Genomic DNA, 72089 nt, shown 5'->3' with positions numbered 1-72089 from the left:
ACAAAAAACGAAACCTTGTTCTCGTCTTCTAGATGTATGTATTTTATATTACCACAGGATATTTCAACATCTTATTCACACAATTTTGTCCAGGGATTTAAAATCAAGTGAAAATGGCTTGATAAGGACTTGCCATAAACAAAGGCACAGTTTTAAGCAATAATATTTGGGGTCAAGAGATTTATAAGACAGAGCTTACCCAAAGTATATATATATATACTCTACACTTTACCAAAATGACAAAAAATGAGAAATTTCTAGTGCCGGATATTATTTATTATGCAATTTATTCCACAACACAAGAATACAGCCATCAAACGTACAACAAAATGGTCTTTCATGGACGCATTTTTTTTTAATACCAGTAAAATATCGAAAAAAAGGATTTTTTTATGGTATTGATTCATTGAAATTATCGATTTGAATCCAGTTACAGAATGATGGATGTAGGTATGATAGATAAAAAATATATTTTGCAACAATATTTTAACAAATTTTCTTTAAAATGTCTCATGGTATGAGTATTTTAGTTTCAAGCATGCTGGCGATATATAAATTTTATCTTTTGTTATCGTATATTACGCGCATGTATTTTGACGTTTATCTTCATTTTTATAACTCAAATAGGAAATATATTATTACTAAATATACTTTTGTTGTTCATTTATGCTAAATAAGACATCCTTTTTTACCTATTAAATCATTTTATAATGTAGGGCCCCTCAAAAAGAGTTAGCATAATTTTTGGACCATCGAGATGAGTTATTATAAGATATAGGGATAATTTATAAGTATAAAGCTTACACACTTTTCGAACAAGTCTATGAACCAATATTTTCTGTAATAGTTACACTCTGAGCATGTTCTACTTTATTTACTATTAAGCTCTAAGGAAGCAGATATACCCTTCAGGATATCAAAAATAAGAGACATAAAGGTTTAAGGGATTTGGAAGATATCTGTGTACTGCCAAACTGTTCAGCTACCCTCAATTAGGATTCTACTAACATTAGCTATCTGCTCATTTTTATTCCAACCCCAAAAAGTTTAAAATTAAGTGTGAAAGGAAAACTTTGTTAAGGCTTTAGTAAGATAAATTTTTTTACTGATTTATAGGATATTTTCATTTTTTATTTTAAATTGAATATTATTCTGTCTCCTTTTGTGACTATTTTTGTAATTTACACAATATGTAATTAACCTTTCCGATTGTATATTTGAGACATATAAAAGGAATTCTTCGTAATGGAGAAAACGTGTTCAGTCCTTTTATGTATGTCATCATCATGTTTGAATGCACAGTAAACATTCACACAAATAAACAACAAAAACACATAAATCTAGATTTTAATTTCAAAAACAAAACACAAAGTATATAAATCCTAATTTATCATTGAGATGGAATGTGTCAAATGAGGCAATGGAATTTCAAGGGTATCTATTAGTGTTAGGTTTCGGTCTGGAAATCATAAACTAGTTTGACACTGTTAACGAATTAGTTCGGGTCAACAAAAAGCTGGGTCTGGAACGGTCTCATATAAAAATTCGGTCTAGACCCATCCAAAGGAAAAGTTTGGTCTCGATGAGTCCGAAAGAAAAATTCAGTATAGTCCGCTCCCAAAAAAATCAGTCTAGACCCCTTTTACAAATAAAATGTTTATAACATGACATCCTATGTCATTTTAAAATACAATGAAGTTAAAACAGAGATACCTCGGATTAATTTTGATCTTCCTATTGTTTATATATATACAGTATTTGTTTTTTGAAGTTATCCTGTACTTTTGAGATTTTTTTGGAAAAAAATTAATGACAGTTGCTTGATCTAAAAACAAAATTGATCTCTCATAATATGCGAACGATAAAAGGGTCCATAAATTGAGACCAAAAAAATTGGTCCATAAACTAAGACCGAATCAAAATCGGTCTATAAAGTGAGACCGAATCAAAATTCGTTTACAAAGTGAGACCACGGTCTGGACCGAAATATCAGTCCAAATCGGTATAGAAAAAATCACTTAATAGTATTTATGCTTGTTTAGACCTGGTGTAAGGGCAAATTTATATTTATTTTCGTACTTACAAGATTCTTTCTATACCGATTTGGATAGAGATTTCGGTCAACATCACGCTCTTACACTGTAGACTGAAACATAACCTTTTTCAAATGGTGAAATGACTTTTTTCAGGCTCAATCTATGAACCAATTTTCTACCCTATTCTCATTTATCACGGAATTACCTCAGCCACACAAAAATGTTTAGGGGTTGTGTACCAAAACGTGGACTGTTAATTTATATTACTTTTTTTCATGGAAATAGGAAGGTTTAGTGATTATTTTACATACACTAGTTCAACTGTCCTTTATATATAAGCGAACAATTATAAATATTTCATTATCGTGTATTCATGAGTGATCAAAAAGCCGAAAGGACGTACATCTCCAATATCCGGATACTAAAGTTGAGGTGGCGAAGATTATGGACAATGTGAAGTGCTCAAGGAGCCTGGTTTTAAAGGTGACCAATATAAAAAAGGATGGAGAAGACCTCTCCAGGAAAAAAGGAAGTGGTGGTCACAATTTAAAGAAGGATCCATATTTCTTGTCCAACTTGGGAAAGAAGAGCCCACCAAATCGATGAATCGACTAGCCAATTCCGTTTTTGTGGCTTGTAGGAACCAAGGAGGGATGTGTAGTGCGTCTTTGGACTGTATTCATACACAAGGACCCCGCCACACTTTCTTATAAAGCTTATTAAGGCACAGATTCTCAACAGGTTAGTAGACGAAATGATGTGGGTCCTTCCTAGCCAGATTCTAAACTTAGCTATTTTGAGCAATTTGGGGAGGGAAACCTGCAGAACTCCACAGCCAAATATGGACTCACTGAAATCTGCCATAATTGTTGTGTGGGGTAACTTGTATGATGAGTTTGTCGTCAACTCATGCTAGGCCTTCTGGTGACTTGCAGAGGCCATGGTTGCAAACTTAAGGTGGTCATATTGATTGACAAAGTGTTCAAAGGCCAAACATTGTCTGTCATACAAACACTGAGGCTTTCAAAGATACTACCAGCATGTACTGAGGGAGGACTACATCCATAGCGGGAACTAGGAATTCCACCACTGCCTTGAAGCCATCATTGCATCTAAGTGCAGTTACATTTATGACTAATAGAAGTCAGACACACACATATTTATGCTATTAATTTTGTTGAAATTCTTATATTATTAATAAACTATATCTTGTTGAACTTTTTTATTTGAAAGTAAATAGATTTTAATGTACCCCTCGGTAGACATCATTACGGGTAATAATTATTTGGGACCCTTATAAACAATTCACAGGTTTAGTTTACTTATTTAGGATTTCAATAAATGGGATGGGGGGATTCTAAAAATACCCTGAGATACAATTAGTCTCTGTTTAATTGATTAAACAATCGTAACAATCGCCGGTATGAGTTAAGGAACATGATTAAAAACAATCCAGAGGAACAAAAAGGATAAACATCGACATTTACAATAAAAGCTTCATTTTTGTAATTATACTTTATAAGATATTTACCTTCTCCGGGAAGGGATTATTAAATATCACTCGCAATATGAAACAAACTTTTAATGAATGTGACGCCCCAGTAATTAATCCATTATTTTCTTGGATATATAATATGGTGTAAAGTACTCCGAGTGACACATAAACAAGAATTATCAATAACATATTGAAAGTAGATTGAAATATTAATACTTAGTCATGGAAATTATGGGTATTTTTATGGTGTGTCCCTCTTTTTAGAAATTGGTAATCTTAGTGCTGTGTGAGTCCTTATTCGTTCAGTGCAGTCCATTCCTTGCACCAGTCCAATCAGTCCTTGGGGCCGATCTTTATGACAGTCGGTCCTTAAGACTTTCAGTACTATAAGTGAATTTACGTCATCAAGGACCAAACTTTTTAAGTTTTAGAACTAATATGCAGGACTGAACTTGACGGGACGTCAGTCTTTATTCCTAAATAAGGACTAAATCAACACTATGTTTGCTCATAAAAGGCGGAACTCAACCCTGAGGATTTGTTGTGGAATTATAACTGTAAGCTCTTCTTGGACTCAGAGTAGAATTGACGATCGACATCGGAGTAATTTTTGCATATATTCTTCTCTCTCCTACATATCAGCTACTTGCAGCTGATCTAATGTAACATCATGTCAGCTGAGATGCTTTTCTCGGAAATATTATTCAACTTGTCAGGAATACCATTATGAATTTTGGTTCCTTTTTTTTAAATGCCTAAAATACACGTCATTTTCCTTACTATTTACATTTATATGTGGTGATAAATTAATTAAACAATCAGTTTGAATGGTTTAATAACAAACAACTGCAGAGAAAATGATCTAAGGGATCTCATATTCCGCATAAAAGGTAATCTCCATGCTTGTCTTTGTTAAATTAGGCTCCCACTTCCATAGTTAATTTCTATTTTTAACCATGTATTGCATGTTCTTATTGGTCATTGTTTCAAATCCCCATCAATAATTTGTTTTAAAGCTTACGTTGCAAAATAGGCCCTTTATTTTTATTAACAAAGCCAGTGGCGTAGGTTGATCCACGATTCTCATTAAAAAACTAGACAAAATACATAGCTACTCCAAGAAGTAAAAACCAATGCCTTAAAGGCAATCAAATCCTTTATTAATGATTGCATTCATTTCAAAGGTACGCTAAAACATATTATATACATCAATCATATTAAAATTTGCAACCCAAATCTGCAAAATCACCAACAATTACTCCTTCACATAAATACAAAAATTAACAACACAGTCAAAAATAGTCAAGAAAGGGAATCTAATTAACTTTTTTTATAGCATTTGTTTATTTGATGAATGATTGATTTTATGCGTGGATAATTTACAACAAAAAAAAACAACAGACTCTCATTACTCAAAATCCCTGAATCTTATTTACACTGACTGAAACATCCATGTTGTAAATATATAAAATCAGATAAAGTGTAAGATATTGCTGGTTTCTTCTTGTATTAGATTTTTCATTTATTTATTTTTCCGGTAGAATTCCTTTTTTAAATTAAAATAAATAAGGAGAAAACGAAAAATAAATGAACATCGTTTGATGTTTCAAAACAGGGGTTGCTACTCTTTTTAGTTAAGGATTTGACTAGGGATTTAAACTTATTTATGACAGGGCTTTTCGTCACATTTATGATTATTTTCTTAAAGCTCCTTTGATTCTGAAGAGAAGTAAGAAGGGGGTCTGTTATTTGTAGTAATCCTTTCTTTAGTTTGGAAGAGAGCTCCTATTTATAAAAGACCGATTAACATCAAAATTTCTTGTGTCTGATAGAAAATGGATCTAATTAATCATACTTTTAAGGTGACACGAATTCTCTTAATTGTATGTTTTTTCATATAAACGCTCAATGAAACATTATGTCATCATCGTTTTTCTCACCCCCTTAAGTGTAAATAAAATATTGTTGGTTTCATTTGGGTATTCAGTGTGAATGCACATGTGTGTTGACAGGTTTTATATAGTCATTTTATTACTGACTGATGGATAATTTTTTTAGGCAGTTATATTTTATATTTTTTATAAAAAAAAAAAGATGAGAAAATATGTCACAAAGCATTGTACTTAACTCCCCTCACCCCAAGCCAGAAGAGGTTGTTTTAAACTGGACTAAAGCCATGGAGGATAACACTATCCCTCTTTAGGAGAAGGTTTGTGCAGGATGTCCTCGGAAAACCCGGAGCCTCGACAGCATCTGCCGTGTTCGTGACCTGATCAACTCCAAACCTCCACGGAACACTCAGCGAGTTGCAATAGTTATTGTTTACTGGAAAAGCCATTCATCTGATTCTGACGATTGTATCTTCTGTGTAGCGGGTGATTAAAAAGGTAATATAAGAGGACCTCTGGGAGCAAGTAAAAAAATTGCAACACCAGAAGGACGACGTAATAGCCTCACAAGGCTACTATGTAATATGATTCTACAGTTATTTATGGGCTTTTATAGAAAATTGAGTTGATGACTTATTCCAACATATATTCCAACTTTTTTAAAGCATATGAAACTGTTAATCAAGAAGCAAAAATATATATAGTTTTTGCCAATGTGAGATTGTGTTTTGGAAAACTTATTTGCGCCCTCACATCAAATACACAATCAGTACAATGATTAAAAAATTGTCAAAAAGATAAATTTGTTCATTTAGATCATGCGGGTAACTATTTTAGTGCAAACAAGAACCCAAAAATCACAATTTATTATGGTTATAGTTGCCGATAGAAAGATATGAAACAAGACCTTAAAATTTCATAATGCCCTATACGATAAATTAGTGTTTAAATATTGCTTTTTGAAGACCAGAGGCTAATATACTGTCCATCAGCAAAAATGGTACAATAACCTTATATGCTCTATTCAATAGAATTTGATCCCCTGACTGCAATATTTTTTCTCTCATAGTCTCGTGACCTTCAGAAAAAGGTCATACATTTTTTGTTATTTTTGCCTATTTTTAAGGTTCAAGGTTGTTTTAAAACCTCAGTGCTAAAGATAGGGATAAATTATGATAATGTATTTTAAAATTGACTCTTAAAAAGTTCTAAAACCATTTTTTTAAATGTTTGCATCATACTTTTATCTCGAGTAACCTTTGCTTAAAATGGAAAATAGGTGCTTTTTGTTCAGAGGCTCATAGCTTTAAAACGAACAGATTCAAAAACCTCAAAAGTATTGCATTTGATAGCTGAAAGTATGAACTTTAATTTAAAAAAACAAGCTTCTCCAAAAACGCTCTATATGGTTCTCAATTTAAGATAAGGCCATGACAATACTTCAAGGGAAAAACTCATTTATAAATTGATCTCATAAAAAAAGTCCATCAGTAATTCTATGCCCCAGCTAGAAGAGATAGAAAGAAAGACAGAAAAGAAAAAGAGAGATAGAAACAAAGACAGAGAAGAAGAAAAGAGATAGAAACAAAGAGAGAGAAAAGAAAAAAAACATTTTTCCCGAGGACTCCCTTGAATGTCCGTTTTTTAAAAATCCCTTACTCAATGCGGATATGCAACGAGTCCTCCTTTGCACATGAAGCTTGAAATAATTTATTAATACAGTTTGACACATGAGGCTTACTCTTATAATAAATTATATAATATTTCCATTGTTTTTCTTCTTTTTCGATTCCTCTAACTCTCCCAATTTGAACCTGACAGACTACTCCTTTTAAAGGGAGTTAGAAAGGTAAGCTTGCGACGCCCATCAACAGTTTGGACGACCTCAAAAAGTCGATAGAAAAGTGTTGGGACTATGTAAATCCCACCGACGTCGTCTCAGCTTACTCCTCCTTTCGGACCCACCTCGAAAAATGCATCCCCGCCAACGGCCGATACATCAAAAAATCATTTTCTCCCTCAATCGATGAAAAACTTTAGTACCATAAAAAAGTTCTGTAAATTAACAATTTCAGGAGTTATTGCCTATTAAAATATGTAAGTTAATATATAACATCTTTTTAGGCTAAGCCCTCTCACTCCCCTTCAAGGATGAAAGCCAGGAACACCCCTGACCAAATTTATTTAATTTTTAATTGTATATTCAGTTTTTGTTATTTTGGTGAAAACCATGGTGCACACAATACCTTTTTAAAGTTTTATCCGTGCAAATTATCCGATCCAAACAATTAAAAAGCATATTTGTATCAAAAAGCTCTTTTTTTTTGTTTTGTTATTTGAATTATGTCTTTTTTTCTTTAGCATTCGATCTCGATTATTAACTTAATAGACAAAAGTTACAAAAGATAAATAAACTGCGAATAAAGGAGACAAAAATCATCAAAATGCGACCTTTCAACGAATTATTCTCGTCATGAGGCATTCTTATAAATATTGAGTAAGAATATTTGTGTCAACCAAACTATTTACTTCATTTTATTAAACATCAAACTACCCAATCAGAGCTTGTATTTTGCATGTCTTAATAGTGATAAACTCTGAGGTCAAAAGCTCAAAGAATGATCCAATAAATTTGGAAATGTTCAGTATTTGTTTTTTTATTAAATATTTGAATTAAATATTTTTAAGTGACCCCCTTTGTAAGAAATTAATGCAGTTAAAACTTTCAAACTCTTTTTGTCGACAATTTGGTATAAGTGTTTTTGTAAACTATTGGCAAGAAATACATTTTTCGGTATTATTAGTTTTATTGGAAGTATTTTCAGTCAAAAAAGAATGAATTCTAAACTTAATTACATTGAAGTTTTAGTATGATATCTCATCAACCCGTCACTTTGGCAGTGATGCTATTCATAACAGGAACATAAATGTATATTTCTATGAATAGGTAAAAAAATATTTTTTTAATTTTAAAAGTAACCAATACTTAATTATTTAATATATTGCGGAGAGTCAAGAGGTTTCGTAGTGTAGTGGTTATCACGTCTGCCTCACACGCAGAAGGTCCCCGGTTCGAGCCCGGGCGGAACCATGTTTCCTTTTTAACATTCTTTTTTTTAAATTTTCCCTAAAACATATATAGATATGATAAAACGAAATAATTATATGAGTTTAATTTTTTAATTCAGGTACCAAATCTTTTAAAACTAATTCCATACTTTCAAAAGTCTTTAATGTATGTCGAATAATCTGAATTTATTTTTAAATGATACTATAGATGTTTAATTATTTAATAAATGGTTTGGTTCCCTTTATGATGTAAATTTAGCCCTTTTCATTTCCTATCCATCCTTTTTTTCTCGAAAATATGTTCTGGAAAGGCTCAAAATTAGCCTGCTATCATATACTCTACAAGAGATTAGAATGATTATATAATGAGAGGGATAAAACATATACAATGATTTTTGTCCATTGACTTTTCGCTGCCTGATGGAAACGAATGTTGTCTACCAGGTCAATGAATTATGAATATAATAAATACGAATGTCTGTCTGTGTGTTTTGGATTCACAGCCAAAGAAATGAATGGATATTTGCTGTAAAATTTTATTAAGGTTCTTAAAGCTCATAAGATTGTTTAAGTAATAATTTATTTGCCCCTTAATGCCATGGTGCCCTTAATGCCATAGCCTTTTTCTAGAAATGAATTTTTTAAAGTATTTTGAAGATGAAGTTGTGAAATACAAGTATTGCTTTAGTAATATAGACAATATTTCTCCTTTGTGTTCAAGAGTAATCACTAAAGGGTTAATTTTTACAATTTTAATTATATTTATCTTTGATAAAACTACGAAACCAAAAATCCTGCGACACATCTTAAATATCTAAAATAAGGGCACATTATTTTGTACTTATCAATTAGGAATAGATATGAAAAGATCACTTTTTGATCATTGCATCATATTTGTGACGGGTCATGAGGTTTTAGCAATTCCCACACAAAAAATCAATTTTTGAAAACTAAAATTGCCTTAGATATTTCAAACTCTACCAAAGTGAGTTTTGTATTAATGAGCACATTTTTTTTTTTTTTGCAGGAAAAAAAATATTAATATGAAAAAAAACACCATATAATGTCCAAAATGGCTAAAATTTCCTACTTTAACAATATATTCTTTTAACTTATTTTTTTTTGTCATTTGCTTTGTGAAGCAGAGTGGTAACAAATTTTTTTTCCGCCATTGCTTAGCCTGAACAGCATTTTTTCCGGTAATCAAACAGTATAAAATTAAAATAAGAATTTTTTTTTCATCAATGGCTTTGTATTTAAAAAAAGTACCGTATCATTTAGCATAATAACTCACAAACGAGAGAACAGATGATCAAGAAATTTTGACAACTGTCTTTTGAAGCCTGGTACAAAATAATAATAATGTGGCGAATTAGAAAAAAATACCGTCAACTTTGTGTGAAGCCCATGCGTTTTAGCTCATTTATTACTTATACCGGTCCCATCGTTATTATGAATAAATTCGCTGGTTAATAATTCTTCATGGGCGTTCCATAAAGATGGATCTCACCGCAATAAAGATGGATCACACCGCAAAGAAAACCGGAGAGTGACTCTAAGCTAACACTCCCTTCTGAAAAAGGACTGTTGGCCAAGGCAGAGCCCCGACCTCAGCTCCCCACAGTATTCCATCATGTACGTGGAGTTCAAGGCCTGCAGGAGACGCCACAGAAACACTACGCTATGAAGACCTCTGTCAACAAGGCCTGGTCCTCCAGGATCTCCAACATCTTCCACCACCCCCTAAAGCTCACCAATAATTCTGAGGGCGGATATATTGACTAAAAAATCCTCTTTGAGTTTCAATAAATAATTAATAAACTGGTTTTCCTAATTTGCCCAGGATCCTGCCCTGGACTTCTATATTGTGTCGGTGGATATTGGTCAAACATAATGCATGACCCGGTACATACTACACATTCTCTATAAGACTCTTTTGTCCATTAAAAAACAACACAAAATGTATTTTTCAGGAAATATGCACAATAAAAGATTGAGAGAAAAAATCCAGATGTTTCCTTATCCCCACAACGATTTGATGGTGATTATTATCAACATCAATTAAACACCAAGTAAGTATTGAAAATATAATTCACATAAACACGAAATAATAACCATTTCTCATCCCAAAAAAGAGGAAATAGTTATTGAGAAAGTAAGAAAAAAAGATAGAGACTAAGGATATAACGGACAATTAAATTGCAGTTCCATGTTTTATACTGTTCTTTGCCATCAATATTTTTGGCTTTGAACGTATCATTCTCTAAATTTTAATCCAGTTCCTCAATTTAGCTTCAGATCTGTAGAAATAGTGCTTATGAAATAGCAGGAACAAGTAGGGAGAGGTAGAGACAGGCCTGTCCCTATTTTTTAGCCCGCCCGGGTTGTTTGTTTTTAAATTCGGAAACTTCAAATGCAATTTTTTTTATACTGAGCTATTGTGATATATTCTAACTCTTGTGGTATGAACCTCATTTTATGCTACATTCAATTACATTCACAACCTGATTGAACGGTTCTGTGTGCTTATAAAAGTCATCAAGTAATCTTGAAGATTTGTTCAGAAGTGATAATTTGAAGTCCTTGTTTGACTTAGAATAGAATTGAGTATCGAAAACGGAGTAGTTAATCCCTATGTCGTTTCCCAACTTATTTTTCTCCCCCACGTCACAGCTGCTCGTAACTGATTTGAGGAAACGTCATGACGTCAAAGCCGCTCTCTCCTAACACATTCTTTAAATTGTCAGGGTTACCATGTTGACTTTCTGTTCCTGTTTTTAGCCAGTCTAAAATACACCCAATTTTTCGTCAATTATGTTGTTACTAATTTTAGAACAACTTTTGGAGGTAAATTTTATATTTGATATATAGGGTAGCAAAATGTAGGAGGCAGCCACTAAGGAGTGAGTGTTTCATCAGGGGTTCCTTTTGGATAAACGAAAAATAAAGATAACACTTCATTCTTGTTGGTGCCTTAATACAAATTTACAGATTACTAAGCCGTTCTATTACGTAATGCGTATAAAAGTTGCCTAGTAATCTATTTCGTCAAGCAGTCAATATTATCTTGCGGATGTCCCTGAATAAGGCTACCAATTTTTTTTGTTTTTTGTAAGCAGTTTAGCTTTGAAAAATTAGATTTGCGCTAAATTTGAAATAAATATTTATTTATTACTTTATTTTATGAAATGATTTGACATTAAATTTAAATAAATTGGCTCTTTGGCCCATTAGAATATTTTAAATGTCAATGCGGCCCATTATATTAAAAGATTGGACATCCCTGTAATAGGCAGTCCATAGTGAGATGCCAACAGTATTTGCATCCTTCTCCGTTGTTCCTAATTTAAAAGTTCACAAGCCAGTTGGGACTCGTGGCATCCCTAATACAGACAATGACTTGCTCTACTTTAGTTCCATATGTTACGAGTACATCTCAAAGAATCCCTCCTTCACTTGAGGCACCATATATAGATATACAAACAATATTTTCCTTTTTAACGTCTCTGAAACACGCTTCACACTCAAAGCAAGATTTATTTTTATTAGGTGGTTATTCGTTCCTACTAACCTACCACATTTATTTAAGTTCCTTAGTTCATACAAAAAATAAACTTAATTGTTTTTTTTTCTGTTAAACGAAAGAAAAAATAAAGCCTAAACCTTTTCATACAGAATGTGTTGCACATATAATATATTTATAACTGTACTTTTTTACCAGATTGTTAAGCCATGGGAAGTCGATCATTATGTTTGTTGGGAGTCTTATTAACATGTTGTAATTAAGCAGAGATTGAACAGGGTTTTGTAGAAGAAGAGACTCATTGAAAAAGTAATTGCTCATGGATAGTATTTGTGTGAATAAAAGTGTTGGGATCTTTGAATCCCTTCTATAGCGCAAGGAAATAGGCAATTTAGCTGTTAGCCAGGGTTTTTTTATTTTTTTTTGTGCTTTAGTCAAAATGAGATGACAAGACCATCTCGCAGAGCCTTTCATAAAGTATGCAATTCAATTTTAATTGGACAGTAAATAATTAAGTATGATTAAGCAAATCCTACGGTACCAATCAAAGCTCTATAACTCCAATATTACCTGCAATCCATGCTTGTTTATTAAAAAATTGCAAAATCTATCAGCTTTCATACACTGTATATTAAGTTGCGATACGTCATCAAACTACAACAATGGAGGGGGAACTACAACGAATTGCAGATTTTCTCCATGCTCATCACACTATAAAGGAGGGATTTGAAATATTGTAATTGCTCCGTTGAGCTATTCTGTAAGGTCAGGAGGTTCATTTACAGCAGCAAGATCCCCTTCCAGAAAACAGGAAGTGGAGGATACAACAAGATTGTCAATGAAGACATATGGAACAGTACATCCATGAAACGGCGTTGGCCAAGGACCTCAACGTCAACAAGATGACTATTAGGAAGCTAGTGAAGCAGATATGGGCCTATAATTAAGTGCATAGGACCATAACTACTCAAGCTTCGTGCAAGGATGACTTCACCAATCCGAGTCTCAATCCATGATCTATGGAATTGGAGGATTGTTGTAAAGAGCAAAGCCCCTCACTGCAATGTTTATTGTCTGAAGGTTTCTGTTGAAAATGAATGAGTTGATATTTACAATGACTACGTCATCAAAGATGGAAGGCCTACAGACCTAAACTAAAAGCCATGCCCTCTGCAAATTGAGGAAATTTCAAGAAAAAATTGTTGATATTACAATTGTATATTTATACTAAAAGAAATGGAGATGTTACTATGTACATGTTGCTCCTGATGACGTTGACTTAAATATCCCCATCCAAAACAATACGATTTCCTATCGAACATTGTTTAAAAAACGATAAAAGTAATTGATGTTTGAATAATTATATTTAGGCATACATTAAGTTTAATAACTGTAATTTCCTCAAATAATTTGAATTAGGTTTTTAAAGTTCGGATACAGACGTATTGTGCCCATCTACGTTGTCTAATGAGTTGGCTTAGTGGTATATTTATTCTACATTAAATTCATGTTAATGGAACCTTTTACAAATACAAATAACATGTTGGTTTAAAAGATCAAATCCTGTTCACAATACAGTCCCGAATTCTACTGTTGAAAATAATGACTTAAGCATATTCTTCTATTTATCATTTGATCAATCATTTATATTTGTAATCCAACACAATTTCATTTTTTAATTAATTTATAAACATGTCTATTTCATACTTATTGGGTAGGGATGAAAATAAATACTTAACCAGTTGACATACACAATCACAATTACCGAAGATTTGAAATGTTTGATCAGATTCTCTTGGATACATTATATTATAAATTAATTGTTATAAAATAACTTTGCATACCAAACATTGCCGTCGGGCCACTTGTTGAGAATCTCTACTCTACGTTACATCCTATCCTATATTCTGATTATTTGACTCATAGAATGATATAAATTCAAGGCCAAAGCTAAAATACTGGAGTCATATTCAAACCATTTTTTCATACACATGGAATCCTGCAGACTCAGAAATAGTATTTTGAGGGTCTGTATCTAGTACCAAGAATCGTGTTCTTGTCGTGTTTAGTCCCATTTGTTAAATATTTGTCCAAATATAAAAGACTAAATGTTAGCCTTTTAGCCTGTTAGGGGCAAAAATGTTTTTGTCTCAACTATTTTTCGTGAAGTTTTGTGCATCATGGCTACAGTTGCTCCATATATAAAGAAGATTGAATTTATTAAGGAGGAACGGCGTTACGCCGTGTGGATAATATTTTTCCACAACCTCAAGTAGACTACAAATCGACAAAGCTTTATAAAATCAAAATGTGATATGATAAATACAGTACCTAAATTGTTTACAACATATTTTGGCATTTTTCTTAACCTATTCAATGTACTTTTGATAAAAAAAAGTTGAACATATTTTTCCAGCTCTTAGTAATTTGATATCCTACACCAAATCCTCATTTGTGATTGTTGACTGGTGTAAATCAAACAATTAATTAAATAAATGATTCATATAATTACTGATGAATTGGAACTATAGAAACTCTGTTTTTATTACGTAATTTAATTATTTTAGAACTTGATTTTTTTATTTGAAGAAAATTAATTAATTTAAAATTGCAAATTCTCTCTAGCAGTCAAAGTTACTAAGTAACGTTACCTTATGTAACACTCCATGACGAATTTTCCATTTTTAGTTTACATTATACATATAGAATTTGACATTTGATATGTGTATAATATTATACATATTAACACCTGACTTAATTAACCTCTTTGAGGAAAACAAAATACACAAAAAGTATTCGAATAACAAGAAAAATAACTAAAGAAAAAAACCCTATTAAAAACTAGTAGCATTGTATCTAAAATATAACTTTTGTGTATCGTATGAAGATCTCTTCATATTTTTATAATATGTAAATTGAATATCTTTAGATTCAACATATACATACTTAATTAAAATTCATAGCAACATTAATAAAAAAAAAAAATATTAGTTAACCTCCTTCCATCTACAAATCTTGAATGCACACCCCAAAAAGATCCATGAATGTATACTGGGTGTAGATAAACTTGACAAATGAAACTTCATGAATATACAGGGTGAGGAATAAATACGTGAAGATATGTTTTATTTAATAAATTTAATAATTAGCATAAAATTTGTAAAAATGATTAAATCGTTATATGAAATAATTAAAAAACAACTTTTGTTCAAAATTGCTACACTTTTGCCCGGATTACAAGGGGGAGACTAGGTAGTACATGGGCAGATGTAGCACGGATAGTTTCTTTAGAGATATTGCCACATTCCTGGATGAGGACACTCATGAGAGGGTCTTTGGTTAGGTGGTGCTTGGTACCTCCTTCTAGCTGAAAATGTACGCGGCTTCACCCTATGTGTTCTGAAGCCAGGAATGGATCTTCTCGATAAACAGTGCCTTCTGGACGTGTTTATTGATTTGCACATCCTCCTCAATGAAAATATATTGCCTGAAATATGGTCATTTTGGTTGTTGTCGATGGTCTTAACAGTCAACTAATTTGGCCAGGCTGCTTCACCCAAGTGTCTCTTTAGCTCTGCCATGTAACCCGGGCAATGGGTGGCTATTTAGAACATTTGAAAAATTAATTTATATTACAATTTGGGCATTTTTACAAAAGTTTATACTAATAAATAAACTTTTATTGAACTTGTAAAGTAAACAAATATTTCCAAAATTATTCCTTACTCTGTAAATTGTGGTTCTAGGTGGGTTGCATTTTGAGGATGTTTAACAAAAAGAAACCGAAAATCAGTATGATGACCATAACAATTAGAAACATATGTTGAAGGGGAGGAGCGTAGCTGTATCAACGTTTTATTAGATCCATAGTGGCTGAATGGGACAACTTGTTAGAAGAGTTTAACATCAGTTCTTGCTGGCCTTCAGGTGACGTATAAAGGCTGTGATTGATAATGAAGGTGGCCATATTGAGCGAAAAAGTTTTGCAACAACTTTGTCTACACGTTTTAACATATATATTTGGCATATAAATGAAAATATAAAAGTATTGATGTTTTTCTAAATCCATCTCTCAGGTCTACGTTTTGCTGCCTCACCCCGTAATATATTAAGTTATATAACTAAGTAGGAATATAATAAAATATGTTCGTGTGATAATGAAAAATTAATATTTTTGTAAGAACTGTGCAATAATCTTAATACATATTTCATATGTATTTTTAAGGTTAATTACCCATCGATATTTTTTGGAAAAATTCAAAGAACCAACAGTGAAGAACTGATCACAAAAACACAGCACTAATAAGGAGTAAAAGGGGTAATGGAACAACATAGCTCAATGGACAACGCACTCCGGAGGAATTATTATCTTTAACTCAATGTGTGTAGGTTCGCACCGTGGTTGTTCCTAGGGAAGAAAATATATTTTATATATATGGACTTCAAAGAAAATTCCTGGGTCATATGGAGTAAATGTAATAGTTTAATGCTTACTTATACTTTACTCCAATTGCCTAATTAAAGGAATAAAAATTTTAAAAAAAGGCTTCCCCTTTACTGTTTTAGGATCCATCTTAAAACCTAAAGATCCTTAGTCTATTGCAGCTCCCCCTAAGAATAGATGCATATATTGATATCCTTCCATTTCTTCGGTCTCACCTTGAAATTGAGAATAAAATTTTGGATGTGACGGTTTTCACACGCCAAATGGTACTAATCTGTTATTGTTCTCGAATCTGTCTCACAAAAAAAAAAAAAAAAAAAACCTTCACAAATTGAGGTAAAGATTCAAATTCAGTAGCTTGTCTCTGCTTAAGTGCTTTAAAAGACAAACAAAACCCATTTTCTTGAAAAAAAATAATTGTAATTTATAGTAAATCCTGCACCTAATTCATACTTTAGTAAGTATAAAAAATTTTTACCACCACACCCCGTATACATAATACATGGATTTAGTATTGAACACTTGTACATGCAAAAAGGTTTTTATTTTTCATAAATGTATTTGAATTTAATTTTAGGATTAGTACATGAATAAATAAAAAATAAACAAACATAATATTAAGTACAAAATAATTAAAACAGATTAAAAGTTCTACTTTCAAGCAAAAAAAAAAAAGAGTATATTCAAAGCAGGTTTTAATCAGATGTTGTTGTTTTATTCTGCAAAAAAAAAAAAATAATAAACATTATAGATTCAAGCAAATAGGAGAGGCAAATCTTTGTATAGAGGTGTAAAAAACATGTCCTATAAATCGGGAGGGACCTTTTGTAGTTAGGAATCTGAACAGGCTTTTTGATATCCAAACTGTCATCATGTAGATTTAATTATTGAAGACAGAACATCTTAGGGTAGAGTAATAGCTAGTACGTTTGCTTATGTAAAAGAAACATTGACGGTTTGATCTTCAGGAGTTATAAGGGGCTTGGAGTAGAATTGAGGATCAATTTCGGAGATATTCAAGCTTATATGTCCTTGATATTGATAAAATTATTTAAGAACTCTGTTCTTATACAATTGAAAGTATTCCTTTGTTGATCAAATCAAGAATAAATCCAGGCTGCTTAATGCTTAGAGTTATAGAGAATTCTTTATAACTCTAAGCATTATGACATTTTTGACTCAAAAAAGTAAACATTTTAGCTAAGTCTTTGTTGAGATGCATTTCTATTATAAAGCATGGGACTTTGATTTTAGGTTATTAAATGTCCTAGTCTAGCAAGTTGTTCAATTAATAAACATGTTTGTAATAAATTATTAGTTTTAATATTCAGTTCACATCATTTATTCGGATCCGAGCACTGTGGAGGATACTTTTTAACCCCTATTTTAATTATATATACTTGTACTATACAAAAATATATTATATTTAATTATCTTTTGTTTTTGTACTTTATTAATCAATCACAGTAAATGGTAAAAAAAAATATTTTATTGATTTTATTGTTAACATTACTCTATTTCTCTAAATGTTTTATTTGTTTATCTTATATATTTAATTTTCAGTATTTGATTTAGGCTAACAAACTGTAATAAAAAGTAAAATAAATGATAGTTTTTACATATTTCCTCCTGTTGTACCATGTCTAATCCTACCCTGTATCATGTCTCCTCCCGATTGATTACGTCACTCGAAAACGCAATATGTGTCATAGTAATATTTATGGTGGAAAATTACTTGAATTTAAGTAATAGACATGCTCGCTGTAAGCTTCTTTGCAGGACTTAAATAAGTATATTTGGTTTTATTACAATAATTAATAGAATACTCTAATTTGAATTGCTACATGCAAATTTTTTTGATATATCAAAGTCACGCTACGTCAAAGTATTTTAAAAAGATTAAGTGTCTATTATGCTGCAAAAATGATTAATTAAACGATGTTTTTTAGAACCAAAAATATATATATTTAGTAGATTCGCAATTGCATTTTTAATATTTAAGATCACGTGTTTGACGTAAGAAAATCTCAATCAGTTAAAAGTCAGATTTTGTTCCTCCCTTTAAAACAATGAAAGGTTTTTAGACTATAATCATTTATGTATAATAATAATTATTTAGCGCGAAGCAGTTATTTTTTAGATGTTGCTTGATGATAGTAAATTAAATAAATGACTAACGCTGATGGTATGCATTTAAAGACGTAAAAAAATGAAGTGAAACACCCTTGTCATCCTGAGTTGATATATATTCGTAGTGATACATTTTCCAACATAAAATGTCACTTATTATAGTTGCACAGATGACGTCACTTAATTATTTTCTCTTATGTCGTTTAACAAATTGTCTTCATTCACAGAGCATTCCTTATTAATTCGATTAACAAGGTGAATTCATAAAGGCCATTTAGTTATTTAACAGCGTTATTTTTGCTAACAGAAATATTTAGAATGCAATTGGATATCAGCGGTCAATGCAACTTCTTCTTTTCTGCAATCAAGTATTCGAAGCGTTGATTATTTTATTTAGAATTAGCTCTATGTAAGCTGTGAACACTATTTCATTATGATGAAATGGTTGAAATGTACCAATATCAAAATTTCAGCCAATTCCGATAATGACTCTTAATTGATATTATCTATGTTACAAATAAATAAATGTTTTACTTTTTTTAATCATTAACTATTTATTAATTAAAAATAGTCAAATACATCAATCATAATTGTGATTATAATTGGTTGTAAATAATTTGAAATTAAAATTATTAAAAAAAAAAATGTTTCTCTCTATACCATGAGTCTACACTAATATTTTTTGTTATGGAAGTCAATTTTTATTGTACTTGTAAATTGTAATAATTAAAGTATAAATAATTTTATCCGCTACCCCAACAGGCAAGATACCCTAGCCTAAAACTTAGGTTAGTTTAGATCATCTCTCACTTCTTATTGGTTGACCATTTGAAATATTAAAAAATATATTTTTTTACTGAATAATGTATGTAATTAACTAATTTTAGTCAATGGTAGAATCTGCAGTTTTGATCCGTTTACGATACTTCAAAAGAGGGCAATTCTTGCCGATTTCTCTGCATCTAAAAACTACAGAGTGAGGACTAACAACTGGCAGTCCCATGCAAAAAATAAAAATAGGACAATTCAAACCAATTTGTGATTAGTTTAAATAATTTTTATTCAAAATGCCTCCCTTCAGAAGGATTACCCTCTGCACCCCGCTGAAAGGATTGGCAGCTTTTGACTATGAAGACCATGTTCTAGGGGTACAATGCCGGCATATTGGCAGGTTGGAGTGAACCGTAAATTAGATGAGAAGTTGGGCCGACATTCTTCTCCAAGACACTACAAACTGCAAAGTTTGTAGTGTCCAAAGGGGCACATAGAGTCAGCTTATTGTTGCTGAATAATTTTTGGTTCTTTTTGGGGCTGTAATGGACAAACTGATGTTTTTAGTTGTTCCTCCAATATTTTTACACTTAGAGACATGGAATAAAATAAAAAAGACTTGTTAGTTAGTGTTCCAGCAATCGTATGGCTGTTTAATGGGATTTCCGTATTAGAAATTACAGATATAAAATGCTATTGCAATTTTTTTGGGGTCAACACTCTGTACACAACCGTTTTTGACCCTCTCTTCTGGTATATTTTCTTTTTCTTGGGCATTTGGATTAAAGCTATGGATATGCCACTCTTAAATTGATGGAAAAATTGCCGTATTAATTAACTGTTTTATGGGAACAAAAGTTCACATAGACAAAAACAAAATTATGTCAAAAGTTTTTCAAGACGTTCAATAAATAAATAAAACTATGTGTGTACCCATATAATATATCTTATCGAATAGATAAAGATGCTCAAAATTTAAAGAAATGTTACTATATAATACATAAATGTATATATATGTAGAAAATCACTATCTTAAAAATACAAATAAAAAAAAATAAAAAGTTGTCATAGACTGATGAGATATTTAAATAAAGTCGAGTTCAATTTGATTGAAAATACTATTGTTTTTTTTTGTCGTTATTCTTTATTTCGTTTATTTTCGAGTCGTTATCAGAGATTATTTTTTTTTTGAGGAGGGGGTTAGTTTGTATATCTTCGCCATAATAAAATCTTCTATTAAACATTTTAAGCTTTTATTAAAGAATGTTCCGCTTTCATCGACCAATTTACTGAAACAATTCTCAATAGATACTGCAGTATACATTTATATATGTATGCTGTAACTTAACTTATGTCAACTTAAGAAACTTTATGGAAAGAAGTGACATGCTAACTTCAAATATGATCACTTTTTTCCGTAACCTTGATCAAAATATGACTTGAGATGAACAGAGACGTATAAAATATGCTCTCCCGGTATGTAAAAATAAAATTAACCGATAATGAACATGGTAATCCTGGTACTATTCAGTCAGTTCTTATTCATTCGGTCCAGTACAGTCTATAAATCGGTCCTATTGGTGCTTGGGATCGGTCCTTACGATTATAGGTGCTAGAACTTGTTGAAAGGGGTGATCAAAGATCATACAAAATAAGTTTTTTTAGGACGGATGTGCAGGACTGTAGTTTTCAGTCTTAAATAACGACCGTCAGAACATTAAAGCTGAAAATTTGACTAATATTTGGGATGATAGAAGCTATTAGCTATTATGACGTTGTATTAGATCAGCTTCAAGTAGCTATATGAAAAAAGTAATGCACGGAAATCCCACTCCCTAATAAAACAAGAAAATAGGCTGGAATTTCTCTGATAAACCTCTTAACTGTACTTCCAATCAAACGAAGAATAATACTCATAAAGGACAAGGAGGTAGCCCTCATGGTTATTAGATAAGAATTATAACAGTTTGGAAAAAAAAACCACAAAAAAACGCTGTTTAGATTGCCAAATAGAAAAAGGCGCCACCGTTTGTAAGCACATATTTTATACAACACTTGATTAAACCCCACAGAATAAAGCGGGTCAAAATATTTTAAAAGGCAATAAAGCAATTTTATAACCTAGGTATGAGGAAATTGTTTCTAAAATGTACGAAAAATAATAATTTAAAAAAACAAAACAAAACTAACAATTTTGAATTTTAAAAAGCTAATTTTCTTTAACCACTTGTTAATTCTGACAATTTAAAACATGTTTTGAAGGAGAGCAGCTTCAATGTCACGCCATTTAATTAGAACAGCTATGTGCAGCTGTGAGAGGAAGGGAATACACACCAATCATATTACGTATACAAGCTGCAATTACAGCGATATCGATGTTGTAAGACGTTTTCCCTGTATGAATTATATGCTAATGACATCAACTTAAAACACCAGCTGAAATTGTCACTAGAATGAGCCCCTCCTGTTTTTAGGACATATTTGATGTACCTCTGGTTATGAACTAACATTCACCGCGCCTAGCGGGAGTTATAAAAAGTAAAACTTTTTGTTACAAAGCTTTATTTCCAATAAAAGAGATTTCAAAGTTAATGTAGTCACCCTGACCAGATGAATAATGTTTTGGAGGACATCAACTTTGCTGTTATGACGTTGTATTAGATCAGCTGCAAGCAATCGTGAGAGGAAAGACATAAACACAAATTCCTACTGCGTGTATATCATGAATATATAGGCTGAAATTTCTCCGATATTGATCCTCAATTCTACTCCAAGCCACACAAGTACTTACGCTCATAGCTCGCAAGGAGCAAACCATCAATGTTACTTTTTGTCATTCATGAGTATATCTACTAGTTATTACTTTATACTTAAATGTTCTCGCCTCAAGAATTAAATTATAATGACAACCGTATTGAAAGTAAACTACCCATTTTCTAGGACATATTTTATACACCTCGATACAGTCGCTTTTTATGATACATCAGATAACGTCATATGACGTAGTTAGGAATAACTACGCCATTCCAGCTGCTTTTATTCCCTTGAAAAAACGATCAGGAACGGTTTTCTAGGACTGACTTATTTTATAAGGACCAGAATGATAGGAGTTTAGTCTTTTTTTCGATCAATCCATCAGTACCAATAGTCGATCACGTGGTCTTTGTTTGCATCTGTTTTATTGCAGGGACTTATAAGTTGAATTACTCTGATGTCGTTGTTGTTACTTTTTATGACACCTCAGATGACGTCATTTTATAATTGTTTGGTTCATTTTCTTCTCTTCGCAAAAATTAACCTTCCTATTTCAGTTAAAATGGCGAATTCATGGTAGCTGATTAGATAGCGATGGAGTTATATTAAACTCTCTTGTACAAAATATTAATCACGTGATCTTTCCACATAAGCTTTTTTTCCATATATTAGACAACAATGACACTTTTTTTGTTATCTATCCCTTCTTTATTATACATATATCCCAGTCCGTAAATTGTGTGAATCATTCTGTATCTTCAGCATATGTAGATAACGAGATTTTCCAACCTTTATGTACTCTAGATATTTTTATTCGTACTCCGAATCAAAGACGACTCATTTGAACGTAATGGCTGATAAAGAAAACACATTGAATTTTATTATATACAGACTATTTATTTGACAAAAAGAATGGAATCACTTCCTACACACACATATGTATATAAATATACAGAGATATCGTTTTGAGAATCTAACAACATTTCTATGAGGATGTGAAAATAGAATCAGAAGAAAGAAATAAATGCTCCTACAAGAGAATCAATAGTCACTCATATAATGTGTTTATGCGAGTATCATTTCACTAGTTGAAAGACAGAATAATATTATATAGTATGTATTTCCTTTTTATCTGAACTCATGAAGAAAAAAAAAGAAGAAGGTATTTATTAGTGTTGAGACGCAGTGCAAGATTGGTTTTTTGTTCTGTTCGGGTCGGGTTTAGGGAACAATTTTCTGCAATGATTTGAGACGATATTTAAGTTACAATTTCAGTCCCAGATCTCACTCTATGCAGGGATTTTTTTCGGTATGTCTCTATAAACTGCGTTTCTCCGAATTGCGGTTGCACGAATTGTACAGAGTCAGAACCCAAATGTTACAATAGGTTGACATAATTACGAATAAACGTGCTTACGTAATCAGAAAAAGACAACTCAAAACCAATTTGAGAAATGTCAAATACTGTATTTAACTATATTGTAAAGCAATATATCCTCCTTCACAATAAATAACAGCCTTCACAATGTATGCCTCGATACCACACGGCCATAACGGCAGCTCTGAGCATATCCAAATTTGGATGAGAGTTGCGTCAGTCATTCTTCTCCAAGATACCAGGTACTCCAAAGTCCAGTTGGTCGAGGTCAGGAATAAAATAGGGATATTTGGAGGCAGTCCCGTAGTTAACAATATTATGACTGCAGAAGTTTATAATTTAATAATAGCTACTAAAAAAATAATATTACTCTATGCCTCATTCACCAGAGGGCACTTTAGTCGTCTCTAGGGCCAACCTGCAGCTACACACGCTTGATACTACATCCAAAACGCTTGGGAGATTTGATAAATTTGACTACATTTCTATTTTTAGAGTCTAAAAAAATAAAAATGTTGATATAGCTGCAGCCTAATAGCTTAAAAAGATATATTTTAGTTGACGAAATATTAAAACTAAACGTGAGAGCAGGTCGGACTGGAGGCGGACACAGAAACTCGGTACAAACCACCAGTAGCTTCTGCTCTGTTCAAGAAGCTGCGGCGCTGATCTCTGAGCAGCTGTGACCAGAGAGACTCTGTGTTTTCACTGTTTCAACTGTTAAGAAGCAGTCAGTCACTGATCGGCTGCTTCACGTGAACGAGCTCTGATCTCACTGTGTGCGTCTCTCTGGTCGAGTGAGCGGGGCCCCGTGGCCTGTGTGTGCGCGCGCTGTCTGGGAGAACAGCCACGCACAAGCACGCACGCACGCACGCATAGTGCATGTGCGCGTGGCTGTGTGCAACATTATAATCCACCTCCAGTGTTGTTGGGGTCGCCAGTCTCTGGCACCGTTATTTTGGGGGTCGCAGGCTGAAAAGTTTGGGAACCCCTGTTTTAGACCATGAATATGATATACATCTGGAATTACACTATATCAAGTGTAGGCAACCTTTGAGACATGGAGTACCAACTTCAACCATTCTAATCAATGAGTCTGCCCCTATCAACAATAATGGTAAAAACCCACAAAAACTACGGGAATATGTTCTAATTTACACGTGCCAATGAATATGTATCCGCGTGTCAGCAGTGACACGCGTGCCCTAGGTTGTTGATCCCTGCTATATATGAACATATGTACCATGTGTATATGATCGATGCTACATCCAAACTCCTGTAAAATATTATTTATATAATTTTTATTTCTTAAATTAAAAATATGAATGAGATTTCTTTTTAAATATCCTTACTTATTTTTGTAATCGCTGTGTCCCACTTAAGTTTTGTCCAATTGTCTCAACTCACTGAATATTCAAATTCCTTGAGTCTAACTACTACATAGTTTAGTTCTGCAAAGGAAATAGGCCTCGTATCGAATACATTATTAGAACGAAGGGCATATATATAGAATAGAAGTTATGACAGGAGCTATTTTCAGCTGATATTGTTGCATAAATGTCCTCACAAAGTCTGTTATTTCAATTCTAGTCCTAAATAGTTTAAAAAAATATAATTAAATGAGTAACATTGGATTAGATCAATCCTGTTTAACATCTTGGCTCACTTAGAGAGTGTTAAAAAATAATGGTTGGAGCTTAAGAAAAAAAGTAAAACATGCTCGTGATTTACATCACTATACATCCTTTTTGTTATTATTACAAAGGTGTTGTTGAAAACGAAAGAAAAAGATTGTATAAGAATGATAAGATGAAAAAGAATAATAAAAACAAGATCAACTCAGGGCCCCCCTTCCCTCCCTCATAAAGAAATAGAGGGGGTAGGAAACTGGTGGCGAAGACATAGAAAAAATGATCTTTGAACCTTTTTCTTATTCTATGTTTTATATTATTACGATTATTTATTTCTCTCTCCTTCCTCCGTATTCCCATTCCTACCATCAGAGCTTAAAAGAAACGCAGCAAAAGTGGGGAGTTGAACTCCGCATAGAGTCAAAGAATAAATAAAATATTGAATAACATAGCACTACGCACATACCATACATTAAGAGTTATTCTATATCAAAAGTATATTCTTTGAATTTACATTTCCTAAGCTAATTTTATAGCCATGAAAAATCGTTTTTCTTTTACCAGAATTTTAAATAATATATCATTGGAGTTGTAGGAAAAAAAAAGAGAAATCAAAATTTATTATGCCACTTTGACAATTTGAAGACTGTGAAGGAAAGGAACAGATTAGCTCATTTGACGTTTGATTATGGGACATTCACAAAGTACGTAGTCACTGAAGCGGAGAGGAAAAGGGATCCCTGCTTAAAATGGTGTCCAAAAAGCTCGCCTTTGGAAAGTTTGTCATGGGATTACACGCCCTGGAAAATTGTGTCTTTGATCAATCCCCCATTGCAGAAGAATCCCCTTCATTTATTAAATATAACTTATATAATCTCAATTATGAAATGACAAAATGAGTTCGAACCAGGGACAAAAAAAAGCAATATTAATTTATATTAAAAAGTATTGAATAAAAGCAACATAAACAAACACATTAGTAATTCCTTAGAAACATCGCTAGAAGTGTATAAAATATGTCCTAGAGTACGGGAGTGGTACTTTTTTAGTTGACAATCTGAAAAGGGATTTTTATTAAAAATCTGTTGTCATTACTATCTATTTTATGAAGACATAAAGATCTAAGCGTAAAGTAACTACATGTGCGTGTGACAAAGAGTAATGATGATTGTTTGCTCCGGATTTATAACTAGTGCTCTGTCCATTCTTATTTATTAGGTTTAGTCCAGTCCAATCCTTTGGATCCGTCCTTAAGACTGTCAGTTTTTAGGATTGCCAGTACTACAACATCTTCAAAAATCCAAAATAACGTTTAGATTTAGGACTGAACTTTATAAATTTGAAGGACTGATATGCGACATAGCCAAGACTGAAATTGGCCGGACCAAGACTTAACTGGATGAAACTGAAGTCTTTAGTTCGAACTAAGGACCGAGACAACACTAGTTATAAGTATAATTCCTTGTTGGACTTGGAGTAGAATTGAGGATCAACATTGGAGTAATTACATCCTATATGTCCTTAAATATGTAGTCAGAATTGAAGACACAATATCTATCAGATATATAGCAAATAATTGACCTCATTATTTTAACTAGTAAATTATACATTAAATTCCTCTGACTTCAATATAACAAATGATGTATCTAAATGCCATTTTAAACGTTAGTTTCCTGAGTTCGATACGTCTAAGTTTCCAATTTGGTAAAATAAAAGTTCAAATGAAATACTTTTGTGATTATCATATCTTATAAGTAGTAATTTAGCTCACTTTATATCCACGTAAAGTAACTCATGGCAATATACCTCATAAAGATACAGATCCGATTTTTTTTTGTACTTTTTAGAGAAGGGATCCCATTTACTCAAGCTCGTAGAGTAAATAACCAAACAACCAAATAAATAAATAATATAATCCCTGTGTGTATTTTTGCCAATCTGGAACATGAAATAACAAGATCCTTCAACAACAAGAAGTAGGAAAAATGTTGGACTTAAATAAACAATGCGTTTATTTACTTAGTTTGAGCAACGTAAATCAATAAATAATTGAAGAGATTTGCAGCCAAAACACCTTCATATGCTCCTCCTTAATCCAACTTTCCCATGCTCTATGCCCAAATAACCTTGAGGCAATCGTTAATACTATTCATAAATGTGTCAAGGGATTACAATAAACACTTCTCAAAGACACGTTAACGACGTAGATAAATAGTTGCGAGGATGACCAGGAGCGTGGGAAATGAGGCTCTTAGTGTCATGGCCTAAATATGGTATATGTGGCTATGGAATTTGTATTAAAGTGTGATGAGGAGGCAGGAGTGAGACATATGGTACACCTGAATTAAGACCTTAGTTAATATCAGCTGTCTCTTATATGATTTTTGGTGGGAGAACATGATTGACTATTTTGAAGAATATAGCTTTTAAATTATAATTATTACACATATTTAAATTCATTTTTCAATCAATTTACACAAATATAGGTGAACATTAGTGATGTGCACATTGGTCCCCACAGACCATAGCAACTCTGAGGTCGAAGGTCAAACGTCATACAGTGTACAATGTCAGATAATAAAATTAAAACTATTAAAACAATAGTTCCTGGACTCAAGACATTTGGTTCTCCCATTGCCCTCGTACGAATCCGTTAAACTTTTCAATATTGTGGTACATTGAGCCAAAAGCCTGTCGAGTTCAGCACAGCAACATTATAAATATCAAAGTATTTGTGGACTCCATAGTTTTGATACATGTTGTTTGAACCTGTAAATTGTTTTTAAATATTTTGTCGAAATCCACGTTTAGCGCACCTAATTTTTTTTTATTTTTTTTCATTTTCAGGAAGGAAACACCAAAATTTGTTTATTTTATTTTCTCAATTTGCTCCTTAAAGTAGGTCTAACAAGAATGGTAATTAAAAATAAATATTTCAAATCTTCAATGCCGAAATAATTAACTTCTGTTTCTTTTCAAAATTTTAACTGGATGTGTGGCCTAAGGATGATAATAAATGGAAATGACTTTTTGCCTGTTTTTTTTTTTTTTTTCTTGCAACATGACAACTTTTCCGTACTAGTTCTAACCGAAATTCGAATAAAGTGAAAATCTAACCACCCTACTGTATAATCAAATTGTACAAAATTCAAAACTTTGACACAATTTGTACCTACATACTATTTATGTATAAAGTTTCTTAAATCTTACATGAAACAAAACAAAAAATAAACTCTCTAGAAAATGGCAAAACTTCTTTGCTTTTACAAATCTTCAAAATTTATTTATGATGTTAAGTATTAATGCCGGAAATAAAATAAAATAACTTTTAAATGAGTTTTATGAGCTCCTATGGATTTTGTGTTGGATCCCTGTGAGTAAAAACGTTTCAAATAATGTTTTAATCCTCCTCAAAATAACAAAATAGTTTTCCTAAATTATATGGGACATGAAAGTAAATCACAAACTAATCCCTTGGAAAATCCTGTACATAAGTAGTTATTCAACTCATGGGACTAAATTTTTTGGAAAGAATGTTGAATACATAATAAGTGAGTATTTGTGCGTGGAGGAGGGGGTCAGGGAACAGTTGCAATTTTTGTTTTTGTTTTTGGTTGAATTACAACAGTGCAAAATTGTGAGCTTTTTGAAAATGAACAACTGGAGTCAACTTTTACAAGAAGGAGTAAAATATTGAAGCTTTATTGCCGACTTCTTTGTTGATATAAGATTCTATTTTTCAAAATGATTTACTTTGGCTGCTACGATGGCCTCTTACATAATCCCAAATGCCTTGCAGCAATTCTTGATTAAGTCCTCAGACATCTCTTGACCCGATTGATTTTGATTGCTGTTGAAAGCAATTGCCGATGGTATTGTACATAAGATTCCTAGCCCAAATTCCTGACATACCTCCTTAAATTTCCATCCCTGACATTATGAGCCATTTCGATGATGTCATTGTTCACATCCTCTATGATCCCAACTTTACTGCGTCTACCGCTGCGAAGTTACCATGTTTTTAATCTTGTAAACAAGACTCTAGGAGTGCTTTACAATCTTCATGCTCTACTCGACACGCACTTGGGCGTTGAGCATATCAGACATCCTTTTGCCTCCATGATGACAACTGCTGGTTTTTGAAAGTTTATTTTTTATTAACTGGATGAGTCCCTACTTTTAATAATACATATACTATTTAAAAAAATATATCCCAAAGTTATTCAAATTAATTTAAAGTCATGGCCACTATTTTACATCCCACACTATAAGACCTGGTTTGACCACTACACACAAAAATTCAATATGAGGACTGAGGCATAGTGTTGTGTCAGTCCGTATTTATTCGGTTTAGTACCATTTTAAGACTGTTCTTTACAACAGTCAGTTGATAATACTGTCAGTTGCCATTGTGGATGCAGACCTCAGACATGGCATCCCAGTGCTGGTTGACGGTTCCTTGACGTTTTCGATATTTTGGGGGACAGACGGTGCAGGCCTTATACACAACATGCATCTAAAAAGAGAAGTCCAATAGAGTTGACATCTGGTTTGTAAGAGGGCCCCATTTGCCAAAAAGGCAAGTTGTCATCCAACCACTTCTGTGTCTTTTTGGAGGTGTGTCACGGTATACCAACTGCTGGAACACCACACTAATATCCAGGCCCATATTTGAGATCCACAGCTGATTTGCAACCTCCGTTGGTTTATTGCAAGAGTCCAAAAGTGCCCAAACCGAAATTTGTTGGTCACGTTCAGGTTGCATTTTCTGGATTTCCAAAACATATAGGAAGATCTAGTTTATTTTTTACTCTTTCATTTTTTGTTTTTTTGATTTTTGTTTATTTTCTAGGATGATGGAAAAGTTTTTTGTCAATTGATTTTTCATCATTAGCAATTTAGTAACATTAAATTTCAAAACAAATGCTTCATCAACACGATTGTTTAAAATCATTTAATTCATACCAAGAGTAAATATTTCATAAAATATGTTAAAATAAATTGTAAACATTTGATAAATTAATAAAATTGTAATATTTATTTATTATCTTGAAATAGGTTCTGTAGTGTTTAAACACGATTATTTAAAATTATTTAATTCATAACTACAGTACATATTTCAAAAAATATGTTTAAATAAATTGAAACTATTACAAAATTTATTAAATTTGAGAGATTGATAGATAGGTTTCGTAGTGTAGTGGTTATCACGTCTGCTTTACACGCAGAAGGTCCCCGGTTCGAGCCCGGGCGGAACCAGATAGTTTCAAATATTTTTTTTGGAAAAAAAAATAGAAATAATAAATTAATATTTATAAATTATGTTTGCACTCTTTAACCAAATATTATTAAATAAAAATAATAAATCCTTGGAAGGTGATGCAAATTCTGTTTAGACTAAAAAAAATTTATCGTATCATAAATAGTTATAAAGTGACTGATTCTACTAGAAGTGGAGACAAATAATGTTTCTAAAATAAAATGAACTCTAGTTAACATCACAAGTTATATGAACAAATCCAAACAGTTACAACACTTAGGCAATAATTGACTGAATGTTAGTTGGGTTTGTTAGAAGATTATACAGGAAATTCTTATTCTTGGGAGTTGGTAGGGTATATCCAATCCCATAAATAAAAGAATATTCTTATTCAGGAAGAAAAAAAAATGATTTGTAAAAAAAAAATTAAACAAATAATTTTCCTAAACAACATCAATTGTTGAATTTTTTAGTCGTAGCAATTTTTTGCAATTTTTCAAAATATTAAAACCTAAAGCAATGCAATACCGAAAAAGAAATATATATAATTCTGCTCCTGTTCTTAGGGAAAGTAAAGTTTAAATGCTTCCTTCCTGTTTCCTTGGCTTGGAAGTTCTCCCTTAGGCATATTTTTGCAGAGGACTTGCAATTCTTGTCTATGTTTAATGTGAGGGCTCCTATCTATTTGTTCTCATAGACTCTATCCTTCTGTTTGATTGAACCCCATTCTATGCTCCCCTCAGAGGCATGTATTGGCCTCTGTGTTTACTTTATTGATATTTACTATCAATGAATGAATGAAGCCAATGGTATATTACCCTGTATGACAAGTATTTATGAAAAGATAATTTATATTAAGAATCAAACATTTCCATAATTTCAGAACACGATTTAATCATTCAGATACATTCCAAAGCAAGGCAGTAGTAAATATTTGAAGATTCATCAAATTAACACACAATTAATTTCTGCACAAAATTTCAAATAAACAATTGTATAACATCTAATGTCTTTTATAGCCTATTGTGATATTATATGCAATCATTTCATTGAATAGCCTCATCTCGTTAAAGCATAGATACGTATCATGCGGCATGGCAAACATAAGAACTGGAGTCATTATTTTATGACTTGACTTGATATAAACTTAATTGTCTAGAGACTTAACTTAGACATGAGATTTTGATACTCATAAATGACTTGAACTACATATATTTTTATACATGAAAAGTATAAAGAGATGGTTCTTAGTATTGTATCATTACTTTTTTTATTGGGGATAGTCCTCCCTTAAGACTGGCCCTATAGTCCTTAGGACCAGTTGCTTAAGACTGTCTGTATTGGAAAGGATTAAAAAAAAAAGAAATACGTTTCAGTGACATCATCAAAATTCTAAATTGATAAGTTTTAGGACTTATATGTAGGATTGAACTGAACCAAACTGAATTGGACAACAGTCTTTCAGCCTTAAATAAAGACCAATACAATAGTAACTGTTCATATGTTTTTTTGTGATTATGATGAAGTTTTTGTTCAAATAGGGGCTTTGACCTATGGGGTTCTCTCCTCAGAAGTTGTCAACAGTAGGTGGAGAAAACTCTGATTTATTACCACATTTGTATTGAGCATCCAAAGTGCCTCAAATTCATCTTTTGTTTCCATTATCATGTCATTACACAAATAAATAAGAAAGAAAGACATAGAGCTTAAAAGATTATAGCAATTACTTATTGTAGAAAGGTAAATATGAGTACCTAAGTAAAGCCTGCAATGAGTCTAAAGAATATCCATATACAGGGTGCGGTAGAGAATCATTGAAAAATTGATTAATTTTAATAACAACATACAATATAATTTTTACTTCCTGTTGATGTATTTTGTTTTTAATTTGAACTGAGGGAGTAAAAATCATTCTTTGAATTACCAATTCCAAAAAACAGGCAAGGTAAAAAAAAAAACACTTTGAATCTAGGACATTATCAAGATGTATTTCAGCAAGTAATTGTAATAGGGTATGTTAATAAAATAACTAATATGATGTCTGCGCTTCCAGGTGGCCAGAGAAGACCTTGCACCCATTTTGATGTAGTCCTCTGACATGGCATCCCACCCAGTGCTGGTTGACAGTTTCCTTCAGGTTGTTGGTATTTGTGTGACGGATGGTGCAGGCCTTTGACTCAACATGTACCGGAAAAGGAGGAGTCCAGTGGGCTGGCATCTCCTAAGTAGGGGCCACATTTTCTTTGGCCTGAAAGGCAAGTTGTCCTCCAACCATTACTTGGCATTTTTGTACGTGTGTGCAGGTGCACAATCCTACTGGAACACCACGTTAATAAACGGGTAATTGGTCTGGACCCATGGTAACTACTTCTCCTCAGTTGGTTTCTTGCCAGCGTCCAAAAATGCATGAACCAAAATTCGTTGTTCACGTTCAAATGGCATTTTCTCGACTTCTAAGACAATTCTAAGACCGGAAAGGTTTTACCACATTACAAAAAACTTGATTTATGTGTAAAAAAAGAAAAGTAAAGATTTTTCACCGCACCCACGATAAAGTGTAACATTGTCGCATTTTATGAAAGAACCTATTTGTGTCAAAAAATGTTTGACTATTTAATGAGTCATATTTGAATAAAATAAACGAATTTTGCACGTTTAAATTGAATACCACTCCTCTTAACTTTTACAATCGGATTGTAAAAGTGGTTACTTGTACAAGCAAATTGTTAAATTGTATCCCTTCTAGCTTAAGCTCTTTTTCTGTTTTTACATAACTTAATGTGACTACCATTGACAGCAACCTCATGAGATCATACGAGAAAAAAACATGGCACAGATGTTTTGGATGCCATTGAGCACCTGATTCCTGTGGTCCATGATGCTGGTCTTCAACTTGTCCACATTGTTGTGAGGGATCATAACAACTTTGTTTTACGTAAACAATCGACAAACTGTAGTCCAGAGGATTTGCAAACATTAACAGAAAATGATCTCCTTCCTAAGTCCATGAATAATTTCAGTCTTGGTAATTGGCTGTTATCTTTGGCAAGACAATCCACATCAAATCTTCTCATAGACCATGACATCAGCCACTTTTCCTTTTACTTAGAGATTTATCAGTTCATCGTCTTGCTATCATAAAATGCTGGAATAAAAAAAAAATGGGCAGACAAATTACCTACCCCACTCTGTGTGTAAATATAAAAGTAAACTTAATCCATTCTTTGAAAAGAAGTATCAACTCCTTTTTGAAGAAGAAGCTGGTAATGACACCCATTTTGTAAAAAAAAAAAATACATTCAGAAATTGTCATTTACTTTAAGAGCCATTTACCGAGCATCAATCATTAGAGACGCTGATGGAGAAAGAGACATAAATCACATCCCTAAAGTGGGATAATGATTGGGGTCACCCTATATGACTCAGAAAGAACGTTATGTGGATTATTATACGTTCAGATGGATTGCTTTTCTATAAAGACATATAGTATATGTAAGTGAATCGCATTATTGATTATGTGTGAACATGTTTTTTTGACGACATATTTATGAAGGGAGGATGATAGGATGGGCGTGGTGTTAGCCTAGTTTTTGGGAATATTGTAGCACATATAAATTAGTTGAAAGTCACCTTAGGAAATTTTTTTTTTTTTTTTTCAAAAACAAAAAACAGTTATTAATGTATATAGTATATGCTTTTATTAATGTGAATTTCGTAATAAACAAAGTTTTGATGTGGAAAAAATCAATTACTTACACGTTATATGGTCAAATTGATAAAAAATAGAGAGGAAAACAATGCAGGCTACGCACATGCTCTGTACTTGCTTGTTTAGAGTCTACACCATGTTTTTACAGCTATATGCCATAGATAGACTTTGAAATATATACAAGGGATGATATGAATTTTAAATTTGTGGTAGAGAGGGCAATTTTTATTTATTTTCAAACTTATTAAATAAAATATATATCTTCATATAATACATTTAGATAGTCAAAGTGGAAGCAAATTCCGAAAAAGTAGAAATGGGATTTATATGAGAACAAAAGGAGAAAACGGGAGCAAGGCATATGGTAAGATTGAATCAAGACCCTTGTCAGCATCAGCTACCTGTTTATATGAATTGGGGGGGATGAATGAATTCTATAACAAGGAGAATCTTTTGCATTTCAAAAAGTATTCAGCGGGGAAAAATATTTTAATTGTATTTAAATGAAAATATATTTATTAAATTATGAATTTTTAAAGCAAGGGGATAATTCTTCTTTTAGAGGGAGATGTGAACACCCCAACAACTTATCAAATAATGAAAAATATAGAAAAAGAAGACAAACAAAGAGCACACGCATCAACCGTTTTTCGCTATACTAAGTATTTCCTTCACATGGATCCCTTCTTTTACAATAAGCCGTTGGCAATTAACAATAAGTTGAGTCTTATTTGATTTATTAGGCATTCAATTGTTAGGTGGAGTTTGTAGTCTCAGTCTGTCAACTTCAGAATCTAGTTAGTATTATCGAAAAGGTGGCGACACTGTTCTTAGCCATATTAATAAACAAGCTTCAAATAAATAAAAAAGAAAACTATAATGAACTATTTAAGCAAACCTCAAATCTTATCAAAAGTTCCAATTGAGCCGGTTAAACACTTCTAAAATTTAAATATGATACCAAAAATATCATTGTTCTTTATTGACTAGATTAATCATGTTTTGTATTTGTACATATGTAGTAACTATGTAGGTATATTAATAAAATCTAGCAAACATTTTGTATGTAACATCAAACAGGGAAGACTGTGTATAGTGCTCCCTGATGTATATTATGTACATATTTTTGATCTTAGATGTAATAATGTAGTCGAATTAATGAAGTATGGGTGGCATTTTGCATAAATCATCAAGCTTCTGTAGCTAAAGATATACAGGTAGCACCCTCGAGACTCAATTACTACCTGGCATATCATTTTATTATTTTTTCATTCTTTTGGGGATACCATTTAAATATGGAGTAACTATGAAAATAATCAAACCGAGTCTCTACAGCCCGGATCTCAATCTTTGTGACCGATTTCTATTGTGTGAGCTGAAGGATTATGATTTTAATACCCATGAAGACCTCACACAGGGTGTTCAGCGGATAATGATGTTAGTGAACCAAGAGGAGCTCTCCAGGCAGTTGTGGGAGTTGGAGAACCATGTCCACGACGTTATCTGAGCCAGAGGAGACTATATGACATGATCTTTTACTTTTTTTAAATTTTGAATTTTGTAAATTCTTGTCTTACAATCTAATATTATCATAAAGGGAGTTTTAAGACGGCTCCACTCTCTAACGCTTTGTGTACCAACTAATATGTGTAAGTAAAACATGCTCTGGTCTAATTCCTCCGGGAAACTTATATTACTACTGCTATTAATATATATTCCAAAATGAATAACGTTATTATCAGAAAAAAAAGAACAAAATGCCCCATAAAGCAATGGATTATGTTCATAATTTTGATATCAACAATTACTAGAGGCTAAACATCTTTTTTCAATATCCAACAACACGAAGACTCATCGATTGAACACTCAATGATCTTATTAAATGTTTTTCTTCGCATAAACTTACGGATTCGAGACGAAATCTGACAATAATCTCAGTTGCGCATGTTATACTTTTCTTATTTGATTTAAAACACTGCTCTGGTGAGTAATGACGTTATTCAACTTGTAATATTTTATATATGAAAATGCCGCTGAATTTCACTTTGCTGAAAAGAATCTGACCAAATAAATCCTGTATAAATGTCTTCAATATTACTTTAGCTCAAAATAATCTCGCTGAAATGAGTGGACACACCTTAAAACATCTACAATTCCGTATTTGTTTGACAGCAGGTGACTTTTTTTGCATATTTTTATTGCTTAAATTATTTTGTAAATAGTCTAGCAGTTTAAAAACAAAGCTATTTTTTTCTCTTTTTAGCGAAAAAAGTGGGTGGATTAAATAAAAATTGATATGTTACAGTCAAATAATAACTATGAAAACAAATTCTACCCTTCCTAACACAAAAAAGTCTAATTCAGCACTTGAAAACCATTTCCTCATCAGTTAATTAATAAAACGTTATCTATAAAATGCAAGATTAGGATATTTTTTCTTATATATTTCCTAACAATGACCAATTCTTTATCCTTTTATTTTTGTTTTCCATCTTCCAAATGTTAGGAGTAAACAACATCGATAAGGAACTCACATATATGACCAAGGAAGTCACCTACTTTGATTTGAGTGTTTATTCATTGATAATGAAGTTTTCCTTTTCCATGTAGAACAGCCGTTCTCAAACTTTTTAAATTGTCTATAACTTGAGAAAATATTCAGGGTACAACCATTATAAATAAATGACAATTTCCCACATAATATTATGTAAAATACTTAGTTGAAAGAAAGAAGATATATTTATTTGGCAACATTTAATTAACATTATTAATCATTATGTCTTCATTTACAATAAATTTATTTCTATTTTTGTTACAATGATTTTCCTCAGGTTGTCACAGATATACGTATCATTAGAAGTGTATGAAATATGAACTTGAATGCGGGGGTGCATTTTTCTAGCTGGCAATCCGAATAAGGTTTTTATTTCCAGAGCTGTTATCATTGTTATTGAACGATTTCTTATAATAAAATTCCGAAATGATACATCAGTATAGTTGTTAAAAGTAGGAATGAACGGTATTTAAAAAAAAAGAAACAGAGAATTAATATTGTAATACTTAGAATTTAAAAAATGTTTGAAAAGGACGCAGCGTAGCTGCTAAGCTATTAGCTATAAGCGATTAGTTGCAAACTGGAAGTCACACTCCAATTCTTAGCAGAAGATAAGCAGAAATTCCTACGTTTTATATGCTGAATTCCACTCTAAGAAAGGTTGTCACTTATAACTTGTCAACAAATCCTGAGTGTTGTTCATTGCCATTTACGCTCTAGTGACTACTCTTTTATTACATGTTCTCTCTTCATGGGAAAGTAATATTAATAAAAGCATCGAATAATAAAAAGACAAACGTTCTCTAGGTAGTAACTTGAAAAGTCCCGCGCTCGTCCAATATATCGCTGTATACACTACAGGGGTGGACAAAAAAAAGTAACTTAATGACCCTACTTGCCTCCTCTGTCAGAGGAAGGAATGGGGTCCTCGTGTACGAAGAGAATCTCAAATCGCCCTTCTCCACCTTCTTGATGATCCTCAGCCATGAAGAAGTCGTTGGTGTGGCAACTCACCAATTTGGCATGGTCCTTCTTGATCCTCTTCTCCATGCTGGACAGGAACTCCGTACCCCTCTTTAAACTATTTTCTTCACCTACTTCTTTCCTGAAGATATCTTCTCCATCGTTATTTATCTTGCCCACCTTTGAAATTATGCCCCTGAATCACTTAACAATGTCCAAAGCTTCATGACGACGAGATGGCTCAATATTTATTATAGTTTGAGTATATACAAAGAATGCCTGAACTAGAATGTCAAAAAAGAAAACTCACTAACCTTTCCTATATCAATGAGAAAATTTACTTTAAGTAACAGTCCACGTTGTGCTGACCAACCCTGTTTAAATTCGTCATCAACATTCTTAAACTGATCAAATTAAGAGAATTACTTTTGCACGAGGACGCGAAACTGTATGGATCTCAATAAAATAATTCCTTCATCGTTCAACGTTCAGACGGTAACATTGATATCCGTTACTGTTTTGACAGAGCCTAAATGTCAATGCCCATATTCATTCATTGTTTTTTCATATCTCTAAGGATATGTGGACAAACGTATTATTATATAATTAATATAAAACGAACGTTTCTAACAACATATGTGAAAATAAAGGTATACACTACACATATATTTAAATTTTTTCAGCAGAAGAGTCTGGGTGGTCCATTGTCGTTTCTCTCTTGATTTTATATGTCTTACATTACACAGAGTACTTTTATCCATTATTTTTCTTGATATGAAGAAAGAACATACGGCTATAACATAATACCAAAAAAAAATAATATATGAATTCCATGATTACAATAATTATCTCTCAATTTTTACATCATAATTTTCTATATAAAATTCTCGAATATAATTTTACATGGGATGGGTGGGCAGCACTGCTCCCTGGCCATAAATTATACGCATATTATACCCATGTATAATACAACAGCTGAATGATGATTATAACTGTTGTGGAGTTTATTGTTCTTATCAGAATTTGATGTGGCTTTTCACATTCAATTATGTGTACTCACTATGGTTGTAACATTTTCTTAAAATAATCTTATCCATGTTATAGGTGCTTAGAAAACGTTTCAAGTTTTATATTGTCATCTACAAGGTATATTTTTCACTAAACTCTAGAAAGTATCTCAGTTAAACATTTGAATGAGTATAGTAAAATAATTATCTCAAAAATATGTGAAAGTTTTGCTATTATTCTTAATTTTAGCCTAAATATTGTCTTACTTATGCTTATAAAGTTATAAAAGATTGATTTTTATGACCCCACTTCTAGATATAAATATTATATTTAAATTGAAGTCTCGTCCTATGTCTTATAAATACTTTGGATAAGCTTTAATACAAAAACAATGGCAAACTGTTTCAGTACGTTAGAAATACTTGATATTTTACTGAATATGATCATTGTCGATAGACAAAATATACAGAGCTTCAGTATTTTAATACACAATGATTTTAGAAATTTTAGAAAGATAGACATTTTTAAAAAAAATGTAAAATTTAATTGTTAACATATCTTATTTTATGTAAATAGATGATTAGTTGATTAATTTATCAGAAGTTGGTGATTCTACAAAGATAACAAAAATGTTTTTGTTTTTTTGCAGAAATAAATCTTTTTCCAAATATATGAGGGTATTTCCATAAAAACTTGTCTCTGTACTGAAACCTTGCCCATACCCTTACTACTTCTACAGAATTTTAAAAAAGAAACCCAGTATTAGCAAGGATAATATATTTCCTCTAATTATTATTGCACATTTCTCGATCCTAAACGATCCAAAGAAAAAATACAATACAAAACTCCTACCATTTTGTTAAGTTTGTAGAATGAATTACTTTGATTTAATTTAAACCTCACTGTTTTCCAGATACATCAAGTAGTATTTCATACAAATATTCAGGTTTTTTATATTTTAAAAGTCATTATTTCAAATATTTGATTTAAACACATGCAATTTGACTTCTGTATATGATGTAATTAGTGACGTCAGCATATGCATTCTACATCCACCAATACAGGCTTACTTGCTAGATACAGTTTTCATTTTCTATTGGTGAAACGAGTATTTACTATCAAATTTAAAACATATTATTTATTATACATTAATATTTATTTTCAAAAAATATCTTTGCCTGTCAATGACACACTGCAATTAAAACTCATTTGCAATTAATGAATGCAAAGTGATACATTTCAATTTTGCGAATGAAGATCGATGAAGACATAGTGCAATGGTGGTATGTATGTAAAAAACAACAAGAATTTATATGTAAATAGAGATATCTCCCTCTAAAGAGCACCTCCTATTTTTTTAGGCTCTACTTACATTAGGGTGAGGCAGAATTCCCAACTTTTTTGCAACAAGTTTAACTTTTTTTCATTATTATAGACATGATGAATAAATCAATAGAATTTCATTAGATTATATTAATATTAAAAGGCTAGCAAAATTTTAAAATTGTTAGTAGCCCTTTGGTACATATACACATTTCAGTTTTTTTTTTTTGCTCTATACCCAGAAACACAAGCGTTACGAGTCCCTTTATGGTGTCTTGAGTCTTCTTAAAGGTATTTCTCATACAGGCCCCTCTGTACAAAATGCAACACTTTTTTTAATGACGAACTTGTCCTATTTGTTAACTAACGAGTTATACTCCTAATAACTTATTGGAAACAATTCTCCAAAAACTGTAAACAAAATATAAAGCAAAGTCAACCAACCAATATGAGCTTCATAACAAAAAAAAAACCTAGAGCAAAGCATTGCTGCAATTCTAGAGCTATCCGCGTTTGGTACATAACCATTGGAGATCTCTAAAATCCTGGTCTATAACCACTCTACTGTGTGCCGGATGACCGTAAGTGAGACACCAAAAGGTTTTATGTCATTTGTTTTAAGGGTCATATCAAGGCCAAAAGATTTAATGTGGCAGTTAAAGTGGCCATTGAACGCAGAAGAGGCTAGGTGTCTGTCAATGGCCTTGTTCGTGAATTTGACACACCAGCCAGACCACCATTCTCCACTTCTTGAAGTAAGAATGAAGCCTTAATGCCGACAAGGTAAATCCTCGTGAGAGTTTGAAGACTTTGGATCAAGTATATCGTGTTACACTGCGTCAAAACATCCTCAGCTGATATCCTTCCAAAGATACTTCAAATTGTCTTTGTTGTTTGTTTTTTTACATACTCAAAGTTCTTAGAGTTTACAAATCTAAATTTTATCTTAGACAGCCATTAAATACAATAACTTACAGCAAATTTGAATGATTGAAAAATAATGATCAATGTAAAAAAAAAATGAATATCACAGTACTTGTTGTAGCTGTAATATGAAAAGTTTTATTTTCATTGGTAAAAAACTGTCATTATTATTATTTTCTTCTTGAAGAGAGATATCTAAGTACAAAGTAATCATGCCTAGGCACATGAAAGAAAAATTGTAACAAATATAATTATAAAAAGTAGTTCCGGATGGGACTGAAAGTAGAATTAAGGAAACAAAATGGAGTATTTACTCCATACATATGTCATTGCTATATACGGAGTGGGAATTGCGTTTGTAGTTAATTTAATGGACCGTTATGACAGCTATACAGTTCTTCTCCCAATCATTCCGTACTTTTTATATGTTAACCGTCATATTTTCTATTTCTATCTCAAAATTATAGACAGTAACAGTGGATGTTTAAAATGCTATCTTCGCAACCTTTTAATAACAAATATATTCTATTAAAAGGAATTTTGACTTTTTTAGATAATAGATGAATCAGCAATTTGGAGGACGGAACAAATACATGAAAGGTCTCATTATATAGAAAAGCTTCTGAGTTTCTCCATTATAAAGTATTCCGAAGAGGAGGGACTCGAAGTCAATCTGTGGACTGGAAGTTGAGGCCACACGGGGTAACATCTCATAAAGTAAGGCTCTACGATTTGTTTCTTTGATTTCATAAAAACTCTTACAGTATAATTACAGGATGAACGTAAAAGTCATGGCGGAGAGAACTAAATTCATTTCATTCCCTCCTAAAAGAGAAAATTACTAACAAATAGACAAATATAAATAATATGTACTAATTCAATGATTGTCTAGTAACTTATTCGAGCAATTGTGATTGATTGAGTTAAGATCCTTCGCCTCCTACTCGATTAATATATATTTTTGGCCTTGCTACACTGTGCAAAGTTATGTTATTAAGGATTGAATTTGATTTATACACTGTTTTTTGCATTTTTTTTAGAACACTCGTGATTACATTATTTTTGAAAAGGATTATATAAAACGGTGATTGTGTATTTGTTCAAAACACGTTATTAGTCAATTTTTGTAAATTTGTTCGCCCTAATCTGTATATGTTTCTGAGTAGGTGTCTAATTAATTTTTTTAGCATAAATAAAATAGACACAGGGTGATGGTGATCTTTGATCTAATGAAATATTTTGCAGTAGTATCTCAAATTACAATCTGTATTATATGTATGTAAATATTTTAACCCTTAAAAAATAATAAGAAATTAGAGCTAGACTAAATATGGTTATTGTTTTATAAAGTAACCGTAAAGGAAAAGAGAGAAAAAATAATCTTAATGATCTTCAAAAAAAACAAAAAAACAACAACGTATGATCGTTATTTTAATTGCTCCAAGATGGTTGAATATGTACACCACTAGTATATGTACTTAAAAAAGAGAGAAAATTATGAATATATTAAGTAAAAAAGGAATTTCTAACAATGTACACATATTTGTTTTTGTGGTTTAGTGATGGAACGGCTTCAGAGGTCACAAAATGCTGATTTATACATAATGTCAAGATGGTAGATATGTATTGTCGAATTTTTAAAATTTAAGTATATTTTATAAAAGGAATTGCTCTATTGAATTTTTAAGACTCTCATCTTTCAAACGATATGTTAGAAGCTCCGTTTGTGTTAAGGATGTGTATGCGACCAACATGGGGACCCAAAAACATGTTGTATCATTTTATTATAAATGAGCCTACGTAGTAGAGACCGTTGACACCTCATTCTGACGTGTAAAACAATACCATGAAGTCCTTTATAGCCCGTTTAGCCAAGAAGAATATTAGTTCTGCAAATGAAAACTGGCTGACTTCTGCCAATACTAAATGTGACCCTCCTCCAGTCCTAATTCCAACTCCCTAATCTTTGAAGTTAGCGGCGGTTTGGGGAATGATGTTTACAACGCCTCTCATACAAATTAGGATAAGCTCCAAGCTACAATCATGATAGGCTGGTACGCCATAGACGCGGCTTTCATCGCCAAGATCTGGTAATACATCAGCTGGCCTGTCCAGGCTGGCATTGGGTCTGATGGAGGGGATATTGAATAAAAGCTATGACTAAATGTTGGATTTAAGCATACCTATTACAAATTGATTTTGAGTAGTATTTTCTTAATTCTATAAAATTCACGTTTTTCGTAATTGAGTGTTACGACTGCAAGTTTTGGATTCTAACTCTGTACAGAACAAAGGCAACAGATAGTTGATTGATAGTAGTGCAACAACCAAATCGTGGGCATACTCTTTCCGCATGCAGCAAAAATCCCAATAACGATCAAATGAGCTCGATTTCTTTTCCTATGCTGTGAACACAAATTTTTATTTCTGGATAACTTTCTACCTCGAAAGTTACATTCTTCTAATGGACATTGTCGTATACTCTTTTATGTGCCCTAGACATCCGCCCGAGGCTTACTTGCTTATCTCTCTATTGACATAATACAATATATTGTTATAGTTGCGTTCTCAATTAGAGGTATCTACTATCAACCTTCAGGCCGTTGATAATGAAGGTCTAACGGTATCCCCACTAATGGCCAAGGTCCTTGGCCATCTTTCTTTAGTCATCATCAAGAAAATTATCAAATTAAAGTTGCTTCAATAAAAAAATTTAGTAATGGGCATCAAAAATTATTTGACTATGATTATAATTATATACATCTTTGAATAATAACGTCTGAAACAAAATATGATGAACAGTCTCTATTTTTTAGGCCGTTGTGTTATATAAGTCTACTATTTTTTTTAAATTTATAAAATAGGTGCATATTAGGTATATTTTATAGGATAAATCATGAGATGTAGCAGGAATACACCTCATCTATCCCGCCCTCACCCACAAAGTTTGACTATGGTTTATGGTTTCTTCATAAGTTTAAAAATGATCAAAACAAATTATTATTATTATAATTATTATTATTGAGTTATCTTGTAATTATTGCCAGTTGGCTGACTGCTAAAAAGTCACGTTTTCTCTTGACCCCATTTGACCGTCTGTTGAAGTTAAAGGATGCCTTTTGACAACTGTAATTGGAGCCAACCCTTGGTTCGTCAATACCTTGATTGTATTACGTTACCTTTTTTCCAAAATGAAGCAGAAGAAAGATAAATCAGGTAATAGTTAGACTATTCGTCCTAACTTTGAGCTTAATAATTGTTGGTATGATCGCGTTGGAGATTATGTAGGACTAAAAAACAGTTTTACAGTCTTATAATTCTAGGTCCTCAATAACGACAACTATACTTTATTTCTTTTTTTCTTAAGTAAATTATTGTGGGGAGGGGGAAGGGGGTTTAAAATTAATTTCAATTGTAAGCTTAATTTTCGGATCCAAGAACATCTTTTAAGCTCTCTAGAAAAAATTAACACGAACATTACTTTTTTACTCATGAATACGTTTTTTTAGAATCTATTTTCAAAATAACATAAAGGAACTTGCAAATGTTGTGAACATTAGATACTTTTTATAAACAAAGTAATGTTGATATAACATTTTACATATATAAAGTATAGTTTAAATGTCATGTAAAAGAATAAAGGTCACAAAAAAGGTCAACTTCTTCCCAATTTTATTTTAGCATGTGTACAAGGGTCTCCAATTTGGAGGTTTACTTGTTAATTCAATCTTTTGTTGTGTTTAAACAAAAATAGGTGTGTTTATAAAGCTTTAGGCTTCTGAGAGCGTTGTTTGACCTATATAGTAGTTTAAAATGACTTTTTTTTAACGAAATTCTGTATTTGTAAAAGGATTCAGAAGTTTCAATTTGAAATTTATGGTGTAGATTTTCGGAAGTTTCATTAATGTCCATTTTCTCCAATGATTATTACAAAAATAATCCTTATTTTACATTTCGAGGAAAAACAAATTGTAACCGAAGAAATACTTCGAATACTCAAGCAATGTACGTGACTTTTTTTCTTCTAGTGTGCCCTAAAGATACTCTGATATCCGAAAAGTGGGTTAAAATTTAATTTACTCATTTTCACAAATTAACACTCTCCCTTAGTTCTAGTTCAAACAGTCCGAAGTATCAGTTGTCTTAATGACCAGTACCTAAGACCGATAGAAACTGTCCTAAGACTGATAGAAACTGTCCTAAGACTGTACTGGAGTGAATAAATACGGACTTACACAACTGTATTTGTTGGCAAATGTTCACAGCTAAAATTAAAACTATTTATAGTGCAATTTTATCAGCATTCAGAACCCTGACTGGTAGAAAAGAAGCAAGAAATTCGAAAGTTGACAATTAACTACGCAAAACATGTGTAAATATTTGAACTACGGATGTAACGAAGTAATACAAGGGGATAGACATTGGCATGAGTTTTAGTAAAAATAATACAAATTGACAAAAATATATTATAATTAACTTTAAAGGATTTTATACAGGAGTGTGTTAAAATAATATAACAAAGGAGTTCAACTCAAATAAGATAACAAAAGTATACTTTAATGTAAAAATATGCAATTCATGTTCTATTTTCGTAGAAAGAATAGAATTGTCTCTTCTTCATGGGAAATGATTGAAATACAATATAACTATGTCAGTGTTGTGAGTACATTCAATGCCCTAATGGATATTCCTTAAATAATCAAATACAATAATTTGTTATTATTTGCTTTTATACAAAGAAATATGACTATTTCTTCATGAAATAAGATGTTGTTATTTATTTGATAGTAAAAGGTTACATTCATGCTTTTTTTTTTGTATGTGTATATTTAAATGTCAAGAGTTGAACAAATATCCGACAAATTATGACATTGTCCAAAATATATATATATATATAAACAAACAAATAGATTTTTTTTTGATAAATGATATGTCAAAAAAATATATGTAGCAGATTGAAAAAAACTTTCAATTTTTCGTTATTTTACTTCCAACGCAAATACTTTCCTGGGGTGTTTAGTCACCCCAGCATTCAAATGGATATTTGAGGAATATTCAACTTTAATTCCACGTCATATTTGTTAAATATGATTAGAGATAGAAAACTCAAAGACAGTTAATACTTTGAGATTAGAAAAAAAAAAGCCTGCTAACTTTTCTCTCTAAATGATGACTCAAACCCACTCCCCTGCAACCCAAGTGCTTCTAAATCCCAGGAACAAAAGGTGCAAAAAGTTCAATCAAATGCACAAGACAAATCGTAACCCACTGTATAATTAATATTTATTTTATTATTATGACGAAGGTATTTTGAAAAGTTTTCGACTTAACAAAGATAAAATATATTTTTTCTGAACTTTATATTTATTTTTCAACATAGCCTCCTTACGACTCTACAACCTTCATGCATCGAACCTCTCATCTCTGATGCCCGTCCAAATACAGGGTTGCCGAGATAAGTCTGGAAAAAAAATCAAAAGTGACTTTTTAAAATTATAGACTAGATTGAGATGTAAGCAATATAAAAAACAGTTATTTGTTTGAAATATATGTTGTATTTTGATCTTGGCTGATCTTGGCCGTTTGGCATAGTCTGATTGCCACGTTTGCTTGCACCCACAGAAGCACAGTGTACCTCAAGCACTCTATATTCACCGTAGAATTTACATTTTCTCCCTTCTTGAAGAAGAATGGTGTCATGAACTTCCCTGTGCTGGTGACGACGGCCAAGACCATTGATGGAGCTGGAGTTCTTGGACTTGATATAAATAGGGGACATTGTCCTTTGGAGAGTGGAGAGTCATCTGTCTTTTTACTTTCAATAGTGAATATTTTCCCATCTGAGAAAATAATGATAGTTACTACTCCATGGTCTGCAAAAGCGAGTTTAATGACAGTGAATCTTTTGGTTTACTCCATGACTCCAAGTGTTTATTTTGATAAAAAAATCCGCAGAATATTATACACAATACAACAACCTTTTTAGTAAGACAATTTGTTGGAGACTCAGTGCAAGGATACCAGTGTTATTACCAATTGAATTTTGTCCGAATTTATCTAGGCAACCCCTGTTTACTTCAGCAAAATAATTGTTCACGGGGCACTTTTTGTTTTTCTTGCAATTGCTCCGAGTTGGATTGATTTAAACGCATCAAATATTCACTCAACAAGACTTTCAATGTCTTTAAACTATCTTAATGATTCACATTTCTGGAAAATTTTCCCAAATCATCTTGAAGACTCTCCACCTCAATCCAGAGTCCGATATTCCAGACTCAATTGAGTATTCCCTGCTTTCATCATCTTATTGTCTCACGTAGTTTTATGTTAAAATAATTATCTTGTCTCAGATATGTGCTATAGGTGGACCAGAGTTGTGGGAATTATGGACAAAAGCCCAAGTTCTTTTTGAATTTATACATTGTATTTTGCTTCTGTTTTGCCCCATCAATTTTCTTTACAGGCTCAATTCTGTCACATTCATAGAACAATGGAAAGTTTAATAGAATAAAAATCCATTTACAGAATTAAAATATTTTTAAGCACTCTTATAAAATCAAATATATAATAGCTTTGTACCTAGGACGCAAGCCATGCAAATATAGATTATTATTATATACATAGACTGTAGATAAAAGAAGTATTTTCCTTTTAAGTATTTAATGCATTTTTTTCTATATTTCATGTTTTACTAAATTAAACTTGGCAATTTTATGATTAATATGTATTTTAAAATATACATTTTTATATATACAAAAAAAGTTTTATAAATAGAGCTGTAATTTCATCAATGCAGTTTCTATACTTACCGGGTGCATACGGGAAAATGTCTGATGTAATAAATGAACGCCTTATAACTATCTATTTAATAGGCCCTTCACAATGAACTTTTAAAGATCATGAATATATTTGCACCTAAAAAAAATAAAAAAGTACGGTTATCCGATAGCCCTGATCACAGCCTCGACTTTGTTACTAAACAAGTGTTTAAGTAATAAGTTTCCATACTATATATATAAATATATTATTGATGTTTACCTCTAGTAATATTGTGTTGGTTCATATTTAGTCGTTCCAGTCCAGTTTAAGGACCAATGCTATCAGTCTTAGGGACCGAACATTAACTGTGGTTCCTTGGAGTCGAGAGTTTATTAAGACAAAAAACATACTAATATAAGATAGTAATTACGAGTTTTGCACACATCATACAAAAATATTTATATATAATTGTAATAAGACATATTATATATTTTTAATAAGTTGTATAATTTAATTAATTATACAACAGAATATTGAAAACAAGGAAAATGTCTGCAATGACGTCACAAGGAATTGATCTTACTTTCTTTAAGGGCTAACATTTAAGTCTGAACTAAATAAGGACTGATATTAGGCTCGAGGAGACGGATGTGGATAGGATGTTGAATCACTTTTTTCATCCCACATTCCTTTGTCTTATTTTTCACATTCGAAAACAAAAATTTATAGTTTTTTAATAAAATCCAGATATATCAGATATTTTGTAACTAATATGGTGTTTTTTTTTACAAACGCACCCTGTAGGCTATATCAAGTCATATTTGGTGTTTGTATTTTTTTGTTTTGTTTGCTTTGTTTCCCTCGTAGCACTTATATTAATATTAATGGTTGGAAAATTAAAGATACTTAGGGCACTTATATACACTTAACTTCACGTTTAATTAACATGTTTTAAATACTTATAAACCTTTAATAGTATTATTTATATGTAAGGAATTTACTATTTATACCTTTGATTCACTGTTTATTTAGAGTGCAATTGTTTTTTGCTTGATGTCGTTAGAAAGATCTGACAGTTTTATAATTGTTGGACTCAGTATTGTTTGTGTGTACGTCAGAGATGAACACCAGTATACAGAAAATAAGCTGTATTTTCAGTGAGGAAAATCCAGTGTAGAATGAACATGTTTAAAAAAATGAAACCAAAAATCAAGATCGTCACCCTATGTATATTTTAGAGGAGAGAACAAATAATTATCATGACGTTTCATAAGATCAGCTACAATCAACTATGACAAGGGAGGAATGAGAAAAGTATATTAACTAAAGCATTAGCAAACATTACTCTCACGTTAATCCCCAATTTCTACTCTAAGTCCAACAAGGACTTACAATTATTTTTCCGAAACAAGCCCTCAGGGTTACGATTTTTTTAAGTTATGTATGTTTACTACTCAGGAATTAATGGAATAATGATAACTGCTTAGAAAAGTAAATTCATTTATTGAGATAATGTTAATGATCCTGATATTTTAACAATTAATCACGTAGGATTTTAGTTTCCTGCTTTTGTTCATATAATTTTGGTGTCAAAATCTGAGATCCGAGCCGGAAGGTCAACTGTCGAAAATTTGAATAAAATAATAAATATTGTTGGGTCCTCCACCTTCATTTAATCACTTTATTGATTGCTTAGGAGATGAACATTAATGAAAAATTTATAAAAAACAAAACCACTAAAAATAATTTCTTTCCCTATAATTTAATTTTGTGTTGACTCGAACAACTATTAACTCAAAATTACTTGAGTGAATAGTTTTTCCAATTTACTAAAATTTAAAGTATATTTTCTAATTTGTAAAAAAGATATTTAGTCCAATTCATACCTTTATTAAGTTTAATGATTTTTATCACTTAACCTTATCAAATGTTTAGAGTTTCGTTGCACTGTTGTACCTACGAGATTTTTTAATCATTTACAACTGATCCTATTAATATTCAATCATGGAATGAATTATTTGTTTAGGAAGTAAAACTGTTTCTTATTTTGCTGGGGTAGAATTCTAAACTTGCCAGGTGATACATTGAAATATGAATACTAATTGATTAATAATGAAGGTTGAGTGATCGAAATTAATCAATTAGTCAGCAAGTCCGAAATGTTGGAAAGGATGAATGGCTCTATCAAAATGGCCAAACTGGACACGGATAATAAAAACAAAAACCGTCCTGGATAGTTCCCATAAGTCCATAAGCACCAATGCAAGGAATTTTTGTGTTTTACACCAGACTCTCTAGAGAACAATCAAACAAGAGGGTTAAAAATGCCTTGTGGAGTTGGAGAGGCCACTTTTGACACCAGCAATGAAAGAACCCCATCTTCTCAGTTGCAAGACTCTTTTGAGTTTTTATGAACTTTTTTAAAACTCTTTAAGCCCCTTTCATCCCCAATGCCAACTCCCTTCGACTAAAGTTTTTGAGTATATGTTGGGGGGGGAGGCCTGCAGTGTCTGCCATCCAAACATCGAAGCCTTGAATGCCACTGTAAGTCAGTCCTAAGACGCAATGACAAAGGACTACATCTGCAGCGAATGTGAGGCCTTCTCCAGCCATCTGCATTTTTATAATTAAATACCACATCAAAATTGACAAAAAAATATTGTCGATTCATTGTTAAAATTATGATAAATCAATAGATGAGGAATCGGCACGCTCAATATTTTTTTTAATTTTTTGTCTATATTTTTTTTATTTTCTAATTTATTAACTCCACTCAAGTCGACCCAACACTAATATATATCACCTAATTAGACACTGAGGTACTTTTCTTGAAAAATTAATAAAAGGATATTAATTTAAGAACATAAAATAGTATTTTTTGTTGATTGACTGTTAAGAAAGATAAACCAAATTTTTGATGAATTTGAAATAAGTTATATTGAGAGATTTATATATTTCGTCACCACTTTGGAAATCGACCATCATAGAGACATGGCAATCAAAATTGGCCTTAAGATATCTTGTGCTCAAGTTGTGATTTAGAACGAGTTGTATAGTGCGGATCAAAAACCATAGAACCAAAATGGGTACATTAATTAATGGTATTCATTTTGACATGCTGATTCTCATAAACCTCAAACATTAGATCAATATTTTTTTTATTTTTTTGCAAGTGATGAACTTTAGATAAATAATTTATTTTATAAATACCCCATCTGAGGCGAAAATTACCTCTACATGGCTGCTGATTTATTTACATAAGTCTCCCAGGCCTTCCCCTCAACTTCATCCCGCAGAGCACAGTCGAAAGGTTAAAGGTTACCTGAAGAAGGATGCCCCATTTCCAGAATCCCACCAAGTTTTTTTCAACAATTTAAGAACAATAAGCGTTTGTGTTACACATTTTTTATCATCCCAACATCTTTTGAGGCTGATTGGATCATCTAAAGGTCAACTTGAAGTCCATTAGCAAGGCCTTACATATTTGTCCTTAGCTTGGCCTCCGTTTAAGCAAATAAAACGGAGAGGAACTGATAATTCCTAGTTTTGTTCTAGAAGCCACTACCAGTCTTCCTGTTAAAGTTGAGAGTCGAAAAGGTTTGACTTGGGCTGCCTTTTGGCCTCTCCAAATTACCAGATCTGTATCTCCTCCGGGATTAAAGTATCTGATGGAATGTAGGGTCGTAAGTCTGCAAAATCCGACACCCAGGCGTTGAGGCATACAAGGACTTTTCTAATAAGCAGTTGGCTGGCATGTCATCTAAAACACCTTCAGTAAATCCCACAGCCGCCTAATATCCGATATTGTTGTTTATAGTGGTATATTTAATATTAATTTTCTTTGATATCGTTATTATAAATTGTATTAATAACATTGATTTGAGTTTTAAATGAATATAAAATTATGAATCATTGTTTAATGTGTTCATTTTACACATACAGCTTTTGCTAAAATTATGACTTTCTGTGAAAATTGTACAATTTTAAAAGTTACAATGTTGGTACAGGATATTTCTTTAGGTTTAATGCCATGGAAAAAGTTTGAAAGTAACTAATTTATAGCATTTCTCCTCAATATTTTAAGTGATATACAACAAATTTATAAATATTTTTTTCCATTCCATGTTTTTCGTCTCTTTAAAAAAAAGTATTTTCTAAAAAAAATCTGTACAATAAATATGTGTATAATTATTATGAGAAACACAATCATGAATACAAAAACCCAAATATTTTTTTTTTTTTTCTATTTTTCTATTGAAGCCTCATATTTACATATCATATATATCCGTATATAAGCCCAATAGAGCATAAAAAAATACAACCATCGTACGTGAATAGACGTCTTGGTGTGTTAATTGTTTTCTGAATGAATTCGTGGAGGACTTCTGAAACCTTTCTCTTCATGGGGGGCGGGGGGTTAAATCATCACCCTTTGTATGTATAGGGTGCGTACTAGGCTGTGTATGACTTTGTTTCCGAAATCCGTTCCTTTTGGTAAAGAAAGTACACTTTGCAAAGTTTAACCGAAATTAAGAAATTTGGAGAGCAGAGATGTCCAAAATGTGGACCAAAGGAAAAATTGCATCCCCCTTAATTTTTAAGAGTGGACCTCTACTCATTTTAATTTTAAATATTATTTTATAAAAAATTATATACCTGGGAAAAAAAATTACAAGAAAACAGTTACTTTTTTATTTTTTTATAGGATTTATCTTCTAAATCATGTGGATGCGCCTGAACAAGGTTACCAGCTTAGCCTTTTTTTAAGCACTTTGACTTTGAAAAATAAAATTTGGCCTAAATTTGAAATTGATATGTTTTTAATAGTTTTGTATTATAAAGGGTTTTTTTTGGGTATGTAATTTAATTTGTTGCCCTGTAAATGTTTTCAGTGCCAATGTGGCTCATGTTTTTAAAACGTTGGACATAATTGGTTGAAGGGTAGTTCAAAGGCATCAAAGTTTTGTAAATTCCCATTTTATTTTATTTTTGAAAAAAAGTGACTACATATTTTTATCTTTATAGTTTATTAAAGATGATTTGATTTAATCGAAAAATATGATGTTGTTCTGTGAAAAACATATCGTACTCTTTACTCTTAACAAAATTAATGGTCCCTTCAAAACTTTAACAATTGAACGAAATGAAAATATTAAAAGAAATAATGTTATCTTTGTTTAGTAATAAAAACAGAAACTAAATAAACATTGAGCCCAATGTTTTACATATTTATTAGTTTTATTTTAAACTATGTATAACTGTAAGTGACGTTATTAATATTTGGTGCTAGAACACATTAATATATGTGTGGCGATATCATAAAAACAAGCTGGGATTTTGGATGAAACAGAAAAGAACGCCTTATATGTTTTTACTTTAATGAAGACCCAAAGAGGATTTTTGAATGAGTCAAACACAGTACTAAACCACTCAAAAAGCTGTCCAACAAATTATTAATATTATAAATATTTGTTTCAATTTTTAAATGAACGTATTATATACAAGTTCAGCCAATTTGATCGTGCAGTATTTGAACTTTAAATTAAATTTTGATATCATATATATAATCAATTTCAGTTGTTGAGTCTGGGCTTAACCAGCTAATCCCTTTCTTCTTTTTGTTATTCTTGCAATGTGGATACTTATACACTTTCCTTTAAGGATAATTTTTACGCCATGAGGTCTCAGTGCATTTTATGATCAGTCTTACCAAAGAACTGATTTCTATCAGGTTCAATTAACCTTAAAAACCACAGTTTATTGGACTTTATCACTTTTTTGAATTAATATAAATTAAAGTACACATATCAGTGGATATGTTTATCATACTGTTGCTATTTTGAAAAAAAAATACCAGCTTGCTTTTATGTTATCACAACACATATCTTAAAGTGAATTAAGTTTTTTTTTAAACTATGAAACATCAAATCCTTATCGTGAATGGTTTAACTATAATCGAGGAGAAAGTAGCTTATATAAAAACTGCCAATTCTACAAAAATTTCAGGCAGTTGAACTATCTTTTAAAGTTACTCAACTTTTCTGAATCTTTGCGTATTGTATTTTAAAGAAAGAACGGATTTTTACAAGCCAATTTGAACATAACATACAAAGGAAAAAAACAGACCTGAGTACATACCCTAAAATCTACTATTACAAAATTAAATATAAATATTTGTATGAAATGTTATTATATAAATGTTATCCATTAGTCATTAGAGGCTGTAGAGTTATTCATCTCTGTATCATAACTTCACTCTGAGTCTAAAACTGGCACACTCTTAAAAATATTCAATTAAATCTTTCATAATGCTACCTTGATGGGTTCCATATTTAAATTAGATGTGGCATGGATCCAAGTTATGTCAGTGAAGTTGGTGAGAAGTTGGTCATGCTGTCCAGACAGTATTTATTGCTACGAGCTAGGAAACCCTATCCTGCAGGTATACATAATTTGATACAGAATAGTTGGTCAATAGAGATAAAATGCATACAGTGAGGATTTGAAGAAAATGACAACGTCAAACAAAGACAAAGAGAAAAAATTGATCAAAATATTCGATTTGTAATGTATGTTAAAACATTAAAAGATGCATCAAATATATTTAACTGTTTATTGTCATATGTAATAGTAATTTATTTACGTAACTATATGAATTAAGGGACGCATTATTATATAATTCCAAATATTAATTATATATAACATTTTATTTAGAATTTTAAAATATAAATGATCAATTATGGAGATTATTATGACTATAATTCTTTTCAAAAATTAATAGTGATTAGTTAGTGTGCGGAAAAGATTGATGCTCTCTTTCACGTTTTCCCAAGTTATATAATTGTATGACTGCACAACATTTTGAAATATATTTAATTAGAGTGAAAATATGATTTGATTTAGTTAATGAATCACAGAGATGATCATTCATAGATGGAAAGCCCTATTTATTTTTCTTACAACCGATATTTTACGAAAGTTTCCGCTCTGTAGATATAATAATAATAGGCCTCACAAGTTAGCATAGTCTACGTATATATATCTTATTTAAATAATATACGAATGTGGCAATGATATGTAGCTTGATGTGTTGTTATAACAAATACATACAAACTACGCAAAACTTTTCGTACTTTTGGGACCACAATCTGTAGCCGCTCTCTTCTTCAACACCACATCCCGTGGATTACTCTATCTAGACGTATCTAGAGGAGAAGTTGTGTGCTACAATCCCCCTAGGAGTGTCCAGTTTCTAGATGCCCCAATCAAGAAGGAGTGGTTCATGTGTGGCTACATAGTCAAGGCCTGTTTCGTATTGAGGTCTTCTATTGAACTAGTTATTAGTGCTGGGAGCTCACAAATTAAATACATATTGTGCCAGACACTATTTTCAGATGATTTTGTAACAATAAATATCCTTCAAAAACCTATCCTTTAAATTTTACTCTTTAAATGTTGAAAATAATAAAATGTGTACCACCTCATAAGATCAACTCTGCATATGATTCCATGATCGGATATATGAGGGATTGATTTTTTTTGCTGACGCACTCTGTACATATCAAACATACGTACTGTTATAGTTATGAGTTTTGAGATGATGCGTCGCCTATTTGATGATAGGTGATAGGAATAGCTAACATCTCAGGGTATGTGAATTGCCTATCTATGTACTTTTTTGTTTGTTCTCCTTCCAGCATCTTCATTTTCCACTCTTTTTCTTCTAATACCTTTATAGTAAACCCTTACCTTCTTTTTTCAACCCCTCTCATCATAAATTTTTAAAGATGAAGGGGAAACAATAACAAAACTTTTTCTCTAACTCCAAGGGTCGTAATAAATTTTACTCGAGTAGTTTTGTGCTTAAATATTCTGTTATTTTTTTTTAGTGTTCATATTCTTCCCCTTTTTTTTCATCCCCTTTCTTTATAAGAAAGACTCAAAAACATCTATAAGAAGATACAAAAAATTTGTCATTTTTCTTACGAATCTAAATGTATAGAGTAAAGTTTCTAAGTATGTTTTCTGCAAGTCCATTTTGTGTGTATCTGAGGATTGCAGAGATGCATATTATTAGTGATGTAAATCGTGTCAATTATATAAACTTGCCATTTTTTTTTTGGAATTGGTAGTTAAAAGAATGAATTTTCTTTCCCTTAGGAGATGTCATTATTATTTATATCCTGATTAGTGAACTTCCTATCCTACTACATCCAATTTTACTCCAAACCTGATTGAACAATTTTGTGTCCATATAAAAGACGGAGACTAACTTTGAGGATTTGCTGCAGACTTATATTTTCAAGCCCCTGTTGGACTCGGAGGAAAATTTGGAATCAATATCGGAGATATTGATTGCCCATTGTCTTTTTTTTATTTCCTTCTTTCCCCTTGTCAAAGCTGATTGTTGCTATTATCTTCTAAAATATTTTCTAAAATTGTCAGGATTACCACGTTGATTTTAGTTTCTATTTTTTTTACATGGCCGTTATACATAGGATTATCCTCATTGTATATAATGAAATCGAACGTGTACGTCATATTAATAAAAGAAAAAAGAAATGAATAGAGTTGTTGAACGTGTCCCAGCGAATCGTGTCCATAAAATTGAACGGTTTTATTAACTTACAAAATAAATTACCAATTTTTTTTATTATTGGTAAATTTGTAGAAAAATACAAACCAACCATTCATGTAGAATCAAATTTTTTACATCAGACAAAGGATAACAGGGAGAGAAGCCATACAAAAACCGTTTGTCAGCGTTTCTTTATTTATCTGTTTAAAACTTTATTATTCAATTTCCACAATATATATATTTATTTTTTAAATATTGAGAATATTTTGATGCTAAGCTGAGCTTGTAATGTATTACTTTTCAAATACAAAAGTATGACGTCACATGTAGTATTTATTATTTAAATTATCCCGCTCAAAAACAATTTCGTGGTGAATTTTAAAGACTAGTATAGAGTATTTAGTTCTAGAGTGCCTTGGGAGACTGTATTTAGGTAAATCCTTAAAATTCAATATGCCTGCTCTAAAAAAAGCACAACATTAGCGAAAGCAAGATTAATAGAAGTTAAAGCTTTGACTTTCACCAAGCTTTTTAATGATGATGTCATAGAGTATAACATCGTTACTCCAACAGTAATAAACTGTCTGTCTTGCCTAGCAAGTGGTAGATCAATTTGATCAATCTAGCAAACCAGATTCCATGATTGTCCAACCTTTGTTTTTATATTGACTCTGAATGAAGATACTATTAAAATTTTGTGATCTGTCCAAAGGTCAATTATATGTGGCAGCTGGACTCTGCTCGCGGCTACAATTCAAAGAAAACCCCAGCATGGTGCAAAGTGAATTTAGCCAACTTCTGGATCTGGACCTTGAGGACTCCTTTCTTGCCAGATCAGAACCCACTTGACTATGAGCTTTGGGGTGCCATTAAGGTCAAAACCTGTGCTCTCCCCACAGAAATATAGTGTTCATTTGAAGCTATACATTGAGTTGGAGGGGATGACCATAGCTGATGAGTATGCCATGACAGTCTGCAAGGCCTTAAATACTAGGCATAGAGGTCTCAATTGAGGCTAAGGGGGCCATTTTGAAATTTTTAAGGAGTTAAGATGAGTTTTTTTTTACTAGTTAATAGATTTCAAGGAGATAACCTTTGTCATATTTGAGCTATGGAGGATTTTGATAATGTTCTCCTCTGTGATGCATTTATTTTTGCTTACGCACAGTGTTTTCCAAAATGTTACTCATTTCCTTTCGTTTCCAACCCCCTTGATGATTTGATACCCAGAGATTCGTTGCAATTGACTATTACAAAAATATAGAAAACCATTCTATTTCTCATATATACATATATCTTGGAATCAATAAGGAAAGAAAAAAAAAGCGATCAATTTTTCTTCCTTTTTAATTTCCTGTACAGTTTCTGCATCTCCTTAGTAATTACATTCATACAATCAGACTAATGTATAATGTTCTGCATCTTGAGACTTTACATCTTCATCTTTCTTCTTGATGCTTTTTACATTTATGATTGTATTTTTTTCTACTTCCATATTGACTCATCTATAAGGTACGTATATGAAAATTAGTGCTCTGTCAGGTCTTCTAGACTCGGTCCAGTCCCATCTCTGGCTCTGGATTTTGTGTTGGTTCATATTATGAGATTATAGGAATAGAAATCTAGTTGACAAATTGATTTTCTTGTACACCTAAAATTTATTTATTTTAAAAAGCTGTGTAAAAATGAGTGCAAAACAAGCAAAAAGGCAACGTATGTCTGATCTGGTAGAAGATACAGTTTTTTAGGCCAAGATATTATACAATTACGAGGGCAGTTTAACAATTCCATCCAAAGTCCGAAGACTGCCACTACTGGTGCATATCGTGGTTAGATTTTGGAAGAAACACACGCCAATTTTCAGAAAGATCTATCTATTTCTTTTTGTTTGCCATTCGTTTTGATCAAGGAATCGGACGAAAAGATTATGGGGACTATCTTTTTGGATTCACAAGGAATAATCCTCTTCTACTAGAAAATGAGTAAAGCTATTAAAGATACATATTATTCATCGTTTTTGGACCGTTTCTAAACCAAGCTGCAAGAAGAAAGCCCACAATTGACCCACAAAAAGTCATTTTTCCTCACACAAATGTACCAGCTCACACCTCAGCAGTTGTGGTCGCAAAATTAATAAATATAGCGTTTCAAATGGAGATGCCCACATCACTAGCAATCTCACACACTTTCACTCTTTTGTCATCCATCACCATGTCATGGATTTAATCAATGGTTTCTGGAGTAGTAACCTCAACAGGGGATCCAAAATATTCAGTATCACTTGTACCCATATGGTCACTACAAAAGTTTTAAAACAACTTATAAACTGTTCTAATCGGAGGTGCAGAGTATCCAGATTGTTTATTGAGTTTATTTTTAGTCTCCAGAGGCAAAAAAAAAAATAAAGCAATGTTTAATCTAAACAAAAAACTACTTTTCTTGAATTTATGAAAATCACTCCACTTCCTTGATTCCAACAAATACCAAACAGACAAAAATAGACAGATAAGGCAGAACGTTAGTGTGTGTTCTTCCAAGAGATACTATTACCTAATCATAACCTCAACTTGCAGCAGTAATACCATCTATCGGACTTTGCACTGACTTTTCAAACGACCCTTGTATGTCCGGTGATATGAGGACAGTTGACCATCCTTAAGCCTTAAAACGAAGCACTACGTCAGCCATATTTGAATAAAGTATTGCTGTTGGCAAAACTTTTTTGTGTCTTCTAGAAATGTAGAATATTATACCACAATTAACTACAACATCCTCTATGAATTTGCCTTGTTATTAACAAGGTAAATTCTACAATGGCAGAAAAAGTTACATACAGCATATGGAAAATGACTAAAAGACAATAACGTGAAGTCATTTATACTATAATAAAAAGCCAGTTTAAAAAGAGATAAATCTACGACCATCATTCTACTCCATCTAACAGGCTTTTTTCGCAGCTTTAGCTATTGGTAACCTTGTATAAAGTATAACATTTTATTGAGGGAAGAAGATATTCACTATGGGCAAGATCCTATGCCACTGAAATGACAGATTGATTGCAGTGTCCTCCATGAAAGTTAAGGGGAACATCAAAGCATTGAGCTAAAGCCCAATTACTAAGAGGGAAATTATCTATGGCGTCAGTACATATAATACTAGAAACCTGTAAGCGGAGGCTCAAGCGTGCACACTACAAATTGAGTAAAAGGCATGAAAAGTTACTAAAATGCCATTTATAAGTTCATAACGACATTTGTCAAGCATTTTATTTTATAAAAGCACCCATAAATTTGGTTCAATATTTGAATTTATACAGTTATCTAAAAAAGAGGGTTAAGATAGATTTGATATTGAAATTAAATAATTTTATAAAAAGTAATTGGTTTTTATTCATATGATGTATCAAATATCAGAATCAACATACCATTAAAATTAATTACTGTTTAATTAATCCCTTGTCAATGGGTAAACCTACGAAATTGGGAAAGGATCAATTACTTATTTTCTCCATGATATAACTGAATATAAAAACAATAGTGAGGAATTCCGTTAATAGAAATGGATCGTATCTTCTATAAACTGAAACCGGACTATACTGCAATCCTTGGCTCGATAAAAGGACCAACACAACACTAAATTGAAAGTACAGTATAATGAAATGGGAGTTGGTACGTTTTGACTCAAAAAGAAAGAAGATTCTATGGAGAAACTAACGCATACACACTCAAAACATAAAATATGAATAGAAGTTGCTGACCACACTGTGACAGATATATTGCGTCAGCGAAGGGAAATAAAAAGTATTGGGAAAATATGTGTGTAATGTAACATAGTTTCTTCCTTTTCATAGAAGTTATGGATGGAGTTGAAAGAGGGGGGATGAACTAAAAAGAGGTTAAATGAGTGCTTTATTTTAAGTAGTTTTAGTTTTGAGATGATTAATTTACAATTAATTAGTCAAAAAAATACATAATAAAGTAATGGAGATAGTTTGTCTCAAATAAATTATTAGGGATGAGATCCATGGGGGTGGGGCTACCCCCTCACAAAAAATTTCCTTCTAAATTTTTTGAAAAGATTTTTACATTTCTTTCGTTGTGTTCACAATTTTCAATGATTATTTTTCTGTATTCAAAAGTTTGTATTTTTTAATTTTTAAACATAAATTTATTTTCGTCAAATAAACATTATAATTGATTCATTATTTCCCATGTCGTTATAACAAAGAAGCCTCTACATCGCTACACACAAAATGGATGTAATATAAAACGAAAACACAAACGTAATTTATCATATAGTTTTTTCAATGTATGTATGAATAATGACTCCTCATTCCAATCTCAAATAAAAGGATGGAAAGGGCATTCCAATGTTTCGTAATCTGAAGAAACATTTAAGTAGTATTATTTGATTGTTTCAATTGTCATTACAATAGGTATGGAAGTAAAAGTGAGTCGAAAGTAGTAAATAAGACTGTCTTGAATTCGAGTTAATTTTGATTTAAGATCATTTAAAAATCTTATTCAACTCTCGAGTCTGTCATTGTACAATCAATTTGATTCACCTGTCTTCAATACATAGACTCGTGCTCAAATCCCTACCCTTGTTATTTAGTGGTAATATTGTACATTGCGTTTTTAATAGTTTATTGGTATTTTTGAATGTGCTCAATGACTTTGGGGTCCCCGGTTTTTATCTGGGATAAAAAGTAGTAATATTATGTTATTAGTTCCTTGTTAAAGTACTCATTGTTAAATAAAAAGAAAGAAAATAATCGTTTATAAAAATAAGGAATTTCAAATTGTGAAGTACATTTTAGGCCTTTTTCAAGGATTGTAAATACAATTTTTTACTGATAAACCAAATACTTTCAAATATATAACAACTACTTTTTCTGACGCATATGATCATTATTGGGACAAGATTAGAAAAGGCTTAAAAAGGGTAATTTTTGACATATTTAAAAAAAATAAAAATAAAATGGGCTGTGATGCACCCAAACTTTTCCAAGGTCAGTTCTATTAATGCTCCTATAATTGGTACAATGCAGAGAATAAGTATAAATGCACTATAATATTACAATTACTCCATCTTACCTCGGAATTGTCTTTGAATGGTATATATATATATTGAGCCATGATCTAATAATCACATGTACTAATTTATTTGATGGCACTGAGTTGAACGGATCTTTGGACCAAATATCATGAGCCTTAAAACTGAGACAGCCTAATGAATATACACTATATGTACAAAGTAAAAAACAAAACAAAATATTTATACCATCATCAAGGATCTAACAATGTACAAGGCATAGTTGTTGAACATTTTTTATACCTATATATAAATAAATTCTGAACAAATGCCTGTCTCAAACCCATTTTCTTAATCTATTACACTCATTTATACACATAAATATTATATAAGTTCGTAGAATTACTTCTATTAAGAAATAATAGGCGGAATGAATATACTTTACTCATTGTGGATAGGTAGCTTTGTGCTTTACCTACTCCGTAGAATATAGGTCTTTGGTTTGGAAACTAGTAACACATTGTTACTAGTACATAGTGGTGTGTCAATCCTCATTTATTTAGTCAAGTCTTAAAACTGATCTTATCAGTCCTTGAGACTTCTTTTCAAGACAGTCAGTCCTTCGGACTGTCTAATCTAGAACTGATTAAAACAAACAATTACAATAAAAATTGATTGACCTATTCAAGGATTGAACTCTAAAAGTCCTAAACTGGACCGAGAATGAATTGGACAAGAAGGCAGGATTATGTCACAAAAAAGGATCGAAATAATATTGGGTATTAACAGTGCCGAATTGAAGGGATCAGAAAGTCGGGGGGCAAATTTTTTCATGCCCAGTAGTTTTGCCTAGCAAAGTGGCAGATTAAAAAGTACACATACATAAAATATAATTACGAATAAAAAAACCCCAAGGCCATTACTTCCCTCCTAGAAATATTATGCTGTCTAATGTCTTAAAAAAATTTGCACGTGATGACACATATAATATATTTCTTAAAAAGATAAAAATAATATTTTCAAAATGTTTAATATTCAGATACAGATAAAGACTTTTTATTTGTCAAATATACGAAATACAAAATTAATTATGCGATGAATGTCAAAAATTAAAGTTATGGTTGTCAATTTTATTTAAGAAAAAAAAAAGTAGGTATGACCCTTACAATAAAACTCCATCCAAACAATTGTCCAAAGCATTCGGTATTAAAATATGAATTTTAATTTTTTCCTAAAAAGTGTCCAATTTTCTATCTAAATAATAAAATGTTATATAAGAAAAAAGAGCTATTGTGAAAAAATACAAAGTTGATTCCTAGTCACCGCCATAAAAATCCCGTATTTTGACTTTGGCCCTGGATATAGAGTAATGATTGGTGCTGTGTCGTTTCATATTTATTCTGTTCTGTTCAGTGATAGTTCTATTCCTATTGGCCCTTAGGACTGTTATTCAATAGAACGGGTACTTAACTGTTGGTCATTTGTTTGTTTTTATAAATGTAGATGGTTTATTAAGTCATTCAAGATATATGAGATATATATTAAGAGCATTGCTCATATCTTGCATCAAATATTCATATGCTCATAATAATATGAACATATAATTTAAACATGGAAAAACACTCTCAATGACGTCATGATGAATCTATTCTACCATTTTTATGGATTGATAATTGGGACTGGAATGGATCGTGTTCCTTGGTTCTAAATAACGACCGACGCAGCAATGGTAATGATGTGTCGAATTGTTGCATTTGTATTATAATTTGTGGATTTTTTGACTTCAGTATGGCCTTGTTTTCAGTGGATAATTCAATATATGTTTAAAAAATTACAAATGCCATTCTGAGTTTATTTTAAATAATCTCTAACGTGACATTAAATCACTACACAGTCGACTTATTATAAGCTATTTTAGTTTAACCTTTATGTACCTTATGGGATACAAAAATCCCCTATGGGGACATATAATCAATGTCTTGAAATATGTGGAGGAGCAAAATTTATTATATGTTTTAAAAATTTGTCATCTTGCCATTTTCATTCCGCTAGAAAAGAAACTGACATTAAGCACTTGTTTTGACAAAAATCTTTCCCATAAAGTTAGTTTATATTTATATTTTTGATAACCAAAAGTTTGTGATTATAAATATCTTTCTGTACACTAAAAAAATAAACATTGTAAACCTTTTTTTTAATACTACAAGTATACTTAAATATATTTAACACCTATCAAAATGTTGTTTTGATCATGTTTTTTTTTCTTCGTCCACTTTGTTTTGAAAAGCAAAAACACACTTAAGAAACATGAAAAAAACGTTTTTCAACTAACTTTATTGATACACCTGTCCCATAAAAAGATATGATTTTTTTCTAAAAGTACCTACAAAATAAAAATAAATTGAAGGGGTTTTTCTATTAAAAAATTGTCAACGGACAACATCTCTGATAGACAAAAATTAAACTCTTAATGTGTAGAATTACTGACAAATTGGAAATTTTGTTCTTCAAAAACAATTTACAATTATTATATAAAACTCAAAAAGTAAATTTAACTAAATTTGCTACATGACTTCTTATAAAGATACAATTTAATTTACATTAATGTCGTGCTTTGCCCAACTAATTTGAAAATTTTGAGGAATAAGGCCCAAAAAATTTTGATTTTATAAATTTAAAAAAGAAAAAAATATTTTATTATATATACAAATGCATTGCCCACAGGCAATTAAGTCAGTTGTGACTCCCTTTTAATTTTGGCTAATAAATGGTAGTTTAAAAAAAAGAAAAAAATAGAAATATTTCATTATCTAAATTATCAAACTTGCAAAAAAAAAAGTTACAGAATTAGAGCCCAAAATTTTTTTTTTTATGAAATAGAGAAAATACCATTAAAAAACAATTGTGATTTGTTTAAATCTTATATTAAACTATAGTATTGGGGTTCAGTCTAGAAATCATAGACTGTTCTGAGACCCTTATATTTTTTATTGGACCGAACTAATTCGGTTGAACAAAAAAGCTCTGTATGTACCAGTCTTATATAAAAATTAGATCTAGATTGGTCCATAGAAAAAGTTCGGTCCAGATTGGTCCAAATGAAAAATTCCGTCGAGTTGGGCCCCAAAAAATTGGTCTTACCCGATTTTACAGTTAAATTATTTATAACATGATATCATATGTTTTTTCAAGTACAATGACATTATACAAAGTTTAAACAATGTTAGTTCGGATTAATTTTGATCCGTTGTCTTTTATAAGTTTAGAGTAATTTTGTAGAACTTATTGCGTACTTTTTGCAATTTTAATTGAAAAAAAGGAATGACAGTTGATCTAGAAAAAAAAATTGGTCTCTCATAATTTATGACGCAGAAAAAAATCGGTCTATAATTTGAGATAGAAAAAAATTATTCCACAGTCTTAGACTCCGGTCTGGACCGAAAAATAGTTCGAAATCGCTATAGAAAAAATTACTTAAGATATAACCAAAAAAAAAAATTGGTGCTGGACCGAGTTCAACACTATTCAACTATATTTGTTATATGATCGTTTACAAGTAATTACACCCTACACATGACGTTTGATAGATTAACAATTTTTAACAATGAAGGCCGAGTCCATGGCTTACCACGCTGCCGTGATGGTATGGCAGAGCAAATTCAAATTTGGATTAGAATATTGACAACCATTCTTCTCTAAGACCCACCCAAACTGCATGCAACGTCCAAGAGTTTGAGGTCATAAATGGAGGAAGGTCACATGGAGGCATGCAAGATGTCAGCCATATTGTTTGTGGAAAAATTTAAGGTTATTCTTGTCTGTATAAGACAATAATATACTTTTTAATATTGTAGGAAGTCCGAAGGGAGAACCTTGTAATTAAATTTTTTTTAAATCTCAAATGTGATTTGTATAGTTTTTGATATTTTTTCAAAAATCTGATCGGCTTTGGACTCATTGTAAATGCAAAAATGGCTTCATTAGATCAATACATAGTAAAGGTATGCAGTAGGCGTGTGTGGATGTCTTTAGGTACTTTTGGATCCCCTTAAAAATGCTACATGTTCATTACTTAAATAAGAAAAATCAATTTTACGACAATTAAATTTAATGAAGATAAATTCTAAGTCTTTTTTCAATCCGTTGCTTTGTTTAATCACACTATTCGCTGGAAAAATGGGCATCTTAAGATTAAGATTCAAAATCATGAATAATATTTAATGCATTTAAAATAAAGATGCAATACAGTTTAAACATTTATTTATTCAGTTTCTTTTTAAGTTTTTGAGGAATTTGTTAAACGTGAAGCGCATCAATTTTATAGGACATTAGTATGTTCAATCTTTATTAATGTGTAATATTAAAATACTTTATCTTAATTTTTAAGCTATCCTTTTTATTTTTCAATAACCATCATTCATTGTCTGTAGAGCGGGGAAGATTTTCCTATACTCGAATTTCATACTATAGAATTCGATTACAGATGTTTATCAATATCATCTTAGGTACAATACTGTCTTCTGTAACTTGTGAAAATTTCATACAGTTCCCTTACTGTTGAAGAAAGTTCTGCTGTTTTATTGACTTATCATGTTTTGTTAGATCACAGATTTTCGTGCAGGCTCAAACGTAATCCCTACAAAAAAAAAGGCATGAAATTTAAATGACAAATTGGTGATAACATCCTTCATATTGAAGCTAAAAAAATGATTTTTTTTTTTACCATTATCAATTTAATAAAATCAGTTTAATAAAAAAAAAAAATAGAATGTACATTTCTTTGTGACACACTTATAGAGTGTGAAAAATAAATTAAGCCTATGTCAGAAAAGTAGGGCATCAATACTTATTCGCATGAACATTGTACCTACATATAATTTTATCGAATGACTACAACACATAGGCACTTGAACGGATACGTGGATGTGTATCTGCTTTTGGGTAGCCTTTATATATTGATTGGGACCCATGAGAGAAGAAAAAAGTGGGTTCAAAGAGCTATTTATATTTTCCGTTCGCCCCTCTTCGCTAATACTAATAATGATAACAAAAAATAAAACGGTAATGTTATTCAGGGCGTTGCTCGCTCCCTCTTCTTTCTATGTTGTAGTCCCCTCAAATGAGAATGGTAGTGGGGCAAGGGGGACCCTTCGTGTAATAACAATAAATCCTTTACCAATAAATATATCCTTACAAGTACCTAACTACTTCAGAAGAGGAGTAAAGTGTAGAAGGAAACTGTGGAAAAAATAATGAATTATAGAAAAATAATTCATGTGAAAGGGTTATATATTGTTTTGTTTTTTTTCCTTTCGGAAGATATATTTATAAGGAGAAACAGGCCAACAGAACATAAAAATCAATCATGTAAAGGAAATTTACTCATTTTGGTTACATGGTTACAAACAAATATAAATTCTTAAGTATGAGTATTTGCATAAATATGCTAATCAATTTTTATCAAAGTAAATTCAATTATTTTTATCAGTTCTTACGTTGCCACATCATTCCCTTGTTCTCGATTTAGAGATGAATATTGTAAATTAATCCATATCAACCTTTTTTTTTTTTTAAACCCGTGGTTAAGTTTAAAAGATTGAGAGAAAAAAACCAATAACAATAGTTTATTTGAAGATAAAAAAACCTAAAATATATGAAAGAAAATATATCGAACCTACAAGGTTCATACCCCATTTGATTTTTTTTTTTTCAAATGAAATTTTCCCTCCAAGAAGTTATCAGATCCAAAAAATTAAAACAGATTCCAAAAGCTAGTTTAATTATAATTTATTTTATTCAATAAAATCACCTCCAGCCGGAATAACAGTCTCTATACGAGGCAAAAAGGGCGAACAACTTTATCCCTTGATAAATTGTGGAATTCATTCTAAACTCGACTGATAAGTTTGTCTTTGGTATTGGAGGGGTTTGGTTGACTTGTCGTTTTCATTGCATCCACACACACACAAGAGCCAAAAATATCGGATAAAGTCATCAAAATTATTTTGGAGTCATTTGACTTTTTGTTTGAGTTGTGGCAGGGAACCGAGCCCTGCTGCCACATGTAAGGCCTCCCATTGGCAACCAGGATTCACCTTGGTCTCTTGGAAGTCAAGGTTATTGTTTTGTTTCCAAGGATTCCTCGAAGGGTTTTATGGCTTTGCTAAATATATGGAGCAAAAAATTGGTAAATTGATTCCATTTTTTTACTTTTGCAGGTTTGCACAAGCTATCTAACAAAAACAAATCAGTTGCCCAGGTGCCTGTGTTGGACCAAGATATTGCACCATAGTTGCTATATATAGGTTGTGCATCTTATTTTTTTAAGGCGTCCTAGCACAAAAAGCTTGAAGGAAAACCTACAACTCAATCATGTAAATGTATTTTTTAGTCATTGTGGTTACATAGTAACAGACAAAGAGATAAGTTTTCTTTCAAAGTTGAGCAGGAGTTTAATTTTAAAATTGATACTTTTTTTTACAAAGGGCTTTGTCAAAAGTAATAGTATGGTTTTTGCCTTATCTATTTGGCAATGGAGGGTGAAAAAAAACATAAATAATGCATGAAATTACTTTGAACTGGGATGGAGGGGGTGGTTTAGGCACTGTAATGATTGTATAGAATCCATTTTGGTACCTAAATACATTTAAAAAATTTAAAACAAAAATTATATGCTAGTTTGCTCCTCAGTTCAATCTGTAAATTTACATTGCATTGGTATATTTTATAAATGTGATATATATAGGTAGTCTTTGCCGAACATCAAGAGAAAAACCAAAGTACCAGTTCATTTCTTTAACGTCAAAGTATATTTGTACAGCCTGATATTTTATGAACTTGTTAGTTTTGTAGTCAACTTTTTGGGATGATTTCAGAAACCCAAGAATGTTAATTTCCAAGTATAAGGTTCATTTTTTGAACTATATTTAAATTTACACTAATATCGTATTTCAATTAAAATATATAACATAGGAGTTATTTTTTTGTGTTGATGAATTTTGCTTCTCTAATTTGCAACGCTTTCAAATGATGAATCAGAATCATTTGTTTATAGAAAACAAAGATAATTCATGGGAGTATTTTAGCTTCGGAAAAATCAATCTACTTTTTTTTCTTTGACATTACCCTCATTAAATGATTTAATAAATAGTGAATAATGCAAAAGTAAATATATTTTCAAAAAAAGCCTTTGAGTGACTTGTAATCTATATTTGTATTTCATTCATATTTGGTTAAGTATGTACAGGAATTGCTCGAAGAGCAAAGTTTTTGGGTTTAAAATTAAAAAAATACTAGTACGGTATCTTTTGAATTTTCCAAATGTAACTCAGTATCCATTTTAAGAAAAAAAAGAGAATAATAATATTAGCCGGGCATCCAACAGACGCTAAGTAATTTTGCCTTAAACAATTTTGCCGCGGTACATTTGCCTTTAACCATTTCATCATAAGACAATTTGCCTTAATTGTCTAAATAAATTAATTAACATATCGGTTTTGTTAGTTTTGGTTCAAATGAATGTTTGTTTAAATTTTTAAATCAAAATATGTAATGTATTTTACTATAAAACACATTAAATAGTTATTTTCTGTCAGAGAAATAAAAGAATCAAGTACCAAAATTTAAATACATACAGCAACATAATTTCACTATGTAACGAAGTTGAACCAGAGACAAAATAGGTAATAAAATCAGTATATTATGTTAAACACGGCAAAGATTCGAATTGGATTTTTTTAATACATTTCTCCATTTGTAATTATCATTAGACATGATGGTAATTAGTCATACTAATTAAAAAACTTATGAATTGAAGAACAAACATTATATGAGGTATGATTATAATTGCATCATTATTCCAAGAGAAAACCAACATGTAATGTATTTTATAGTAATGCATATTGCAAATTTTGCTTTTAAAATTGAAAGGGAACATCAATTTCATCGGAAAAAACAAAAAAACCACGCATCAACTTCATTAATTATATAATACGGGAAAATATCTTTAAGGTAAAATGTCATCTGGCAAAATAGTTTAAGATAACATTACCATACACCATTTTTTTTTTTGCTTCCAACTATTAATTACTATTATTTATAAAAGAATCAAGAACTGAGTTTGACATAACTTGAATCCATTGTGATGATCCTTGATTCATATAAATTAATACTAGATAAATATTGTTATAATACTTTTAGAGTCCATAATACGTAAAAACATCTGCTCTTGAGTGATTAAAACAGCTGAAAGGAGAATATATTATATATTTGTTTAAAAAGGCTGATCATACATATGTGAAATAGAGTTTGTCAAAAATTAGGACGATGTATGCGTTTTGTAAGTTCCCCAAATTAGTTGAAACTTTATATACACGTATTTAAGAATATTTTTCCGATAATTATGAACTTATGTGTTGAAATTTGATTTCTAGATCAAATTGACTGGTATTTACAGCCAAAATAATAGAAAAAAAATAGAGGATTATTAAAGAAAATAATTTTTTGCATATTTTTTAAAGAAATTCTATGACTTATTAAAATACAAATAATCAATTGAGCTTATTGAACAAAAATTTAAGAATGAAAAATCCCATTGCTCGTATTGTACATTTTTATTTTAAGGATATTGCCAGTGAATTTAAAAAAAAGAGAGATACTGAATTTTCTGAATAATAAGTTAAAAGATATATCCTTCACTCATTTTCCATTTCAATGAATTTTCAACCCTTCGTTGGTAAACAACCTATTTGTAAGTAGTAAATGAACTGGAGTAAACCATTAGACCTAATATGAAATTAACTGTGTTATTGAATTGATCTTAATAACTTTAGTTTTCGTTATCAACTACTTATATATTGATTATTAAAACATTAAGCCATTTTTTACTTGAATTTTATGAAAAAAGCTTCAAATTGCGATATTTCTTTGCTCAAACACCTTTATAAGTCCTCAAAGTACTATATTTGATGATTAAAATATCAATTTCTAATTTAATTATTATTCATACAACAAATATACACTTAATTGAAAAAAAGGAAAGGACAGAGGAAAATAACGAGTCAATGTAAACAAATGAAGCCTTTAAACGAAACATTGATTGACAATTGCAAATTTTTTGTATAATTCTAAGAAATTTCATTTTTCCATGAGCAAAAGTTGAGTTTTTTAGGGATGTTTCCGAAACATTTGACAAAATTCTGGCACTATAAGTTAATTAAAAAATATATAAAATAATTTTATGAAATTTGGGGGTACAGAATATCCCATTTCACTAATGTAGGGTTACATATAATTGACTTATGTGGAAAAAAAAAACAAGATTTAATTAAACCAATAATAATACTAGTTTCTGGTTAAAAAATAATAATATAAAAATAGAAATTTTTCGAAAAAAAACATAAATTTTCACAAACTTATGAGGGGATTGCATATTTTAAAAAATCTATCAAAGGTCAACGTTTCTATTTTTCTAAAAAAAAATGACCTGTCTACTATATACAAGGTGTACATAAATTACGGTATTGGCAAAGTATTTTGGCTTTAGATTGTCGAAGTTTCGTGATATTAGGTTTATATTCGGTGTATTCATTCTTACTAATCCGTTTGATGTTTTTAAGTCATGAATACATTATTTCATTGAAATGATCCTGACTGATAACCAGCGGAATGTGATCATTCAGTTAGTTCAAGACTGAAATTCCAAGGTGCTATTTCCATGCTCATTCAAGTTAGCAAAGTCGCTATCTGGATGACCAGGAAAAAGTTTCAAGATACAGAAAGATTCAATACAGCACCTTGGAAGATCGACCGTGATGAAAGAGGACGATCAAGTTCGTCTATGAGTTAAGGGAAAATATCAAAAGGAATGGCAAGAGGTCCATCCAAACCGTGACCAGAAAAAACACCATGACAGAGCTTTTGAGGTAGAACCTGATTGTTTTTCTCACAAAAGCACAATTGCCAATTTTCCACTGAGGCTGGTATAAAAAAAAGGTTTGATGGATCCCCAAGTTGTTAAAAAAAGATAAATCGGGCATACTTCATAACATGTATTCGGTAGACGAGAATAATTTTACCTTGTCAAAATTGCTAAAATGACCGTGTATATAGTAAATATCAAAACAATGATCCCAGACGTGTGTCAAGATCATAAAAACCTGTGTCTGTTAATGTTAGGGAAAGTATCAGAGAGGAAGGGAAAGACCCTAGTGTTTTATTGTCTATTTTGTGTCTAGGTGAATGCCAAGAACTGTCAAATCGTTCCGCAGGACTATATTTTGAAGAAAAAACTATCAATAACTATTTGCAAAAAATGTTAATTTTTTTTTAAATTTGGAAAATTCATTGCTAATTACACAATATTATAATTTTTTTTTTTTAATTCATGAGTATTCACAGAATATTTAAATTTTTGAAAAAAAAAACAATTCCTAAATCAAGGAAAACTAAATAAAAAAAAAATTATTCATAAAAAGAAAATTAAATTTTTTAGAAAAAGATTTTAATTTTATCCCCTCCAGCTATAGATGGGGCACTTGCACCTTGAGGACGTTCTCATGGCTAATGTGAACCCATAGGCCGGATCACGAGTTTGGTAGCGACTCCTAGACTTTCTCACAAAATGGAGAACACTATCTTTGCAAAACAGGAATGAACCTGTCTTTGTTGCCGTCATAGAATTTTGTCGTCCTGTGACAGGAATTATGAAGTTTGGAGGTGTTCATATGGAAGGAAATTTTTATATGCTACATAAAATTAAATTAAAATTATGCGTACTAAGTTTAATTGTCGTAATTACAACACTAAAGTTGCCTTTAACATTTTTCTAGATTATCTAGTTTCTGTTCATCATTTTTG

At 31.4% G+C, this 72089-nt stretch overlaps 2 non-coding genes across 2 annotated transcripts; both read left to right on the top strand.

Moving 5' to 3' along the window:
* Positions 1–8438: 8438 nt before the first annotated feature.
* On the top strand, positions 8439–8511 carry TRNAV-CAC (transfer RNA valine (anticodon CAC)). The gene has a single exon. It is a non-coding gene; the product is annotated as a tRNA-Val (tRNA).
* Positions 8512–30306: 21795 nt separating this feature from the next.
* TRNAV-UAC (transfer RNA valine (anticodon UAC)) lies at positions 30307–30379 on the top strand. Its single transcript has one exon. It is a non-coding gene; the product is annotated as a tRNA-Val (tRNA).
* The last annotated feature ends 41710 nt before the right edge of the window (positions 30380–72089 follow it).

The sequence above is a fragment of the Lepeophtheirus salmonis genome, chromosome Z, assembly GCF_016086655.4.
Source record: "Lepeophtheirus salmonis chromosome Z, UVic_Lsal_1.4, whole genome shotgun sequence".
In the NCBI taxonomy this organism is placed as follows: domain Eukaryota; kingdom Metazoa; phylum Arthropoda; class Copepoda; order Siphonostomatoida; family Caligidae; genus Lepeophtheirus; species Lepeophtheirus salmonis.
This window is presented reverse-complemented; position numbering and strand designations above follow the sequence as displayed.